Source organism: Tetrao urogallus (genome assembly GCF_951394365.1).
Source record: "Tetrao urogallus genome assembly, chromosome: 3".
NCBI lineage: Eukaryota > Metazoa > Chordata > Aves > Galliformes > Phasianidae > Tetrao > Tetrao urogallus.
In genome coordinates this window covers 44,256,474-44,328,562 of record NC_136815.1, presented here as the reverse complement: position 1 = coordinate 44,328,562, position 72,089 = coordinate 44,256,474, and the positions used below count along the sequence as shown (strand labels likewise).

The 72,089-nt window shown below is 39.8% G+C and overlaps 1 protein-coding gene across 3 annotated transcripts; it reads right to left on the bottom strand.

Annotated features, from left to right (window-relative positions):
- Positions 1-29,054: 29,054 nt before the first annotated feature.
- SS18 (SS18 subunit of BAF chromatin remodeling complex) lies at positions 29,055-69,657 on the bottom strand (the record flags this gene model as incomplete). 3 transcript variants are annotated; one of them, XM_079534006.1, is made up of 11 exons in its annotated part: positions 29,055-29,081; positions 31,178-31,311; positions 33,997-34,119; positions 34,840-34,932; positions 37,071-37,175; positions 37,914-38,081; positions 47,321-47,542; positions 51,483-51,636; positions 64,900-64,984; positions 66,161-66,237; positions 69,473-69,657. In XM_079534006.1, 11 exons carry the CDS (start codon positions 69,539-69,541, stop codon positions 29,055-29,057), a joined length of 1,257 nt encoding a protein of 418 aa, XP_079390132.1. The 3 variants fall into 3 exon arrangements, with proteins under 3 accessions (XP_079390132.1, XP_079390130.1, XP_079390131.1); XM_079534004.1 differs by lacking the exon at positions 34,840-34,932 and having other exon boundaries at positions 69,473-69,541; XM_079534005.1 differs by lacking the exons at positions 34,840-34,932; positions 37,071-37,175 and having other exon boundaries at positions 69,473-69,541.
- Positions 69,658-72,089: the final 2,432 nt, after the last annotated feature.

The following is a 72,089-nucleotide window of genomic DNA, read 5'->3' as shown; positions in this document are numbered from 1 at the left end:
CCCCCCTGAGCCTCCTCCAAACTGAACAATCCCAGCCCCCTCAGCTGCTCCCCATAAGACTTGTGCTCCAGACCCTTCACAGCTTTGTTGCCCTTCTCTGGATACACACTGGAGCCTTGCTGTAATGAGGGGCCAAAAACTGAGAACAGTACTCAAGGAACGGTCTCACCAGTGCCAAGTCGAGGCAGAAGGTGATTCTCACAAAAAATTCTTGCTTTTTGTTCTGAACGTTTAATCGTGCCTTGACAGAATTTCCAGGAGCTGACTGAAGAGCCTGCGTTTTTTTTTCAAAAGTAACATGAAATCTAAACCTGAAAAAAATGAATGTCCTTGTAGTGAAGGGCTTTAAAACCGTTACTGTCTCCTCACAGTAACTGAAGTGCCCAAAACTGGGAGGGAGAAAAAAAATTTCTTTGTTATTCCGCATCTAAATTAGAAGCTGATAAATCTGATTGCTGCAAATCATTCACCTTTACACAGATGAGATGATCTCCAACCAAAATGAGGAAGTTATTTATTCTTGTCCTTAGGAGCCAAGTGAAATGAAAGATAGATATTAAGAAAAACTGGAAATTCACACCTACTATTTCATTATGACTATAGTCCATGCAGTCCCTTTTTTCCCATATTCCAGGGCACTCCCTAGAATGCCATCTGCAGCATTTTCTGAAGAAGGGCGCACAGAAATCAAACAGATCATTATTTTTTTGCAAGAAGACTGGAGGGAAATAATGCCTCATTTCAATAGTAGTAATAATTATAATAATTAATACCAATAATGATTCAGAACAACTCCAGCAGAAATGCCCAATGTAGGAAACACAGGAAGCCACACTCACTTTAGAGATCCATGAAAAACCTCTGCTGAAAGTTGGTGCAAATTTGACTTACAAGTCTCAAAAAACTCTACCTTTTATCCCTGATAATGTTTTCTGAACAGCTGGAAGATAGGCTGAACAGGCTGCAGATTTATGTGCAACTAATCTAACCATGTAATAAATGTCTGTACTCCAAATGTGTATATTAAATAGGGCAGGCATCCCAACGACACACAAGCAGTCCGTATCAGAAGAGGTGACAGAAGCTTTCCCACCACCTCATTGCTTTCAGCGGAGTTCCAGGAGGAAGCGAGCTTTCCACAATCACATTGTCTGTCAGTCAGTCCTCCCCTAATAATTCTCCAACCCATTAGCAAGTTTCAGACAGATATGAAAAGAGCCATAGAACTCTCAAAGATATTAAGTTCCTATGTGTTTCATAAAAATGAACTGCTGGATGGAGGAGAAAAACACTGCCTCCATCTCTGCAGGAGAACATACAGTGGGCACAGCCTCCTGAGCCAGCCTCAGCCCCAAATTCAGAGTCCTCCCTGAGCTGGGAACCATTTGACTTGGAAGGGACCATGAATGCCATCGGGACCAACTCCTCTGCAATGAACAGGGATGCCTACAGCTACATCAGGTTGCTCATAGCCCCGTCCAATCTGACCATGAGTGTCTCCAAGGATGGGGCATCCACCATCTCTCTGGGCAACCCGTTTTAGTGATCCACTGCCCTTATTGTAAAGCACTTCTTCCTTATATCCTATCTAAAGCCTTCCTTCTTTCAGTTGAAAACCACTTCCCCTTGTCCTTCACATGGCATGGAGGCCAGCCTGCCTGCCTTCAGAAAAACCTGGGCAAAACTTGTTTTTTTAATTCCAGTCCTATTCAGCTATATTCATGCAATGAATCTCAGCTCTGGACAAGCCATAACAGCATTTTTCAGTGAATAAAGTGGATTCAACCAAAAATCTCTCTTAACTTTTCTTATGGTACTCGATATTTCACGTGGAAGTCTATAAAACAACATTTTACCCTAATCTTTTCAGAGCCACCAGGAAAAACAGCTGGGACATCCAAAGCAGGCATACAAGAGGGAGCTAGGGAAATTCTATTGAAGAGTTCATTAATAATTGATACGTAAGAACATTTTCTTGTGGAGGCAGATTAATCTTAAATTCCTTGCAGGAGGAGCACAATTCTGAAGAACGATGAGAACGTTTAGGTGACTTCCCTCAAAAAATGCAAAGGGCAGAGTATAGGTGCCTCACCATAGTGGGTTTTATTAAGAAGTGGAAAGGAATAGAAACTGTTTTTCAGAAGACAGTTATTCAATATGTCTCATGCAAACAGTTGCTGTTACAGAGGAAGCCTTCGGAGAGCAGAAGGAAGGCAAAAAAGACCAGCAGCAGTGGTACTGGCAGCAACAGGCTCCCACTGTCTGGCTGACAGTTCTGGTGAGGCAGGAACCCCACTGGGGTTAGAATGTCTTCAGCTGTTTATGGGGATTTGCTAATTTATTTATTTCTTTTTTGCTCTTTGAAGGGGGTGAACTGCACTCTTTCACTGTTGACTGTAGGACCCACTTCTTTAAACAAGCCTAGGCAAATTTTGATGCCCTTACAGCCTAAGCAGACAATTAATAGGACGTGCATGTGTAAATTCTTTTCCTCATTCCTCATTCAGATTCTGATCCCTTCCCTCAAGAAATGTGATTGCTGAGAGGTAAGCGCTATGTTAGTGTTTTCTTTCCAGGTAAGCCAAAAGAAATATTCCAACCTGCTGGCTAACAGGCATTGTCAGCTCCTCACTGACCTCTCTGCTGTGGCATACCTGCTGCATGGAAAAACAAAGCCACCTTCTGAAACAGGGCTGCTTAAGGATCATGTGTGGGAAAGGGGACGGGGAAGACTCTGAACGGACAAATGTTTGTTCATAGAATCATAGAATCATAGAATCACCAAGGTTGGAAAAGACCTAAGAGATCATCCAGTCCAACCGTTCACCTATTCCCAATAGCTCCCACTAAACCATGTCCCTCAGCACAACATCCAGCCTTTCCTTGAACACCCCCAGGCTCGGTGACTCCACCACCTCCCTGGGCAGTCCATTCCAGTGCCTGACCACCCTTTCTGAAAAGTAATACTTCCTCATGTCCAGCCTGAATCTCCCCTGCCGTAGCTTGAAGCCATTCCCTCTGGTCCTATCACTAATGACACGAGAGAAGAGGCCGACCCCCAGCTCACTACAACCTCCCTTCAGGAAGTTTTAGAGAGCAATGAGGTCTCCCCTGAGCCTCCTCTTCTCCAGGCTGAACATTCCCAGCTCCTTCAGCCTCTCCTCATATGGCCTGTGCTCCAGACCCCTCACCAGCTTTGTTGCCCTCCTTTGAACACGTTCCAGGGCCTCAATATCTTTCTTGCAGTGAGGGGCCCAAAACTGGACACAGTACTCGAGGTGCGGCCTCACGAGTGCTGAATATAGGGGAACAATCACCTCTCTGCTCCTGCTTGCAACACTGTTTCTGATGCAAGCCAGGATGCCATTGGCCTTCTTGGCCACCTGGGCACACTGTCGGCTCATGTTCAGCCGAGCATCAATCAATACCCCCAGGTCCATTTCCTCTACGCAGTCCTCCAGCCACACCGCCCCAAGCCTGTAGCGTCGCCTGGGGTTGTTGTGGCCGAAGTGCAGGACCCGGCATTTGGCCTTGTTGAAACTCATCCCATTGGCTCCAGCCCAGCTCTCCAGCCTGTCCAGATCCCTCTGTAGGGCCTCGCTACCCCCAGGCAGATCCACGCTTCCAGCCAATTTGGTGTCATCTGCGAATTTACTGAGGGTGCACTCGATGCCCTCATCGAGGTCATCAATAAAGATATTGAAGAGGACAGGCCCCAGCACCGACCCCTGGGGAACACCACTCACGACCGGTCGCCAGCTGGATTTGATCCTTGATTTTTGATCCTTTCTAGAGATCTCTGTGCTGCTCTCATCAAAACCAACTGTGTTGAGAAGGCTGCTTTTTTTGCACCACAGGAGGTGTGGAGTTTGCTTGCTGCTGCTCCCCATGAACAGCATCACCACCACAGAACAGCTGGCTCCACAGCTGGCTGTGTGTAGGCTGCTACTCACACCTTGCTTCTCTGTGGTGGCACCTTCAGTGGTCACCGTGTCACGGCTGTACCACAAATGGCCAAAAACACTGGAACAGGTGTGAGAGTGCTATCCGTGTTGATCCTGCACTGCCTTCTCTCACCTTCTCTGAGAACCCAAATTCGTTTGTATGTCAGGATGGGGAACAACTAATTTTATCACATGCAAATGTTCGCTTACAGTGCTAAAGAAGGGGGGGGGGGGGGGGGGGGAGAAGACGAAATATTAAAGGTAATAAAAGGGATATAACCGGTTGGAAAGGGAATAAAAGTACAGAAAGGAAAAGTAGCACTGAACAATCAGGGGAACGGCTTCCCAATGGTGAGCTCTAATAGGCCATGAAGGTCTCCCACAGGGAAAGGCTAAGAGCCATATCGCCTGGGACATTCAGAAGAAGACATGATGAAACAGCAATAATTATGCAGCCGAGAACAGTGCTCTGCAGCTAAGGGAGCGATAGGCAGAGATGATCCAGGAGATGCATTCCACCTTCAGGATCTCTGATTCACCTGTGTTTTGCTTTTAAAGAACTCACCTGACATGGAAGTGCTCCCTGCTGCAGCCTCGGACTGGGATGCAGAGAGTTTGTGTAATGCCTTATATTTCATTACCATTGGTTATAATTTAAATGCTGCATTGTTCCAACTGCTTAGTAGCTATGTGATGTATGACAGACTAATAAACACAAAATAATACAAAAATGAGTATTTTATGTCGTATCTTCCTCCCTCAAAACCTTGCAGATGTTTGGGTCCCAGTGATATTTCTTAGAGGATGGAGCTTGCAACTGCTATAATTAAGCAGTGCTGTACCATTAAGTCACTCGAGAGGAAATTAGGAACTAAACTAGCGCTGTGTGCCGAGGAAGCCAAAATTGTAAGCTGAGATCTTTATTCAGTGCCTGAAAGTCTGCCTTTTTCTAGCTTGCTTTCAAAGAGGTGTTATTCCTATTGCACACCATCAGAAGACGTAAAAAGTGAATTAAATCTGTATTCAATGTTTATTTTGCATGTAAAGTGGGATCTTAGATGGTGGGAAAAATATGTTTTTGTCAACAGCACTTTGTTCTGGTATTACTGTATTAGTTTTTAATGGGCAGAAGAAATGTGCTGATTTGGAGGCTTTCCAGGGGTTTGGCAGTATTCCATTGTGTCAGCACTGAGTAAAAAAGATGTTATTCCTTCTTGTTACAGTAAGAACTGGGTAAAGGTAATGTCACTTCTCTGAGTCATGCTGGCAGAGCTCCATCTGCAGAGAGGCAGTTTGACCAAAACAACCAGAGTGTGAGACGTAGAAATGATACGTGATGGGAGTGAACTCCCAGTAATCTGTTTGGGACAGACGCACTGACACAGCTCATACCCACTGGCAGAGGAAAGGGCTATCTCCCAGACAACACTGAGTGATTAGATCTTGGATAATCCACTGTCACAGGAGCCTTGTGTCAAAGGACTTGCTAGCACATATGGAGGCTTACAAAGCAGAATAAAGGTTTTCTGATTGCTGCCTTCAGTGCTGATTCTAAGGCACACAAGGTGGCCTTTCTTCACAGAGTCCTGTTTGAACATTCGCTTTTGTTTCCTACCACATCTCTGGTAGACAGCCATCATCTTTATTATCCATTACCTGCATCCTCACACAAACTTTTACTTTGTCTCTTTGTCTTTCACAGCCTCCACACAACCTTTCAATTGGACCCTTGACTTTGAAGCTGTGGCCATCACCCAAAGAACCGTAGTGCTTTTCTTATTTCAGAAAATCTCTGTAGACCCCAACTTGTCAGAGCATTGTCCTTCATCTCTCCTTTTCAGGTGACGCACTTTTTACTCACTACGTAGAGGAACACCAGGAAGGTATTGATGTACGTTTTCAATTTAGTTCTTGGACTGATCTTTCTGCACCTAAATTGCCACCTCAACAAATTGCTCTTCTCACTGCTGTTGACATATGTCTCCCCTGATCTTGGACTTGGCTACGGTTTGGCAGGTTTTGTAGATGCAGCTATGTATTCTGCTGGTTCCAGGTCTACAGGTACTCTTCTTTCCTCTTCACTTACCTACCTTGACTGGATCGGATTTATGTAAAGGGGAAACCACCCAATTGTCAGTGTATACAACAAATAAATAATTTTACCTCAATCTAAGTGATCTCAAAGCTTTGTGTGTGCTCACAAAGCTACTCATGAATAAGCCAAAAGAAATGGAAAATGTGCCACTTCTCTGTCACAGCACTCCTGAGACCATATTTCAAAATGGGATTTTATAGAGCAAACTAACTGCATATCAATATCAGCTTCCAGCCACCATGAACATCATCCCATTGTGTACATTGCTGTGCAAAAATATAAAATATAACATAAGAGAGTCCTCTTATTCAGTGCTATATAGATTAAAAAAAAAAAAAAAAACCAAAAAAACTTAACAGACAGAGATACAGCAAAGAAGTCTTATTTAGAGGTTGAGTCCACACCCAGATTAACCACTGTATACTTATCTGCTCTGTCTTCCCTTACTGGGAAGTGGCACTGTCATTTTGATGTGTTTCACTGACATATCAGCACAGTCAAGTGATGGTGCCAAGTAAGTAGTTAGAAAACTAAAGCAAGAAATGAGAGGGAGAAAGTGAGGACCTGGACCTCTCTCTGACAAGCAGTGCTGCAGGCCTTCCAGCCCTCTCCTCCTAGGACGCATGCATTTCTCCAGAAGAAAACAAGTCTTTGTGTAGTTTACAGCAGGACACAAAATACTCCATTATTTGGTAAAGTCAAATTAATCACACCGGTGATTAGAATGCCAAGCACTGCTCAAAGAGTTTTGAAAGGCAAGAACCTGCTTTGTCTCATACAAAGTCTCTGCATAACGGGGGGGGGGGGGAGAAAAAAAAAAAACCAGTTTGTCAGCTGCTTCCTTGATTATGTTCAATAAGAGTACACAGGGCTGGTTTTATTTTCACTTGGCAATTTCTGTGTTGCTATGACTTCACTAATCTCCAGTCCATAAATCATTTGAGTAAACAATACACCAGCAAGCTCAGATCCAGAGGAAATTTCTCCAAGGCAAGTTTTTCATCTTTCTGCTTTTCAGGAGAGAGCTCAGGAGACCCTCCTACATGGGATGTCACCAGGAGAAAAAATTCCTGACATTCTTGAGGTTTAGCTTTAAATCATATCATTAGGTGTAGGTATTAAAGTGAATAGAGAATAGCACAGTATGGTCAGCTGTATTTCTTTCTCACTCTGAGTTCTGCTCCCTCTTGACCCTTACATGAGGATCCTTCTGTTGACTAGAGGGTCTCTGTTTCTCTTCCCACTTCAAAACCCTTCCTCCTAGCAACAGAAAAACTATCGATGTGTGCAGGCTTTCAAGGCAGCCCGTAGCTGTGCTCCCTTGAATGTCAAAAGGGGTTGGTCTCACAGCTACAAATCAAATGTCATTTTACTTAATAATGTATTTCATAGCGGTCTGTATCTCGTCCGAGTTATTTAGTTGCACATCTATCCTTTGAGCTTTCTCTACAGCTGCAATCCAGTGCAAATAACCCTGGGATAGGGGAAACGTGCATCAGCTTTATAACACAACACAACTAAAAAAATAATCCTACTGGGAAACACACTTTATAGGAATCAGAGGCAGAAAAAGCAACATGCAGAGATGCCTGTACACGAACAGATACTCAGCTGGCCTAAGTCTCTGCTGCCTTGTATCTTCCTACTAACACAGTGAGAATGAGCACAGAACACACAGAAAACCATGAAAGATCCAGAAAGGGACATTCACACCATTGCCCACTTTGTGCAAACTTCAGTGGCTACACGATGTGAAAAGTGGAAACAAATGGTGTACCCACTGCTTTGTTCACGAGGGAGCTACATAATGAGAGAACTCTGGGATATAATCAGAATTTGAAAAATCTCTCTCGCAGGCTAGGAACGAAGCTTTTCTATTCCAGCCTTTGGAATTCCTCACGTGGATGGACCAATGGTACAATGGACTGACTGGAGAAGGAAGGCATGGCTGCTTTGTAATCGTCTTCTGCTGAGTGAACTGCATATCTTTTCTTTATAATCAAAGTATGCTCTTAATAACTGACGTGCAAATTGACAGGGGAGTTACTTAGTTACTTGATGTATACAGATCCATGCTTTGTTATGATTGGTATATAATGGGATGTCAGCCAGAAGCTTTAATCTCTCAATATTTAGTTTGCCCACCTGGAAAACTTGTTTTTATTTTTCTCATAGTAGGTAGTGAAGAAGTCTAAGGAGCTCTTGACACAATATACATACCCTTCCTGCTAATAGAGATGAAGTAACTTTTGTTTCTAAATAAGCACTTTGCCCTTTATTCTCAGTCATTTCAGTAGAAAAAATGTCTTAGGGTTATCATGTCAGGATCAGTGGTTTCCTTCTGACTACCAGTTTTCCTAATTCTCTTCCATCAAAGGATCTGCCTTGATTTTTGCAGGGCATCCTGATTGTTCCTGGCTGTATGCTGCCTCTTCAGTGCAGCAGGAGGCAGACACCAAGACAGCCTGTGTGCGGTTCTGTTTTCTTCTCATCTGCCTGCATGCATGGCTCAATTTCCTTCCTTCTCAGCTCTTGCTCTATTCAGCATTGCTCAAGGCTCACCACGCACAGGAGCCAGCGAGGCTTTCTGGCCTGTCAGTTTTTGAGAGAGTTTGCACAGACGTTTCCTTGGGAGAGTCTTCACTTCACTCTAATAACAGTGAGAAATCCCCTGTACGGAGCAATTTAAAGGATGCTAAGAGGGTGGAGACCTGCAACTTAGAAGTCCTCGCACAGAACAGGAAGCCCCAAGACGCAAATCTCTGTTAGGCATATTTCCCTTTTGCTTCCCTTCTTTCACATGAGATGATCTGCCAGAAAATATTTCTTCAACTACCTTCAAATGTTCATCTTCTTTTTGACTACCCCAAGGGCAATCTCAGTCCCTGTTTTATTATCACCTTTTCTTTACGATTTTTTTTTTATTTTTTTATTTTTTTGCCGCAGAGGCAGCATAGAACACTCTCCAAATAAAAGCACTGTTGTTTCATCCAAGGTTGCCAAAGGAGTGCTTTAGGAAGAAAAACAGGCAACGGGGGTCCCATTGCAGAGCGAAGCTAAGTGACATGCCTGCAGCCATGCAGTGGTGCAGCACGGCTCACACTCACACTGTGACGCCTTGGTTGCCAAGCTGAGATTTGTAAACTAAGCCAGAACAAGCAGGAGAGCCAGGTGGGAAGATGGTCATCCTCAGACAGATGACTTCAGTGTTGTCAAAATACCCACTTCAGGAGGAAGTTCCATGTAAAAGATATGAGCTGCTCGTCCTGATTTCAAGAAAGATATTACATGGCCTCAAGTTGTGCCAGAGGACATTCAGATTGGAAGTTAGGAAAAATTTATTATCCAAAAGAGTGGTCAGGATCTGGAATGAGCTGGAACAAGGTGCTGGAGTCATCTTGAGTTACCTGGAGTCTCTGGAGGTGTTCAAGAAACATTTAGCTGCTGTACTAAGGGACATGTTTTAGTGGGAAATGGTGTGGTAGGTAGACAGTTGGGCTCGATATTCTTTTCCAACCTTGGTGATTCTGTGATTATATTGGTATTTTTTCCCTTCCTGCCATCATCCTGTTTCTCTGAAGACAGTTTCTTATATGTAGTGACTTTTATTGTGGGAACCCTATACAGCTTTGCTTAAACAGGCACTGTGCTCTGCATCCCCTGGGGAGTCAGAGGATGTAAGCAGGATGGAGATGCTTAGATGCTGTGGGCATCAGCTATGGGCACCAGCCGGGCTAAAGGAGAAAGGAATCTTTCAATGAAAATGTCGAGAGAGGATGAGATTCTTCTTGCCTAGAAGTCTTCAATTGGACAAAATTTTACTGCACGGATATTTTTGGGGCATTACAAGAATCATTCATAAAACATCTATAGATCTGTTGGGGGATAATATATTTCTAAGTTAAACATGAAGGTTTCTTTAAAAAAAAAAAAGAAAACTGAGATATTCTTTCCAATATTCACTTTCTAATTGGAATCTGTTGTAAGTAAAGATTTGTTTAAAGCTAATTTTAAGGCCGAATTTTGAAAAATTAAAAGAAAACAAAACACTTGCTTAAAGTCTTGCTTAAAAGATTTAGATCCTTCTGGTTCATTAGTATGAGTGACAACTGTGTACAAGTGAGAGGGTTGGTATATGTGTACATTCAAGTCTTAGTCGTATTGCTGCTCACTGTGATGCCATTTGTAACTTATGTTCCTCTTCTGTCTACTGTTGTTTGAAGCATTTATATTTAATACAATCAAGGTACTCTCAAGAAGAAGATGCCTGGTCTGAGTAGCTGGTGAACCAAGACCCAGAGCTTTACCCTACCAAAAGGCTGCACCTTCTGCCAGGCTTGTTCACTCCTAAATGATGAGTAGTTGCACTGCAGTCAGTGGAGCCGTGCAGAATAGTGAGCTGTGGTGGCCTTCCCTGAGTGTAATCCCAAAGTGACAGCCAACACAACAGCACCATTCTGGGGCTGAGGGTGGCAGGATCCCATCCCAGCACCAGTGAGCAGCTCCTGGGCAGCAAGGTGGGAGGGAGAATGCTGGAAACTGAGACAGAAATGTTGTGTTGGACAATTAAGCACCAGATTTAAAGCAAACCAAATGTTGTATAATCACCAGCTAATTTAGATATTTGTGCAGTTGATTGAAAATATGCAAGGAAAGCAGCATTATTTAAAATTATTTTTAAATGTTTGGAATTTATTAGGGTTGACTATGGAAAAGAGATAATTAAGGATTCTAAATATAATTAATGTGCCGAGTTATAAAAAGCGCTGCTTAGGTTAGGAGTTTTCCAGCAGTTAGCAAAATGGTTGACACTGTAATGACAATTTTACATTTAAAGATGTTTGCAGTTCACATAAATATGTATTGAAAAATAATTTCACAGTAGGTACATGACGAGTATACCGCCGTCTTCATTTTAGAACGCTTGTACGTGAACAAGCATAGAGGAGAGAGGCCACAGAACAGAAGAAAGTCCAGACCATCATGTGACATGGATTTCCCTAATCTTTGGCATGGGCAGAATCCCTGCTTGAACAGGCAAGGTGAGATGTTCATTTCTATGAAATGAAATTGTTTCATGATGTGAAAGATGTTTCACATCATGATGTTCTAGATGTGTTAAACGTTTCCTTTTCGACTAAAAGGTGACACACAAATAGCGCAAAGGAAGCAGAGAAGTGCTTGAAAAAGCTATTATTACATTTTTACATAATATAATGAGTAGGTAAATAACATTTTTTTAACTTTGATGCTCTTGAGAAAATCTTACTCAGAATTTTTGATCATTCACAGTTTACAGCCCTAGAGGAAGGGAAGCATCCTATAGCAAGAGGATGTCCAGTTTAGGTCCAAGCAAAATGGACCAGACATCTTCCTGATGGAGGTCAAGAAGTGACTTCTGTTTGGTTCCATATATATCCAGTATCAGCCAGCTTAAGAAATATTTGTTTTTTAGACCCTTTGCAAAGTTCACCACTGTGTTCTCTCCTTTTCCAGTGCACCTGAAGATGAATAAGGACAGGGAGACCGCTGTGCTCTGGGAGGGCAAAGTCAGTCTGGGCTGCATGACGGACTGCATAAGAGCACTGTGCTATCCGGGTTCCAGGCATCGTGGACCTTCTGGAAGGCTGTGAAGCTCAGCTGAAGGTCTATATTAATGATCTTAAATTCTTTAGACTAGACTTTCAAACCATCTGCTGGCAAAACCAATATTTACTTGATAAACCATCTGAAAAAATGCCCAAAGAATTGCAAAGATGAGAATTGTATGGAAAGCTCAAACTTCTCCATCCAGCACTGATTTCCAGTGGGTTATAGGCACCTCAATGTTTGTGCCACCTTTTAAACTGGCATTTAACATATAAAATTATCAAAATGTGAAATTTCTCATCAGGTACAGTGAGATATAGTACTTCACCCATCAGAAGGAGTAGGTTTACCAAATTTCCCCAGCACTGTGCTATCTGGTCTTTGTTCAAGTAGGATGCTCATCAGTTCTCTGGAAGAGTAAATTCAGACTGCACAGAATGTAGATGGCACGCTGAAGTCTACAGCAGGAAATTCACTCTCTAAAGGGAAAATGCTAATACTGTAAATAAGGTTTCTGTTTATCATGTCAGGTAGGTAAAAAAAGAAAATAGAACTTATTTCTGGGTGGGTGGATCAGAACTGTGTTTCCTTGGTTTTTGTTTGCATGTTTTTCAGGATCCTAACTGGGTCTTTGCTGTTGCCTGGCTGACTGCTGCACCTGGAGAGATTCCCCCACATTTAGGGTAACCACTTGGCTTCCTGGAGAACAAGAACAATCAGGGTGAGACTTGTGCAACCCTAACAAACTGAAATCAATCTCTCCAGTTGTGGCTTTCCCAATTCTTTGTTTTCCTTATTCTCCAAGGCAAGGAACATGTCTGAAATCACAGAAAGTGGATTTGATCCACAACTTCGCTCCACAGGCATTTCACTACTATATTTTGGCGGTGGTTGAGGGAACACGAGCTCAGAAGAGCGCCCAGCAGCACAGCCCAGGCCCTTTGTCACATGCAGGTGGTGAGATTCCAAAGAGTCACAAAAGATGTTCAGTTCAGAAAGGATTTTGTTCCCATTTGTATTGGCTGTACTTCCCTTCTGTTATCCCTATCCTGCTTACAATGATACTGATATAGAAACCAATGTTTGTTTGGTGAAGTTCACTTTTTCTTCTTACCTATTTCCCCTCTGAAATCACGAGGTGAACTATTTGTAGAAACAATATATTTGATAAATATACTCCTTTTTCTTTTTCACAAATTAAGTAGGAACAGACATCGATTTTTTTATTACTCTGTTTGTTATCTAAAGTATTTGTCAAATTGTTTACAATAATATCGCATGCACTGTTACCAAGCGGCCTGTCACAGCCATCATTAACAATTTTGACTTGGTGATTTACCTTCTGGAACTGAATCTTGAATAATTCTTCATGTCACTTCCAAATCCCTAAGACACTGTTAATTTGCTTTGTGGAAGAATCTTCTGTTCCCTGCCATGCATAAGGATGTCACTGTGCTAGGTTCTGCATAAACACAGCTCAGAAAAATCTTAGCTCAACGCAGAGTGCGAGTTTGGGAACAGAGGGGTATCACCAGAAAGCCTCGGCACAGAAAGAGGCCTTACGGGTGAGTATGATGGACACCGGTTGAGCGGCCAAAGTGCTGTCAAACATTTTGCAGGCATCACAGCAAAGAAGAGTCCTAAGGAGAGACTAGAAAAACAATGGGGTATTTTATGTAGGTACCTAAATCATTTTGTTTTATCCATTTATCTGATCATACTAAAAAAAAAAAAAGTCCCTTTTATTATTTAGCATTGCTTGAGTTCTTCCCAGACCTCTCAGGCTACCCGCACGAACAACTCTGGTATCAAAAGATCCAGAAAAACAGATGGTACAGATGTTTATGATCTCCACTACCACTTCTTCTAATTACATTTTCAGAGAGTAAAAGAAATCACAAGCACAATCAGAGCGAATATGAGAAAACGTATTTTCTCAACCTTTACTTCAAAAGTCAATTTTGTAATTGCAGACAGAAAACATTTACAGCTGTAATACCAATGCACTTACTGTCCAAAAAGGAAAGAGAGTCTGCATAAATTGACAGGGAAAGGATCTACAAATGAAGAATCTTCCCCATAGTTTTCCACAAGGAGCTCGTGGCTCTTTAAAATCAATAATCACTATTTCAATATATAAAATAGAGCTTCATCAGAATCAGGCCCAAGCCCACCGTATGTGACTGCTAGGATTATATAATGGGAACGTTCTTATAGATTTTTATAAAGCATCGGATCCCAGAGATTTTTAAAATTAGGCACTGAGGTTGACCCAGTTTGGTGGAAAATGCTCGCCAGATCCCAGGGAAGAGCACTGCCCAGGGAGAAGCCTCAGGAGGTGCAGTTATTTTTAGCCTTCCGGACCTACACAACAAAGAGGAAATTCTGGAAACCCCAGGTAGAAAAGAGGTATTCAGCCTCAAGCTTTTACAAGTTTCTCCTCCACCAGATCTCGACCCCAGCAGAAAACCTGTCAGAAAACTTTTTTTTTTTGGATTAAGAACAACTTTTGGTGTAGATCAAAGCTGCCATCTTACTCTTCCCTCCGCAAGCATTCAAGACAAAAAGAAAACAACATTTCAGGACATAATTCAACCAAAAATTAGAATACTGACTGCCAGTATAACAAGACAGAAAAGGCCTTTCATTTTAGCTAGAATTAAGAAAGTTAAACTCGTAACCAACCTCGAATCACAGAGCGGCTTGAGTTGGAAGGAACATAAACAGCGGCATACCCACGCTGTTTAAACAAAAAGATTCATTATGCTCAGAGTTGGCTTTTGGAAACTGTTCTAAAAAATGCAGTTTTCTAGCGATTAAGTATGCATTGTCAGATGATTCAAACAAAATTTGATCTGGGCAAGTATTCTGTTGAAATTGTAATTGAATTTTCTTTTAATCTCATGCAGGTTTCAGCCCTTCTTATAAATGTGACAGGACCATTAGCTGAATAGGTTTTATTGTACATGCTGGACAGCATTTCAGATACAAATTTAATATTACTCCCTTGCAAGTAAACAAACAGGCATTTGTGTTTCAAATCAGGTGGGGATGAGATGCTTATGTTGGTATCTGATCTTATCATATGAGTGTGTATATTTTTAGCTGCTCTGAAATAGGAAGAGGGCTGAGTACACATTATATAGACAATCTAGTTATACTGTACTTGCCATTTATGGATTACAATCCTCACTACTGCTCCAGCATCATCACACCATACCAAAAAAAAAGGCTAGACTAAGGCTTCAGCAGTCATCCTTTCACTGATTCCTAAGGATGGAAAAGCCAGGAAGTGCAAAGAACAGGAGAGGTGGAACACAGATGTGTATCTTGGGGCTCATTTCTGAAGACACCTCTAAAACCGCAGGGACACGCAGGATGGGAGCACCCAGTAAGTCCAAGCTGGCTTACAGCACGGTGGTCTGGCATCTCATGCAGTCATTCTAAGGCCACCCTGTACTAGTCAGTGCAGAAATTTTACAGCATGGGACTTTGGAACTCACAAATCCAGTGGTGCAGCACAGGAGAGAACATCTGGAAACTGATTTCTCCCCTCCTCAATGCTCTCCTGTCCAGCACTGCCCCAGCTGTTTGCTCCTGACACTTAGGGTGCAGCAACCCAACAATGAGCAGCTCAGCGCAATTGCACCCAAGGGAGTTCTTCCCACTGCCATCTCCTGTTATTGCTGCTCATCAGGACTGTCAGGTATCCCAGGACACTACATGGGACTGCTTTGTGAATGGATGTGGACATTTGTTGTTCCACAACAAACAACAGATAAGCAACACAAATTTTTTCTATTTTCTGCTAGAGAGAGATTAATTTCCTGGTTGTGTTCAAGCCTTGGTGCAAACAAGAAGGCGGCAATGCACTGTGATACTGGCAGTAAGCAGTAATGCCTTCAGCTGGTATTGCCAATGAGGACACGGACAATTTCTCAGATGGAAATCATTGGCCTCACAGCCATGTTTTGTTAACAGAGCCGAACATTTCTCATTCATTGCTAACTGGCTTTGTTTGAGTTCTTATTTTCAGTGGAAGAAAAATTATTCTACAGTCAGTGCCTCAGACATTAAGGTTTGTTGTCTTTTTTTTTTTTTTTTACATAATAACCTTTCCTCTTACAAACTTTGTACCTACAAATTTTAGTGTTGCCATCTTTGCCTACAAGCATGAGGTACAATCCTGTCCTGTTGATCCTCTGTTGTTTGCCTTTGGAAAGAAGAAAAAATGTACATGACAGCAGAGAGGATCTTGGGCAAACTTCATTCTAAGTCAAGAAAGAGTTAGGTTTCATCGATCCACAGCTTGGCATTCAGTTCCTGCATCTGAATAGAAAAAAGGCATTTATAACCTATTAAAAACCCAAGGAAGATTTTAGCCTTTTTTTTTTTTAAACCATGTTGGAGAAATCAGTCTTTCAGAATAGCCTGGGAGTTGTGAATAAAGAAGAACTTTGCTATGTTTATTTAGAGAACCTAACCCCTTGGAGCCAGCATTTTCACTAATGCATTTTACATTAGCAGGCTGCATCAGGAAATCCTGACTTTTAGTGCCAGGGGGGTAATTAATATCAGATCATGTTTGCAAAATGGTTGTGTTTATGTGGGAATGAGGACTGAGCTCTAACTGTCAGGATTTGAAGTACTCAACTTTGCTATGGAACTTCAACTATTTGCTAGAGAGAGAAATGCTAAAATTGAAGTATGAGGTCTTGGCAGCTCAGCTGCTGAAGGCAGTGCAATCTTTAGATTTATGAAGAGAATTCTACAATGAGTGTCTGAAGTGGCTTTCTTAGAAATGCTACGGAGTTGTAGGTAACGTGGAAATGGTTGTTTTGATCCTGGTCTTGGATGTTTCAAGGAGTTCCAAAATATGCATAAGGTGGTTGTGCCACACATGTTGTCCCACACCATTTCCAAGTTCCTATGTTTACTGGCTAGGCAATATTCACCTATGATAAAAAAAAAATTTTCTAGGTATTCTTGAGAAGATGTGCTTGCTTTGGCGCTTGCGCTAGTTAGCATGGTCAAGGCAGTAGGTGCAGCAATTAAGTAACTAGCCTAAATGCCTCCTGTTCAGCTGAAAATGGAGAAAGGGTATCCAGTGACCATCCATTAGGCTCTCAGTAACAAGAAGAGAAAAAAAACATAGATGATAGTGGTGCTTAAGAACACTCTGTTAAGTAGAGAACTTGGATTCTCACATTCTCTGAGGGCCTGTTTCTCAACACCAACTGGGAAATGTGCACTGATGCTCAGAAAATCATTCAGGAGTATAGGCCCCGCTGAATCATAATGACCTCAAATAATATTTTGAGATTAAGAACCATATAATAGTCCATCTGAATATAATACAATTCACTTACTGGTTTCCAGGCTCTAAAACATCCATTTCACTGGGATGTGGAGCTGGCAGCTCCTCTGCAAGAACATGTGTTTACTCCCTTCCCATCAGATCCTTTGCTGGAAATTCATGGTTCCCTCAGCGGCAGTGGGGATTAAAAGTAAAGATGTAATCTACGTTAGAGCTAATATATGTTTGGTACAATAATGAGCCAATATACTATTATGGATCTTGTGGTCAGCTCACTGTGTTTCATAAATACAATCAATACATGTTACTCCCCTCTGACATTCACCCACCGTCATTTCTCCATGCTCACCTCTTGCCGGTAGTCATCTGGGGATAATCATCCCCACTAACAACCTACTTCTAACGTGCCCACTGTCTTTCCTCCCACCCTGAATTGATCCAGTATAGGCACTAAAATAACAAATCTGGACTGTATCATTATTGTATTACCAGCTCCTTGATCCTAAAACAGGAATGACAATCTAATCACGCTCTGCAAGTATAGCAAATGTGTATGTATCTAATAAATTGTTCCTCATCAGGTATTAGTGCAACTGATTTTACTGAACTCTGGGATTTATGCCCTAAATTTGAATACTCTGCAGCAACATTGCCTACAGCTTTTATTTTCTGTGTAGTAATGGATCATCCCTTCTTTATCTACCAATCTCTCTGGGTACCTACATTTCATTGTGCTCTACTATCTTTTTAAATTTCATCCTTATCCTTTTGGTGCACTTCCTCTTTTGTTAGAAGATGCTGATAAGCACTTCATCCTCCACATTGGGTAATTAGCACTCCTACCTGTAGTATAATTTCTTTAAGGACTTGCCAGCTCTCCTGAACTCCTTTTTCTTCAGACTTTTTTCTCTGTATCGTGTTTCCTTTTCATCACCTGAGATTACAGAGGTCTTCTTTGAGGAAGTTTGCTATTTCTTAGGCTTATTAAGGAAAACTGAACTCCGTGATAAATTTTGAACAAATTTGACAAAATTCTTCAAATGCTGACAGAGTTGTTTCAAGTCACTACATTCCCGTAAGGGTCACAAACCTACCCACCTAGGAGAAAGAAAGTTTTGATAAATACTTCAATTCAGCAAAGCCTGTTGTTATTGGTCAGTAAGTATCAGAAAACTCAACCATAAACTTAATTCCTCACACTACTATGTAAAAATAAGCAACATTCTCTCTCTTCAAAAATTATTTGCTTCTCTCTCCCCTTCAGTTTCTAAGAGTGAACTCACATCACCTCATGATTTCTTACTCAGGCCACACACTGAGAGATGATTACTATTCACTGGTGAGAATGAACACAGACCTTTTCCATTTGGTTGCTTTCTCCAAACCTTCCATATCAAAGCTCTGCTAAGAACCTGCCTGTATTTTGCTGAATTCACTTCCTAGGAGTTGCTTGCATAGCAACAATTCTCCATTACAGTCAACACAGATGATTCAGCATGGTTAGTCACAAAATAACCTCGTGCACCTCAAGCAGGTCTAATTTGAAGTCTATAGCAAACTCTCACCACAATGACAGCATTTGCTCTCTTCCCATTTATTACTGGCACAAATTCACAACTGATCTATTGTCTACATACCTCAGAGAAGATATACTGCCTAATTCACTGGCAAAAAAATGTCTTCTTATTACTTTCTTGTCTTTCCTGGAGAAAAGTTCTCTATATTAATATTCAAGCCTTATAAATAAATGAGAATCATAGAATGGCTTGGGATGGAAGGGACTTCAAAGCCCACCCAGTCCCACCCCGTGCCATGGGCAGGGCTGCCACCCAGCAGCTCAGCTGCCCAGGGCCCCATCCAACCTGCCCTTGAGCACCTCCAGAGATGGGGCACCACAGCTTAGATGGGCAGCTGTGCCAGTGCCTCAGTGCCCTCTGGATTAATAATTTCCCCCTAAAATCTAACCTAAATTTCCCCTCTTTTATTCTTCTTTTTACTGCATTTATAGACTAGCATTTGGAATTTTAAGCATATTGATTCACTATCCTCATTCTTCTTCCTCCTCTATCTCCTTTTCAGCATCTTTTATATACATAATCTGTAGTTTCTAATGCTTTCTGTCTCCAGGCACCAACATCTGAGTCAGCAATGTGCTTTGTCACTAGGAAGACTAACAGTATTCTTGGCTGCATCAGGCAAAGCACTGCCAGCAGATCAAGGGAGGTGATCCTTGCTCTCTATTCAGCACATCTGGAAAGCTGGGTCCAGTTCTGGATTTCTCAGTACCAGAGAGACACAGACACATTAGAGAAAGTCACACAAAGGGACACTAAAATAAATGATGGGACTGGGGCACACCTCTCTTGTGAGAAGAGGCTGAAGAGCTGGGGCTGTTCAGCATGGAGGAAGCTCAGGGGTATCTCACCGATGTCCAGAAATACCTGGAGAAAGGGAGCGAAGAGGACAGAGTCAGGCACTTCTCACTGGTGCCCAGTGCCAGGCCCAGAGGCAATGAGGACAACTGGAACACAGAAGATTCCCTCAGAACATCAGGAAGCACTTCTGTGCTGCGTGAGAGACAGAGCATTGACACAGGCTGCCCAGACTGTGCAGTATCCTCCTTGGGGACCTTCAGCAGCCACTTGGATATGTGCCTAGGCCCCCTGTTCTGGGTGTCCCTGCTGGAGCAGGGGCTGAACTTAATGGACCCAGAAGGCCCTGCCCACTTCAGTCATTCTTAGATTCTGTGACTTTCAGCAGCCAGGGACTGACTGTGCATTGAGAACTGTGTGGACCTGTAGCCCTGTATCCACTCCTGCTCCTCAATCCCTTTCCTCAAAGGAAATCAATTAAATGGAACACACAATGGAGGGCTACCACGATGGAACATTTGCCCTTTCAGACGAGGCTGTGAGACCAGGGCTTGTTCAATCCAGTAACAAGGTGGCTTCAGAGCAGTCCTAACAGCAGTCTCTTAGCACCTAAAGGAAGGCCAGCAAGTAGACCACATCAGGTACTTCATAGTACTACATAACAAGAGGATGAGAGACAACAGGCATAAACTGAATCAAAAGTTCAGATTGGATAAAAGCAGAAAGTTTTTACTCAGGGGAGTCAGGTAGTGAAATATGTTGCTCATATAGACTGCCCACAGTCTTCATCCATGGAGGTTTTTCAACACCCGAATTAAGACATAATCAAAAAGATCCAATTTCATAGTCAACCCTGCTTTAAGCAAGAGGTAGGACCAGAGATTTCCTTCCAATATGTCTCTTCCAATATGTATTAGTCTATGATCTGACTTTTAACTTTCTGAGAATGCCAACAGACACCGAAATCTTGGTAAACCATCAAGTTTTCTCATCTTCTCCCACTCTGGTGAGCACTGGTTATACAGACCCTCCCTTGTTCTTATAAATCTCCTGAGTTACAGTAAGAAAGCTACTATGATTATGGGTGGTTTTAAATGTTGTTATCTCTTCCTCTTCCTTCTCATTTGCTCAACTCTCCCTTTACTCAAACACTGTACATACATATTTGCTTTTAAAGGCAACATTGCTCTCAGTTGCATCAGTGTACAATGACATGGATACATTGACCCTCTACATCATGCATAGTTGTCTGCACAAGCTCACGACCCTATTCCAAAGGCTGTTGTACTAAGAGATCTACTCTCCCTGGACATCCATGTACGAGGAGGAAAGGGACTATCAGTTTCCTGCTGTTAAGATGTTGTTAACACCTGCAGAACATGGTGGAGGACATGGTTGTCACAGTCTGAGACAGTGAAGCCAGTCAGTACATGAAAATTCATGAAGTCTCATGAAAATTCATGTAAGAAAAGTAGTAAACTCTTTTGTTGATGTAATCAAAGACGCCTACAGTGAAGAAAACTGAGGAATCAATGCTGAGTGAAGTTTCACACGACCTCGTGGATTTTGCCAGAAGGCAGATTTTGATACCCGTTTTCCTTGCAGCAGACCTTCCCATCTCAAAGCCATCATTCACTGAGTAGCAGTAGCAAGCCTTTCCTGAGCAATGGCCCGCGTCTCCCCTAAGCAATGTTCCTCTTTTAGAAGTGGTGGGGAGCAGTTCCCTACAGAGACCTTCATCCAAAAGTCCTGTTTCCAAATGACAAAGAAGACTAATATCTAGTTAATATTCAGTTAATTCTTAGGCTCAGAGGTACCTCATAACAATGGAGAAGCTGGTCTCAAACATGTACCAAAGGAGGAACTATAGATGAGCTTATGAACTTGGGCAGCTCCATAAACAATTTCTGTCATCACAGACATCTTGTACCATCTCCATCAGCAATTGCACCTTTTGACTATATCAAGTTTTGAGGTTATTCTTGTCTGCTGCCCTTCTAGAAGACATGCATGGACAAAAACTGAGCTATCATGGCTTACAAAACATGGGAAAGACGACTGACATGGTCTCATGGTGAGAAACAAAGAAGAGAACTGTTCATTTTTCACCTAAATACACAAATTGTCTGTGTGGCCAGTGGCATAACGTGGAGGCAATCTACAAGTTAATAACTTTTTGGACCCATGTGTTGCAGATGCGGGAGCCAGCATGACACCCCACAGCAACAGCTCTTGGTGGAAACAAGCAGCTCAACAACAGGCACCAGCTCACTTCAAAGGCTGCTACAAATCGGTAGTGCAGACATTCTGCCAAGTGTTTGTTCAAATGGTGACCAGCTGTCAGTCAATCTAAATAATGATAATAAGGTAGAATATCAAGAAAACTCAGTTGGCAGGTCACTACTATTGTGGCATGGCCCATGGACCTCAAGTCTGCTATGTTTTTAATCGATGAAGCAGTTGCATTTGTTCATCTCCATGTTCCTCTCTCCTTCCTCAGCCAAGTGCAGCTCATGGAAGACCCCTGGTTTTCTGCTCTCCTTCCTTGCTGCCCAGAGCAGGAAAATGCAAACCCATGCAAAAGCAAAGGGCAAGTAATACAGGCAGAACCAAGATTCTGCTGTAATAAAGTATCAGTGCTGCCATTATAGCAACAGTCATAACAAGCACCAGTGAACATCAGGCTCCATTAGGCACATCAGCCTGCACATTGGGTATTTGCAGTGGTTACAGATTTCCTAGTGCCCACCAGGCATCCATTCATTCACAGTCCTACAAACAACCACTTGCCATCAGCAAAAATTTGGGAGGTACTCACACAGTTGCCTGGCTTTTGCTCCGTTCTTCTCTTCTGTGCCTACAGGAATACCAAAGCAGGGGATAAATGTGAAACCAGCATCAAACCAGTAAAAACTTGCTCATATTCAGATGGATACCCTCACTGGGATTAAGAAATTAAACACTTTACTATCAGCAGAACTCTTTTCACCCAATAGTATGATATAAATAAGGTATTTCAACGTGGAAGGCAAACATTTTATCCAGTTGGAAATAGCCTTTGGCGGAAACGTATGGATGGAGTTACGTAGGTGCTAGACCTGTCTGAAACATCATCATTGCGGGGGGGGAAAAGAAGATTTAAAAAAAAGATACACAGATCATTAATCTTTGAGACTGACATCTTTTCAACTTGACAAGAAGCCGTCTTAACAAGTAAAGCCATTAACAAGTATTTAGATAGAAGCTCTGAGAACAGTGGCAGTTGTTTGTATTGTAGCCCTGTGGAAAAGTAGTGGGAAGGCTCCCAGGTGAGAAGCACTATTGCTGGAGAAGCATAAAAAAAAGGCTACTGGACAAAAATTCCTCACCTGACTTGAAGTTCGATGAAAAAGAGTTTGGATATTGAACCGATAGAACTTAATTTCACAAAATCAATACCGTAGCACATGGCATTTTTCTAAAAGCCTATCTGCAATGGAGATGTGTCAAGGTGCCAGCACACTTCTGGCAAGGCCAACCGCAGCAGGTGATTCGAATTTATGCTGTGTAAAATTAACTTCTAGATGAAATGAAAATTACGAACCAAAATGGAAAAGCATTTACATGGCGATCCACCTGTACCATTTGTTTAAAAAGTGTCAAGTCCAGTCCAGTGAATGTAAAGCAATGTTCTGAAGAATTCACAGACATAATGGCTCTGCTGTTCCAGCAGCTGCCTTCTTGTTCCCAGATCTTTCCCACTTGAAACCTAAAGTGTAAATTGCAAAGGCACCTACATACTGAACTACCTTTGAAAAAAAAAATAAGAATATACAAAACAAGTGATGCACTGAGCAATTTCTCACCAGCAGCTGACTGATGCTCAGTGAGTTCCTGTTAAGCAGCGCTCCCTTCCAGCAGCTCTCCTGTATTATTGCTGATCACAGTGCCATGTGGTATGGCATATCCTTTGCCCAGACTGGGTCAGCTGTCCTGACTGTGTTGTCCCCTCCCAGCACCTCATGCACCCCCAGGTCATCTTCACAGGCAGCACAGCACAAGAAGCTGAAAAGCCCCTTAATGTGAACACTTCTCAGCAACAACTGAAGTATGTTATCAAAATCCTTCTCATCCTAGATCTAAAACAGAGCACCTTCCCAGCTTCTAGGAAGAAAATTAACTTGATGTTGGCTGAAACCAGGACACACTGCAATGGGAAAAGTGTTCCAAACAGAACAAGACACTTCCACTTCAAATGCACATTTCACTTTAGTTCTAACTGAACTAGACTGAACAGTCTAACTGAATAGCTAGTGATACCTGCTACTTGGCTTTGCAGAGCAAGGTTCTGAAAATTAAGACAAAAAGGAAGCTAAATACATTCCCAACATTTACGGTCCAACAGAAATTTCTTCTGAACTCAACTTGCTGCTTCTTGCATAAAGCTATGAAGCACAACGTGTTAATATTCTTCCAAAATAAGCCATTTCATTTGATCTAATGCGACTGTGCGTGCTCTAATATATAAATAACTATGCAGTAGTTATTTGTAATCCTACTTAGCTCCTAGCTTCAACACAGTAGACTGAGTCTGCAGTTGTGTACGCACAACTGTGTTCCTTGTTATTGATTTTGAGGCTGTTGCCTTCCATTTTCATTTCTTTGCACCCTTGCAAAAAATCAAGACTGCTTATTACAGCTCTGGTTTTCTGAAATGAAGAGTACCAACACTTGCTGCAGTTTACTGAACTGAGATAAGCTGGTATTACCCACAGAATTTCTCCTGACATGATGAAGACAGCATTATTCCACCCCAAGCCTACTGTGCTGTGTTTATAAACAGACATAAGTTCTGCTACAGCCCATTCCATTTTCTCCAAGGTTTACGTGCTGAACAATTTACTGTGCTGAACTATTTCCACCTCACTGTGACACCTGAAGATGTATTCTTTTCTCCACTTCATTTGGCATTACTCAGTGGTCCCAACAGAGCTCTGGCATAGTTTGTATCAATATTCACCTTTTTTGATATTTAATACTTATTCCTACTTCCCCTTCCTCCCATCTAATCTGATTTCCAGCACTTCACAGTCCACCTTACTGCACACTTCATGTTTATGGCAGCTTCTCAGAGAACTTCAGGATTTGTGAACATAAAGATCAAGATAATTTCACTTGAATGTGGATCTCCTGAAGTAATTTTAGTAGATTAATAGGTTTACATTTTTTGTCTACATGTGCATTCTTTTGTACTTAATACATTTAGTATACTGTTTTAAAATATAAACACTTATCATCTGGCATAATGTTTTATATAAATATATATTTAATTTACTAATGCGCCCAGTTATCCTTTCATTCTAGAAGGGTTGTTTGAATCTAGAATCATAGAATGGCCTGGGTTGAAAAGGACCACAATGATCATCCAGTTTCAACCCCCTGCTATGTGCAAGGTCGCCAGCCACCAGACCAGGCTGCCCAGAGCCACATCCAGCCTGGCCTTGAATGGCTCCAGGGATGGGGCATCCACAGCCTCCTTGGGCAACCTGTTCTAGTGCATCACCACCCTCTGCGTGAAAAACTTCCTCCTAATAACCTAAACCTTCCCTGTCTCAGTTTAAAACCATTCCCCCTTGTCCTATCGCTATCCACCCTTGTGAACAGTCATACCCCCTCCTGTTTATATGCTCCTGTTTGATCTGCTTGAGGGCAGGGAGGCCCTGCAGAGGGATCTAGATAAGCTGGATCGCTGGGCTGAGATGAATGGGATGAGGTTTTACAAGGCCAAGTGTCGGGTTCTGCACTTTGGCCACAACAACCCCAGGCAGCGTTACAGGCTTGGGGATGAGTGGTTGGATGATTGTGAAGAGGAAAGGGACCTGGGGGTGTTGGTTGATGCTCGGCTGAACATGAGCCGACAGTGTGCCCAGGTGGCCAAGAGGGCCAACGGCATCCTGGCCTGCATTAGAAATAGTGTGGCCAGCAGGAGCAGGGAGGTGATCATCCCCCTGTACTCAGCACTGGTGAGGCCGCACCTCGAGTATTGTGTTCAGTTTTGGGCCCCTCACTACAAGAAAGACACTGAGGCCCTGGAGCGTGTCCAGAGAAGGGCAACGAAACTGGTGAGGGGTCTGGAGCACAAGTCTTACGAGGAGCGGCTGACGGACCTGGGATTGTTCAGTCTGGAAAAGAGGAGGCTCAGGGGAGACCTCATTGCACTCTACAACTTCCTGAAGGGAGGTTGTGGTGCAAAAGGGTCTGGCCTCTTCTCCCAGGCAAATAGTAGGACCCGAGGAAATGGCAAGAAGTTATACCATAGGAGGTTTAGGTTGGATATTAGGAGAAACTTTTTCTCTCAAAGGGTGGTCAGGCACTGGAATGGCTGCCCAGGGAGGTGGTGGAGTCGCCGTCCCTGGTAGTGTTCAAGAGGCGCCTGGATGAGGAGCTACGAGAGATGGTTTAGTAGCTTGTGGCACTGATAGGAATGGGAGGGTGGTTGGACTGGATGATCTTGCAGGTCATTTCCAACCTTGTGATTCTGTGATTCTGTGATTCTCTCTTCAAATATTGGAAAGCCACAATGAGGTCTCTCCCCAGAGCTTTCTCTTCTCCAAGGTAAGTTCGGACTCATTGCATAGGATTTCACTTTTATTTTACAGTACAGCAACAGTTGCCTGTGTAGGAACATCAGCCATTCCCTCAAAATTTCTTCAGGGCTCCAAGCTGAATTCCACCTGGACTTGCTGCTGTAACAATTTCCCCTCGTTTTATAAATTCAAGCATTGGCTCCTTGTTTGCAATCATTGTTTGGCCATTTATTTATTTAACCAAATGAAAGTATGTTTCAGCATCCTCTGTGGTGAGAACTGCAGAAATACGGTACCTTTGCATCAAGTCCCTGCCCTCCTTTATCAGCAATACTTCTCAAAAATTAATTACTTTAAGTATTTTGAACTAATTTGAGGAAGGCTGAAGTAGGACTGTTTGCAGAGAGAGCATTTGTCCTGCTTCATAAAGGAGCATGTTTGCTTCCTTAGGTTAGAACACTGTGAAGTCAGTTTCATTTTGAACAGCGAGCCAACTTCTCCCTATTTTGAGTCATTCACACAGCAGAAAGGGAAATACAATCACCTGAAAAGAAATATGATGGCAAAAAAATCAGAGCACTACAATAATTACAAATCATTTAATTCATTAAGTTCTCCTCTTTACTCTTCGGACATTTGTACTGTTTCTGCACACACACTGCTCTGTCAGTCTCTCACTTGGCTCTTACTTTCTATACTCTGTATGCAAAATGCCCAGTGTAAAACCTTTTTTATTAGTTTGCCATTGGTTGGATTTTATTTAGTAAATAATAATTACTAAAACATCTTGCTGTTTTTCGTCACCAGGCTCCTGTTGTGCACTCCTGCTTTTTGTTGTTTAGGGAAAACTGTTTCTTTTTTAATATATAACTTTGGTAGAAACACTCACTTTTGAATGGAGCGACCTCCTCTTGAGTTGTTCTGCTGGCATAATATCAGAGGAATAAGGTAATTTTTGTCACCGCCAATTAAAAAGTTTTACGAAACAGGACTGTTATAAAACAATTAAACCTTGCAAATGCAGTAGTCTCTAGGAGGGAAACCCTGGAGGAAATTCTGCTTATTAAAATTGCAATTTTAGTTTCCATTAAAAAGGAGAATAAGACAACACAAGATGGGCTGGCAAGACAAATTATTTCTTAATGTCAGTTGAGCTTATTTCAAATGAGATAACATATCTACACCAGGTTGGGTTCAACACATTGTTGCCTCCTCAACTCATTTATCTAATTCAGTCATCTTGATTATAGCCTCGTGGACCTACATTTTCAGAGGAAGAATTTCGTAACAAACAACCTACACAACATGCTGATTACTGAACAGTTAATTCTAATTAACTTGGCTATGGCAAGAGAATTTTGATAAAGTCCTAGAATGCAAATACAGCTTGGCTACCCTGGCCAAATTTCTATAAAATAAAAACTCACAGCAGAGTCTCCAGATGAGACATCAGAGTGATAGGGATCTAATTTAAAGAAACAAATGAGAAAATTAAAATCACAAATAATTTATTCTTCTGTTAGAACTGATGGAGTACAGTTTTAAACAGCAACAAAGTACACAGTGGTGGAAAATTGGCACAGAACCTACAAGCATTTCATTCATAATAATGCTCCTCATGCTGTAACTGTTCAAAACTTAATGTGTATTTTTTAACAACCAACTTTAAGAAAATTGTTTTCCCTTAAAAAATGATGAAATAAATGAAAACCTCGTTTTCCATCTCTATTGTCAGAGATGTCAGGAATATCTTTTCTTTTTTCTTTTTTTTTTTTCTCTCCTCAACATCATCTCTAAGTGAAAAAATAAGGTTTTACTCCTGGGCTCATCATAAGTTTTCTCATTTCTATAAAAAGTCGCCAGGAATTCTGAAGGCATGTATTCCTGCACAAAACAATATTCATTTATTTATACAGTTGCAGGACAGTCCCAAAACCAATTTTTTTGTGTACTATGCTACTGATCAAGGTGCTGCCTCTATCTTGCATGCAACACTATAAGCGTTAATGCAGTTCAAAACAAAATTTGGCATTGACCTCACCAACAGATTTTTATTTTTTATGTTATAAAACACCCCTTGGTCTCATGTTAACCAATAAGAAAAACGGACACGCACAAAAAATGCCCCCTTTTCTAAAGATATTAACTCCCAGTTAGGAAAGTTTAGATAGGTTTTACAAAGTCTTCTAGGCTAATTTGATACGTACAAATTATAAACTAAAGGTTAAAATACACTTACACAATACAGTCCTGTCCTCCATACTCTTTTTCAAATTCTTTGCATATTTAAGCCAGGTAAAATTAACACTTGTCATTTTCTTTGTTATTGCAATTATTAAGAGGGATTACAGCTTGCTTATGCAAAGCTGTGACAAAACACTTGATAAATACAACCCAAACGTTTATCCTGTTACCCAAAAAATGTTGCAGAAAATTGTCAAACTATGTTAGAAATAGTTTTTACAAAAACGCTTCACTCAGAAAAATTGGAAAGCTTAAAAAATTAATCTTTGCACAAGACTATATTATACTGTCCTCAATTATGCTCCCATCTAGATAACTGGGATTCTCATTCTTTGTACATGAACCTATCAGTGATGTACGATGCTCTTCATCTTTTTTCACTGTTATCTTTATTGTACACCATTTTGAGACTTACAGAATCAAGCACTTATCACGACCCTACCCATTTTTAACAGCAGATTTCTTATCCTGTCCAGCGAGTAGTGTACTGTCTTGCATATTCACCACATGAAAAACATAATATACAAAATATTGCTGCTGTAAAAAGTGTGCATATCCCCTTCCCCCTACAAAAAAAATCTGTGGAAAAAATATTAAATTCCCATAACCTTCATAAACATACAAAGCTGTTCGCACCTTTCAGTCTGTAACAGTCTATTTGATACACAGTTCTCAACTCACTGCAAATTGCTATGTCACGTATTTTCTGTCCAATATTGCCACCTAGAGTAGAGACGTGAAACCAGCTTCTGAGAATCTACAGTCTTTTAACAATTAACCCATGAAGACCGTATACTGTAAAACAGCCACAAGATTTTTTCCAAAAACTAGATGGAATGGGAGGTTTTCATCTCAGGAGGATGTCCACAGTGCTGAGAAGACAATATGGCTGCTAATAGATATTGCCTACCGGAATGTGAATACTTTTCACTGTTGGTAATTTCCATACTGACCCTAAAAAGGAAATTCAAAATACATAATTAGGCCACAAGGTATATTTCCCCGTATTAAAAGCTCAAATCAGAAGATCTTCCAAGCAAACTATGACATTAAAAGCTGAACACAAACGATAACAAATGACAAACCATGTTGATGAGGACAGAGCTTCATTTCAGTTAAAATCATTTGTGTTTTAAGGCAACATGGTATCCATCTAAAGCCAGCAATCAAATCTGATCAGAATAGTATGACTTTGAGCTTAATACACTACTGTGAAATTTGCAGAACACTACAGAAAAACGACAGACAGAAATTGCTGCCCACCTAGACTTCAAAATTTATTTTAAAAATTTAAGGTCACCTAAATTCAAGTAATTCAAACGGCCTGTTTTTGGTGACACTTAAAAATACTCATCTATCAAAAATCACAGAAAAAGAGTGATACATGTAGCTCAAAAACCAAGGAACAACCCGGTGAACACAACTAGAAAACTTATCTTACAAGAATCAATTATTATGTACATCCAATTGACAAAATTAGCTGATTCTCTCTATTTCTTTTGACAGAACAACACATAATGCAGAGAAGGCAGAAGTGAAAGCTTCACTCCTACAAGCCTAACAGGATCCTTCACCATAGCGTTCAAGGTCTGCAGAAACAAATATTGCACTACTGAAGTGGATGTCCTCCGTAAGCGCAGTCTCAACACTATTTCATGTTAAGTACCATCACAATATGGCAATACTTTCAATTTCATTTTTATGTTGCAATGTCAGTTTTTCCATTGTAATATACCAATCAGTCAGGAAGAAAAATTTCAGAACAGCTGCCAGAGGAGAATTTAAGCAGCGGAATTCCTCTGGGAATGGCGAGCACAGAACTGCAAGGAGGTCTTCTATAATTGAGTTTTCCTGTCAAACTTAGACTGCGCATACAGCATACCTACAGAGAGATCTATCTGTTATCTGTTATCTCCGTTTCTAAGAAAGTTGGAGGAAACTCAGCAAACTGAACCTCAGTTCCCTTGACCCTACATGTGCCACAACCAAAGCATATTCATGCAGCTAACACTTTTCGTGAGGGAGTTACTGCTTTAGTGCGTAAGTACTTAGTTTATCTTTTAAATAATTAGGAAAAGTAATTGCATCTCTCAACTACCCCATAGAAAGAGTTTGCCTGTTTCTTCTTTCTTGTCTTTTTCAGTTTCTGTAGGGAGGGAGCCAGCTGTCCTCCACTAGAAACGCAAGTATTTGGGGTTTATCTCACTTCCAAAGAAAGTTCTTAAGAATTCGATTCTTATTCTTCTTACATATCAGGATTTTTTTTAAACACTAAGATTTCAACTGGATCTTAAATATATTTTGCTAGCTCAATTCTATTTATGCCAAGGAAAATAATGCTGTATGTTTCAATGACAATTCTGAGCTTTTTATATTGCAAAACTTTTATTTTTACAGTTGTGTATGTTCTATAGGAATAAAATCTGTTTCATTCAACAGTAAGATAGCAGTTTTTTTACAAGAGTCCTCTAGTACAACTCCAGCCTAGAGTTTTGATGGGGTATTCTTGTTTGTTTTAAACTTATCCTAGCAGAGATGGGAAAGAAGCCAGTAATTTTCACATTACATTTTTCTCATGTATTCCTTTTTACTCTTTAGAGGAAACCTGTGAAAAAATAGTTTCCTACCTCCCCACACAGCTATACAAGTAAGACGGACTTTAGTTGTACACGAGAGGTGCTTCTACAGCTGCGAGGATTACCAGATTTGTATTTGTGGAAAAATCAATTAAACAACTCAGCACGAGATTAAGGGATTTAGAAACCTCAACTTTCAGATTTGTCATTTCATAATCAGCTATGAAACAGATGAACTTAATTTTTAAGGTCTCACTTTGCCAAACTGCCTTAAACTTTGCAAGCTCAAAAAAGAATAACTAAGTACACTTCTAGACAAACATTTCTGGATAACTCTACAATTAATAAACTCTTGAGAACTGTGCACACATGCCAGAGAGACTACATCCCTAAATTCATCAGTCAACATGTCACAAGAAACCAAAATTATCCAGTGAACATGTAAGAATCACAACTTTCTGAGTGAAAGAATACCTGGTCATATCCGTAAGGCCTCTGCTGTGGTGGCTGTGGTGGCCCAGGCTGTGTGGGTCTGTATCCCCCATACTGCTGGCCTTGTCCTTGTGGATAATTGGGATACTGAGGTCCAGGGCCACCCTGCGAAGGGCCTGAAGAACATTAAAATGGAAAAAAGAAAAAAAAGGGGAAAAAAAATTAAGACTGCTTAAGGAATCAGGAAGAAAATGGTACAAGTATTGGGTTTCACAACTGAGCAAGGCTAAGAAGTATCTCTACCATGAAATCAGGTCTTCTATCTAAAAGCATTGTCAGGGACAATGCTTCTCTAATCCCAGAAAGCACCTTAGCTGACAATGCATGTTGTGCTCCAACCATAGAAAATTTACAACTTTTTTTTTTTCCTAATTACCAATGGATGCAGTTCCATACATAAGGTCTAAGAACAGAGAAAAAGCAAGATGTGACAAACCATGAACAAGAGCACTCTCCATGATTTAGGGAGGCTCACTCTTCTCTTACTGTATGCTACTCCAGTTTGCAACTTCATTATGTGAGGAACAGCCAGATGAACAATTGCATTTAGTGTTTGGGCTTTCTGAAGAGACCAGTAACGCTGTACTGCCATAAAGTCACTTCTCACATCACAGCAGGCAATCATAAACGGGATGTGAGGAAAGCAAGTTACATGCATAAAATGTGTGATGTCACAACCAGTAAATGCTACTGTCGGAAGAAAAAAGGCACTGCCTACATCCCTCTCCTCTCATCACCTTAACTTTACAGGAACAGGATAGAAAAGAACTTCAGCTCCAGCCTCTTTTGGCTGTAAAAGGAAGCAGCTCTTTTGTCAAGACAAACTTTCTGTCACTGTTCACAGGGACTAAGCCAGTCAATCAATGGAAGCTGTATGTTACTACATATACTATATATATACATATATATACATATATATACTGTTGTATCAGGCACTGAAGACATCTTTCAAAGAAAATTAAACTCATCCCCTTCTACCTTGGGAGATGTGATGTCCTGTATATTTCAGAGATACTAGATACTTCAACACCACCTGCTAAAAACTGGCAGACTCAAGAAGAGCTGTAACTCCGGAGAAGTACTTTAGAAAAAACTGGTGTTCTTTTGTGTTTTTTTTTTAATCAGAAAAAACAAGTTCTGTTTTACCAATAAGATGACTCAGCACAAGAGAGAGAGGGCTGTTGAAGCTACAGGGACTGGACATTAAAACCACATCAGCCTGTAACTCTTTCGATAATTTCGGATCTACGAGACAATCAGAAAGATGACCTAGCAAAGACAAGTTCCTTAGCACATTACCATTCTCCTCAGGTCTCAAATCTCCTTGAACTATACAGCTTCTGCTTTGAACAGTGGAAGAAAACCTTAAAGATTGATAATAATGACTGAGATCCTGATTTATTTTTGCAAATTAGAAAGCAATTAAATATTAAATCGAGCAAGGGTATTATATCCTAAAAAGTGCTGTGTTCATCTGACAAATGAAGCTTGGCTTTTATTTATTCATGGTAATACTTTATGATTGAATTCTAAATATTCAGTAATAAATTCTACAAAATGAAGTGGAATCTTAATTTGGAGCTTCAGTGTCTATTTTTACTTATTAAAAAAAAAAAACCTAAAAAAGCATGATTTTTGTGTTTACAAAAAAGTAGCTCCCACAGACTTCTTCATCCTTTTGTTCTAGTATCTCTTCACCTAAATTTTCAGAACATTCGACTTCTTTACTTAATCAGAATAGAGATCTAGATAGACTTTCATTCTGATCTTCATTCTGTTCCTATATTAAGCTTAGCAGAATGTAAGTACACAGACATCATTTTGGAACTATAATTTTTTCCATAACGTTCAAAAGGAGGAAATTTTATAAATGTTAGTGGATCTTCCTTAAAATTGTCTCAGTGTAACTGGATTTGGGGCAAACCTGGCATTTATCTACACAGTAGTCACCTATGGACTTCCACACATTCCCACAATGCCGGAAGTCTTTAGCACACAACCTACAAGAAAGCTAAAGTTAAAATATATGCGATTAGATTTCAGGGATCTCTTCCTAGATGTTGCATCTCTTAAGATAAATATGTACAGTTTTACAATACTCAACAATAAGCAAATCAAGAGCACTATTTTTAGTACGATCTGCTGTCTTACAGTTATCACAAACAGTGCACAAAAATCGCATACTACTACTTTAAGTTTCCTGTTTGGGTGTTCTCCTTGAATTCAAAGAATTCATCATTTAACTTGTGGCACATCATACATTACACGGTTTGCACTATTAGCACAAGCATTTGCAAGACAAATCCTTAAAAACATTATAGGTAGTGCTACTGCTCTTTTCTTTACTTGTCAGTACAAGAATTTCAATAGAATGATTCATCTGTGTTGGATGAAATTTAAAAAGAGGTTTTGTTTGTTTGCTGTTTTTAAAGATTTTGTTCTAAATGCCAAGCCCAGAGATGAAGTGGTGCAAGTGGCTCTTTGCCAACTTTGTGCCCTCTAGACTGTGTTCACCAAGAGGACAGAATAGAGTAGAACTTTTCTAAATTACAGACACTTCTGAAAATAGTATCTAGACATTGCTCAGCTTTCTGTGTAACCACTTTGTCCAATCTTGCCAACAGATCTACTTGCAAACAGATGCTGTTCTCTACACTTTCTTCTTTTGCTCCACTGAAATTGAGAGCAAACAGCTTTCTTGCACAAGCCCGGCCTTTCAACGCAGTACAACCAACATGCAATAACATATGAAGACCTCTTAGTGCTATCTCTGATTTCTGCCTGCACCATCAGGTTCTTACCATAACCCTGCTGTTGTCCAGGATAGCCTTGTTGGCCTGGATATTGCTGCTGTTGTGGTGGATAACCCTGTTGTTGGGGTGGCCCTTGATATGCATCTTGCTGCTGACCATACTGTGAGTTTCCTGTAAGATTATTGTGAGAAAGAAGAAACAACTGAAGGTGCTTACTTTATTAAATATTTTTCCTTTTAAGATGCACAGCCAACAACACAAGAACAAAATGAAAATGCAATATTGATTTCAAAAACTGAACAAAACAAAGAAAACTCAAACCAAACAGAAGGAATTCGGCCAAACAAACTGCAGTTAAAGCCAATTTTGCAAAGTTGAACTGCAGCATTTTCAGCATCTCTGCCAAAGGAGCATTGCATTTACTGGAACATCACAGTCATAAGATCATGACTATACTAAATAAAATAAAAAAGACAAAATTAAGGACAGCTACAAGAGCACAGACTAGCTACACAAGATCAGCAAGCTGTTTCCTAACGGCACTATAATTACAGAAAATATATACACGCACAAAAAGATTTAGAACTGAACCAACAAATTTATGTTTAAATAAAAATTTCCATTGAGATTAAAAAAAAAAAAAATCTCTGAAGTGTTTTAGTCATTTTACTGTTGTTAGAAATGGCAAATTATGGTTATATATTTTAGGTGTTTGCAAGAAATTATTCTGAATGCTTCGAGTTCCCTGCAATTCTCAAGACAGCCAGCAACTAGTATTCTACAAGAGCTTTGCATGGGTATAAGTTGTGTTGTGCAAGAATTTTTGTTCCCGTTGCGGGTGGGGGAGGAAAGGGAATGTATGTGCGTATGTGTGTGAAGGTATATAGATACCTCCTTCGTAGTAATGTTGTGAGGAATCCTCATAAGGCCTATCGTAGCCTTGTTCAGGATACGACGGTTGCTGATAACCGTAATCATTATGACCTACATCAATTCGACAAGAGACAGGAAGAAACGTTAATGGCCTCTGAGTGAAAACCCTAAGAATATTTCATTTCTCAGAAAAATGAAAAAAATTTCAACTGGATATACATGAAAAATATTGTTCAATTGTATTAGCTAAAGTTTTATTAAGATGATTTTCTTTCATATTGAATTAACATGTGACAGGAAAAAAAAGCTTAAAGCAGTAGTTTTAGCAACATCACAGCAAAGGATGATCTTAACCTTCTGCTAATTCTTGTTGGGGAAAAAAAAGTACTTTATCTTTCACTCAAAAAGGGGAAAAAAAAGCATTTAGGCCTTTCACATGTAAATAACCTGAATTAAATTAGAATGAACAAAGAAAGCAATTATCATACTTTGTCTAACACCTGTTCCGCTGATCTCTAATTCGAAAGCATATGCTAAAAGCAGTGTGAAATAAAACAAATAAAGCTCAATGAAGTTATGAATTACAGTCTATATTAAACCTTGCTTTGAAGTGACAGAAAAATAACATTCTCAAGGTCGACGTTTCCCTACAAACATAATTTCTACAAGCCTTAGTGAACCTTTCCTCTTCCTCCAGTCCTGAGCAGAATCATTACAAATGTACTTTTCAGTTCAGAGACAGTAGGTATCTCCAATCATGAAACCAATACATGCAGTAAGCATCCCACTTGTTTGCTGCTTTAGGAGTAAGTACATCTTACAGATGAAAAAAACATATTGCGTTGCTACTCTGGTCAAGAAATGAAGCTGAAATTTTGTTTAAACTCTGAATAAAATTAGATCAGGTAGCTAGTATAGGAGAAAACAGTATAGTGGTCTTTGTAATTAATTCTGGAAGCGTACAACACTTCATAGACGTAACCTAATAAAATACACAATCATTAACACAAGTTTTATAATACAATCTATTTCAATAGAAGTGTGATAAAGAGGTAGCGATAAAGAATGAATCTTTAGAAGGAATAATTCTCAGTGATTTCCTCTGTGCTGCCACAGATCTGTCAGTGGTAATGTCCAATTGCCTTCACTATAGTAAATATACTGCAATCATTTAAAGTTCACGTTTATAACATGCAAGTTCAAAAATGAAAGCTTAGTAATTATGAATTATGCACACTGTAAGAAAACTTTACACATATATCTCCAAAAAAAAACGCATGTAAACTTATATAAGCATGGCTTGTTGTATCTCAAAATTAATTTAACAGAAATGAAAATTCGGATAACTAACTTGTGCCCTTTTATTTGCAATGAGCAATGGCTTTAACAATTACACTGCTTAGCTTTGTGTATGTTTTTTTTTTTTTAAAAGACATTAACATCTACCACATTCCTTGAACTTCTTACAAAAGCATTATGTACCACACACAATTCTCACAGTAGTCATGACTCAACATTTTTGTTCTCCCAGTTTCTGTCAGTCTAAGAACAGGTCAATTGTAACTTTTCCAACTTATAACACAATACAATAGCCTTCAGCATTCTAAATTCCACGAGGTAGGAGGACAGATTTATGCAATTCAAAGTTTTGGTCTTGCCTTGAAAGCTCTGGGGGGGGGACTTCTAAGGAGGATTCACAATTACAAGATCCTCAGGGCAGGGACCATTCCATTCCTTTGTGAAAATTACACTGAAGGCCCAGACCAATAGAACAAGAACGCAAGTGCGACATGAAAACTAAGCACTAAGTTAAAAAATAGAATATTTATAGAAAAAAAAACAACACATTTCTTAAGCAGCAAGTTCTTCCATTTCAGTAGAATCTTTATTAAAAGGATATCACCCCCTCTTTTATTTGTAATGAAGTTATGTCTTAATTCATCTCAATTATACTAGACATACTAAAGAGCTCTCCTTTTAGATACACCAATTACAGATTTTTTACTTTGAAATACTAAACTGTTGTTATAGTTTCAAATGGGAGTATTACAAATTACATACTCTAAACTTTAAAATTGACTACTCATAGTAACTTAAACTGTATAAACGATTCTGAATTTGGAAGCTTTTATAAATGTGAGGTACGATATTCCATTACTACTTATGCCCCACTCCCTAATTGTGGGCATATCTGCATTAATATTGGGCAGGTATAGAAAATGGGAAAGTCAACATTTATGAGAGATTACCATCAGGGTAATATTGCTGGTTCATGCCTTCTGGAGGACCTTGTCCACCATGACTGTATTGGTCCCCATAATAGTCTTCCTGGCCTGAGTACTGCTGTGGTGGGCCTGAAAAACCACAACCAGTCAATACGTAAATAACTTGTTTTCTCTATTATAAAGCCTGCTATTTTCTGATTTTACTATGAGAAATATTTCTCAAATGTACTCCCCACCCATATCGTTGCATTTCAGACAACATATGTAATCTCTGTGACTTAAAAAAAAAAAACAAAACAAAAAACACATCTCTATATAATTTTACACACACAAGCATACAGTTGTTTGGCTGCATCAGATTGAGCACACATATATCAAACTTCAGTTCTGAGATCATTTTAGGAACACATGTATAATAGCACCAAGCATTAAAAATAAAGATACTCTTTTTCTAAAAGGACTGGGTAGAAAGAAAAAAAAAAAAGGAAAAAAAGGAAAAGTAGAAAAAGAAAAAAGCAAGGCTGCACACTGTTCCTTTTTTGTAACCGAGCAAATTCAGAAACAGGTAGGTATTTGGCTCTTTTTCTCCTATCATCTTAATATTGAAACAGTATCTGAATCAGCATGAGATGCATATGTTTAGATACTTTCTGTCAGAAAGAAAACAAAAGAAACACTTGTATTCAAGTTAAGTTGTGATACCAGTAACCTGTTGCTACAAGAAACAAACAAAAAAGAGTCTGCAAAGTCTGTAACTGGAACACCCAATGATTTCACTGAGATTCGGTGTAAGCAAGAAAGTGATTTAAAATAATTTCCAAGATGGATATTTAAAATCGATGTAAGAACACTGAAGTGAAGTCCTACCTTGTTGTGGCGGTCTGTATGGAGGAATCTGTCTCTGACCCATCATGTGATTGCCTTGGTTAACTTGGCCCATCATTCCCATAGGTGGTTGCTGTCCCTGGTAATGCTGGCCACCAGCTTGTGGCATATTGTATTGCTGGGAAGGAGGCTGCTGGTGCATCATTGGACCTATAAAAGAAAAGTAACAAGTGTGTCTTCTGTAACTCCACCATAAAAAGCAGATCAGAAGCCTCTATCTTCAGTTCTTTCAGATTGGTTGTTTCTGCACCTATGCAAATGTACACAATGAATTCAGCAACTAAGTCATGAAAGAGAACTCACACTACGTAGGACTGCTTTCTAGATGTCTTTTTTGAACTACAGACACAGTTTTGCTCATAGACAAATAACTGAAATGTTCTTCACTTTTCTATGTTTGTTTAAAAAAGAATCTGCAAAGAAAACGTAGATTACCACCTGATGGTGAAACCTCAACAAGTTGTGGAAACATTATTTAACATTATGAACTCCTTGGGGCATAGTTTTAATACACGTTTAGTTGTTGTTATAGCCCATTAACAAATCACTACCTGTTATCACAAAATAAACAATTTTATTAAGCCTGTAAAGACAAACAACTTGCATGACTAAGTCAGACAATATGCAAAAAGACCCACAGGAACATGTGCTCTGACCACCACACAATAGTCCTACATAGGCTAGTATGAAAATCTTTCAGTACCAAGCTTCTGAAAATTTCTATGACCACAGAAAAAGAACAGAGATCAAGTACTGCCTATGTTTTATCAACCAAGAAAAACTGGTTAAGGCTGAACTTGTAGTCATGTTAACGAGTAATGAAAACAGACAGTTAAAGAGTGACCCACTGACACAATATAGCAAATGAAATTGATGACCAAGCCATTTCATATGAATGTAGGTTACACTGATAAAACTTCTAACAAAGAATAGCTTCTTCACTTCCTCAGAAGAGTTATTTCAGTATTAAAATATGAGAAGAGTTGTGACAAGGAGCTAAAAATTTTCAAATAATCTACTTTTATAATACATCAACTGAAAAAAAGCACATTGCACACTGTAATTACACACAAAGAAGAGAAAGTAATTAGTCTCACTGAAAAAAAAAAAAAAAATCAAAACAAATCAAAATATCAGACCAGAACAACCACACTCTGTCTCCATTCCAAGAGAAAAAGGCTGCCATCTACTTGTACTGTATGCTAGTTTCTGCCATTGCACTTCTTTTTTATTATTTCTGTTACGAACATAGTGCTAGAGCACTAGTAAGTCCTATGTTAGACCTAAGTGCTACAGAACTAGCTAGGTACAGTCAGTACCAACAATGGGTTTACAGATGGAATAGAATACAAAGTCACTTGCGTCCTCTCCATGTGGGGTTACAAGAGAAAGTTAAGCCAAATTAATGGTATGAATTCAAAGTGTGTTAGTTAAAGCCATTGAATCCCTGTGTGGAATCTCTCAGTGAGAAGTGAAGTGGCCTTAGTTCTGTTAAGCTTAATTTTCCTCTGAGGATAAATACTGGCCACTCTTAAAATGATCTTGTTCTGCTTCTACTCTTCAGGGTGACAGTTTCCATGTTCTGATATTAAAGTTTAAAAAAAAAAAAAAAAAAAAGGTTTATATTTGGATACTATAATTATTTTTCACTTAAAAATAAGTTTCATTTTGATTTTCTGAATAAGGAGGTAATTTAGATCATTCCGTTTCACTGCTTTTCCGCTTAGAGGTACTGAGAAAGATGAGGCAGCCTTTAAAAAAATAAAAAGTTCTTGCCATAATATTCCTAGATCAAGAAAGCTTGTTAATTAACAATATTAATATTAGTCACAATACAATGTGATAAAATGTGTTGGGTCCCCATGGTGCAATGTAGAGGTTTTCTGTTTGCTTTTTAAATTAGAACTTCATTAACGCTTTGTAGAGCCACAATGAGAATTCACTGCCCTGTATCAGACTGTGTGTTGTGTTAATAACTGAGTGCCTGGCTTCCTTCCAGTTTGGTTCACAACTCCCTCTTACTATGAAGATAGCTAGGAGAACAACCACGGTCTCCATCATCTCACACACCAGAAACATTTTATGTAGAAGTTTTGAGGGGCGGGGGGATTTTGAATTTGCTTTTTCTTTCGGAAAGACCAAAAATGAAGCTACATTTATTCATCATACAGTGCTTACATGGCACAATTGTAACTAAGAGAACCCCTTCACAAAGCTTAAGTTAAAAGCCTAAGATCATCAGTTCACGATCTAAACATAACTATCATGACTATTAACTTCAGGGAGACAAAATATCTTATTTGCACAGAGCCCAAAGAGAGTGCAAGAAAATACTGTATAGAGCTTCCACTGTGAATATGCAGGAACAGGGACTGACTATGGACTTTCTAAGAAACTAACTTGGCAGTAAAACCTCAAAAAACTACAATGTTTCTGTATATTAAGGACATCGCCTTCACATGCTAATACACTGGAAACTTTCTTGGGAAAAAAAAGCCTGAATAAAAAGATAAAAGGAAATAATAATATTGTAGGGTCTGTGAAGAATGTGGCTAATTTGAAAAACGCCAAATATAGATCTATATCACGCGTATAGAGTGAGTGAATGGATAAGGGAAGTCAGACAAAAGGTGGAAACCCAACTATTCCCTGTAAAATTTAATTTAAAAATTTAATCAAAAATAGTTTACGTTATCACGCTGGCCTAGTGGTTGGCAACCCTGAATGCAGCAAGGGGGTTGAATCTAGATGATCACTGTGGTCCTTTTCAATTCAGGCCATTCTATGATTCTGCGATTCTAAGATGCTGCTCAGCTCAAATAGCCTTCTGCACCTACCAATAAAAAACCCGTTCCTGTTCCAGACACTGTTTCATAAGAAGGACTGATATACAAGAAAGAGAAGGTATGACCATTTAAGTAAAAATAGGTTGGTTCCAGATCTTTTTAAAAATCATGCTAATCTTGGGGCAATTTCCTGACAAGAAACTACCTAAGGAATCCAACAATGTAGCTGTTGGACACACAAAGCAAATAGAGAGAAAAAGCAAACTAGAAGTGGGCCCTAGATAAACCTAATAAATTTAGGAAATGCACTGAGGATGAATGAGCTGCTCAAAAGTTTAGCAGTTTAAAATGTCTACTTAGCCTTGTCTTCTGCTGAAACACGACAACTGATGGCAAATGCTACAAGGGAGCAAGAATAACTGCTAGCATAGCTGAAACTTCTGGAGGAGAAGCAGAAAAATGAGAATCTACACTCCAATGACTCTGTGTTCCAATTCAACAGCTAAAGGAAAGGCTGGCTATAACAGAAAAGTAAAACAAGCTGTTGTTTCTCTAGTCTTCAAAACTAAACACTTTTTGTTGCTAAAAAGAGTCTCTTCTTATGGCATCAATAAAGCTACTGGATACTCTCATCCAGAGTATTAACAAAAAACACCATGCCAGGAGCTAAATCTCACCTTGGAGTCCACTGCTGGACAAACAAAACGTAAACCTAGCAATGCAGCAGCACTCAGCAAAATTTTGTTTGTTGTCACTGTTTTCCTTTAGGATTAAAAAAAAAAAAAAAATTACAGTAATTACTTGCTTTAAAACATATATGTTGATAATTCTTGCAAAAGCGAGGTGAGGAAATCTAGCAAAGGGCAAATTTAACTTTCATTTTTCTCAAGATTATTGACAGTCTAGTTTTTCTATGCCATAGGATAGTTTTTGCTACTCCTAATAACAGGCTGTAATAAAGGCAATGGAAACTTCTCCATACTTGCTTTCTCCACGAAATTTTTCCTAAACTGAACCATTATTTCAGGTGTCATTTAAGGCAAATAAAAAAGACAAAAATGTAGAAAAAAAAAAAAAATAAAATCCACTAGTTATCACTGTTGCCTTTCATTTCTCTTAAGGAACAAACATGATAGAACTGTGACATCTGTTTGTCTTCTTTTATTTTTCATGATAGGAGAACTGCAGTGTCATCCACAGCTAGACAAGCTACAAAGCCAGCTATAGCACACCAGCACTTCAGAATTTAGAAGAAATTTTCTTTTTACTGAATACCTTGTATGCCCAAAACTTTATGACTGTCCTGCTTACTTCATGGCACCTGTAAAGCTACTGTAAAGCAGTTCAGGTACTGAAACGAACAGACTTTTCTTCCATGGGGATGAACAGACAGCAAGAAATTCATAAAAGATCCTCAACCTCACAAAAGATTTTATCCTGATCTGTCATACCTGAATATGTTTCTATTTCAGATAACACTGATGTTCCCATCCTTCTGTTCCTTTCACTCTATGGTCAATGAAAGGAGACACAGGATTCCACACCAGCCTAGTCAGCTGTCTCTGTGATCCGTTCATATTTGCTTGTAATACAAAGAGCTCTGAAACTTCATGGAATTTTCCTAAATTCATATCATTGAAATTGTTATTAAAAATGTCTCAGCATCAGACTACACAACTGGTCTTCTGCAAGTAACTGAGTCAACACAACATTCTCATGTAGGGTTCAGCTGTTAAAAGGAAACCAGTCTTGCTTCCTCACCCCAAGCAATGTATAATGCTCATTAAATAATACCTGAAGGAGTATGGCACTTGCTTCAAGCTCTTCTTGCATGGGAACAGGATACAGCAAGATGACACGAGAAACAACAATAAGAAACAACAATTCTGAGATTGTCAAACTATTACTTCGTTGGTCCTTACTCTTAAAGCATTTGAGATATGAATCTGACTGTGAAAGATCTTTTCAATATAAATAAAAGGAATTTCCACATTACAGAACCACATAGAATCACAGAATGGCCAGTGTTGGAAGGGACCTCAAGGATCATGAATCTCCAACACCCCTGCCACATGCAGGGCCACCAACCTCCACATTTAATACTAGACCAGGCTGTCCAAGGCCCCATCCAATCTGGCCTTGAACACCTCCAGGGACAGGGCATCCACAGGGCAGCCTGTTCCAGCACCTCACCACTCTCTCTGTAAAGAATTTCCCCTTGACATCCAACCTAAATCTTCTCTCCCTCAACTTAAAACCATTTCCCCTTGTCCTGCAGTTATCAACCCTTTCAAAGAGTTGATTCCCTTCCTGTTTGTAAGCTCCCTTTAGGTACTGAAAAGCTGCAATGAGGTCACCCTGCAGCCTTCTTTTCTACAAGCTGAACAAGCCCAGCTCCCTCAGGCTGTCTTTGTAGGGAGGTGCTCCAGCCCCCTGATCATCTTTGCAGTTCTCCTCTGGACCCCTTCCAACAGCTCCCTGTCTTTCTTGTACTGAGGGCTCCAGACCTGGACTCAGTACTCCAGATGGGGCCTCACAAGAGCAGAGTACAGGGGGACAATCACCTCCCTGTTCCTGTTGGCCACCCCTCTTCCTCCCTTGTGAAAAGTCAAAAATTGACAAGAGTTAAAGAATTGCATTCAACATAAGTAGCTTCCCATACAGAAGCGAAAATGCATTTACAAAAAAGAAGCTTCCCCCTAGTCAATCAGCTCTTGTTGCTTCCTGTCCTTTCTGAAAGGGTAGCCAATATTTAATGTGGATGTCCCAGGCTGCTACAGCAGCTTTCTGAATAAGTCACCCACAGAATATTCTGTTTCTTAAGTGCAAAATGACTAAAACTCTATTGTAAGTAGACTGACCACATATGTGAAAACTTTTTCTCATTTAACACATTTCTATGGCTAGCATTTTATAAAGCTAGTGAAAATCAATAAAGAGTAGACCAAAAGAAAATCCCACAATGGCTTCTGTACTAAGTATTCAATTCCTTAATTAGCACTTCTTTAGGTTTTTTCCTACTAACAGCGTATTTCTCAAAATGTGTACATGCAGTAAGATGTTTTGCTAAAAGCTACACAAAAAACATTATGTTAAGAACACTGAAAAGTTAGATCAAACCTTTTCATGCATTATAGTGTCATCTTCTATTATATGATAGCAGGCTTTTTTTCTACAAGTCCTGTCCTCATTCAGTAACAGATATTATTCACTGAAAAGCTATTCAATATTTTGTTTCCTCCTAATTGCTCAGCGTGAGATGCCATGCCAATTCAAACTCTGAAGACAGAGTTACTAATTTACTCATGGGCTTTCTTATAGTATTAATAACTAAAATGCCTAAATCTTCATAATGAAAATACTTTCACGACACTCCTGTGAAATCAGATGCTATTATAATCTCACCATTCAACTCAGTCCTTAACAGATCAGGAATCCATACAGGGAAAAACTATGGTCAAAAATATCTACTAATTTCTAATAGCCAACTTGACATGCTAAGATTTTATCTTCTGGAATATTTAGCATTATATTGAGTTAGCGTTGTTATTAACTGACAGAACTAGTAGAATGTCTTATTTTCAACAGAAAAGAAGCAAAATGTGATTATGAGTTCACAAATGCTTCTTAGCAGCAATACCAAAGTTCAGAAAATTTTGCCTCATTTCTGCTTCTGAATGGCAGCATGCAGTCCTAATGAAGAAATCAGAAGTCTCAATCCACTTACTAACTTGCAGGGGAACTGTTAGGTTGCAGCTTTAACTGGTGATTGAACACCCAGGCACAGGGAGCACACTGCTGGCACCTGTGCTCCGCATGTGACCAGAAGGGATGGACCCAGAGTGGAGCCAGGCTGCGCTCATATAAGAGCCAGACACTGAAGGGAAAGCAGCTCTTGTACCTGGGATACTTCCTAAGAAAGACCTGTGCACTAGAGAGATCCTTCGCTAGTTGCGTGAGTTTAACTCTTCTTTCTGCATACCGACATGCACGTGCTGTAACACACGTAAAACAATACATGACTGCTGCCTACCTGCAGATACTGTGCCTGGTATCACCAAGAACCTACCAGAAGCACTTTTGATTCTTTGTGAGCAGAATGTACCTTTTGCTTTAATCGCATCCCAATGCATTTCCTAACTGCTCATTCACTTAAATCAGAAGCCTGCAGTGGCTGCATTTGGCTGAGTCCCTGTGCTTAGCAAGACTGGACCTTGGCCACCTACTTTTTTTACTACTATCTCACCACTTATAACAGACTTGCCTCCCATTTTTTTCCTCCTGTCTAGGAGCCATAAGAGAGGGAAAATACAAAAATGCTTCCACTAATTTGCCACAAAATCTCAGAACAAATACAACAATTAAGAGAAGAAGATAGAGAAAAGGGTTAAGTAAACTTGTCTAGGAATATTCCTGTATCAAAAAACTTAACTACCAGTACATTACAAGCATCCACAACTTCAGACAGAAGAGCATTTTCTCGCTGTTATTTGAAATTTGACTGATTTAGAACAGTATTTTCATTGAAACAGCAAAACAAACTTCCTGTTAAATTATCCTCCATTACTAATGAACCAGTTTCAAAGCCTTGCCCCAAAGCAAGGGGGCTGGACAAGCTGATCATTAAAGGTCTCTTTCAACACAAACCGTTTCATGGTTTACACAAGAAATGCTCTACTTATTAATGTTTTTGTTTAACATTAATATTTTAAAGAATGAGTTTTTCAGCCCACTCTCCTAAATGACTCTCCATTTCTGTTGAGCTTCCACAAAAATTACAGACTTAACTAAGATGTAAAACCATGAGCCTGAACAGACAGAAGGACCTCTTGTGACGTTACGCGCAGGCAGTAATATCAGCTCATGTTCTAACAAGATGTTTTGCTCTTCTTCTTGAACCTATAATTTGGTTAGACGCTGCTTTATTCCCAAAAGCCACTTCAGTGTTATTATTCGTTCAGAACAGAAACCTTTTAAGTATTTTTCTGCTTAACTTCTAATGAGCAACTTCCATGTTTGATAGAGTACTGAAAATACAACAGAGGAATATTACGAGGAAGAGTAAAGATCACAGTTTTGAGAAGGAATAATCACTAGTCCTAAACTGTAAGACAGTCACACAGAGTAAGTTTTTTTTCTGTGGAGCAACTTAGTTGATGGCTCCTTCACAAAAACAGCTGCATATTTATTGCTAACTCTCTGCAACTAAGAAATTTCAACAGAATATGCAGGGCTTTTATAAAGCATTCTACAATGGTTAGAAAACGACTCCATTGTGTATTGCATAGAATACACAGATAACTTGAGAGTTGAGAATCAAAAATATTCACACTCATAATGGTTTCTTCTGCTACGTACCTACCTTTTTTTTGTTTACTGTTAAAATTTAAGAAAAATGCCACTAAGAATGTGGGCAACAGAAGATTTATCAGACTTCCCACTTTCACTACTGGTAAGAAAGCTGCAGAAATAGCTGGTTTAGCTTGACTCATTTTTGGTTTCATATCATCTTCATCTTTCCTCTGTTTTGAACCTCTCAGTGACGTAATGACCAAACAGATCAGTGCAAATTGCTCTATTTGTACACCTCAGAAAGAAATGGCATCTACGTAACGAAGTGGAGCCTATATCTCCAATAAAACCATATTGTGAGAAGAACCTGTATCACTGGAGTATTTTTTTTTCCTCCGAATGACTAGAAAGAGAATCCTAAAAACAGGAAAAAATGTTCTACAGCATGAGGAGACAAAAAACCCCAAATCATACACTTCAGCTAATAAGTCTGTGTAAACTCATACAGATTAAAAAGGGAAAGCAACACACAAAACCCAAACCCAACTTGCTGTAAGCAGAAGTCTTGTTTCTGCAGGATGTCTTCTATTGGGTTGTATGTCTAGATTCAGTGTAGAAACAAACGAACAGCTAAGCAGAAAATACCTCTTTTTTGCTGACTTGAAAACATTCATACAAATAAGCAGTATATATATATTTTAATAACTTGGTCTGCTGTGACTCTAATACAATATTTTAATTCTGTGATGTCTTTGCACTTCACCAAGGAGCATACCGTCAACAGTTTCTGCTATGTAAATATCCTAGATACAAAATTAGTTTTGAATTTTACTATATACACAAGGACATCTTCTGAAAACAGAACCAGGAACAATCCTCTACACTCTACTGAATTTTATTTCTTACAACTAACAGATATTCTGAGCTAAAACAGCATGCAGGAAAGAACAAAGATTAATTAGGTACAAAAATGTGAAGACTTGAATTTTTCACTTCACCCAAGAGACTGAAGAGCACAGATATATTTTTATCAACTCAAACAATAATAACAGTTAGAAGTGTAAAGTCTGGGAAAGTTAAACCGTAGTTCAAATTTACAAGCTGTGAAAACAGATTTAAGCCCATCTCACAAAATACCAGAAAACAGTGTCTGCAAATATAAAAATTCATCGGCACATTGGAGAATAGAAATATAGAGTCCTAAAAGATGGGACATGCATTTAGGGAAGGAAATCTACAAGAGAAGTTCTGTTAAGAAAAGTCTGAGTGAGAAGCTACTTTTTGGTAGAAGCAAACAAGCACCTCATTTACCTTGGTTTGGTTGCATGTTCATGTTTGGTCTGGGCCCATAGTTGCCCATTGGCTGTCCCTGGCTCATGGTCATCTGATTCTGCACTGGCATACTCTGTGAGGATGGCACTGAGTGATTATAGCCGCCCATCGACCCGTGGCTACTTGAAGGCATGTTCATGGAACTGTTTGTCATATTGAGTTGGTTAGGTCCAGGTCCTTGCATAGGCATATGGTTAGGTCCTTCAAAAAGAAAAGCAGGGGGAGAAAAAGGGTTCTATATTAAGTACTATACAACAGACAAATGCAGTCACACCAAATTACAAAACCAAAATAAAGCTATTAAATACAACACGTTTAAGAATGTTTATCCTCTTGCACTTTCAAGACACCTTGCTGAAATAAACAAGCAAGCTTAGTTTATCAAGGAAAGTGAAAAGAGTAATAAAGGTTTACTGCTCCCGCAAAACAAGATAAGCAGAGATTGCTGAATTGTACAAAGACAGATCCACCACAAACGCAGGAAAGTCGGTAAACAGAATGATAACCATGACAAAGAACAACAGTCAGCAATACTGTCCATGAATACTGTCTAACTGTGTTACACAGACAACAGAGAGGGAGGAGACCATCGCTAACCATGTGATCATCGCGCTGAAGTAAAGCTAAGGTGAAAAAAAGCTCCAGACTGTGGTAACAAGCAACTATGACAGGACTGCAAGAAGACTTCTTCCTCTGTTATAATTTCCTAAGGAAAGGAAGACGCAGGATTAGTGTCAGAAAGTAAGGGCATGGAAGTGGTTTTGTTTCTGTTTTTTAAATTTCTTCTTAAAGCTAGAAGTTGTCTACAGCAGATACTAGAGAGCTCACCAAGTACACAGTGGAATATGTTTTTGAAAAACAGTAATACAGGAAGTGGAACAGGGAAGACAGAAAGAGAGAAGTTGTTGAGCACATAAACCAGCCCCTTAGGGAAATTATTTTACAGTTAATGTCTAGGGCAGCATCAAAACAGAAAAAAGCACTCAAGAAGCAGTGGGCAGAGGCAATATCAGCATGTGTATTTTCTGGGATCAAAACCAGAATTTTGTTAATGTGGAGCTAGAAGAAAAGGACAGAGGTAAAGCTAAGATAATAGTATGGAAAAAACCTTGCAAATGATAAAGAAGAACGTATTTGAGAAATCACTGCCAATACACTTCAGTAGGTTCTGCTGCATATAAGGACTCAACAGTTACTTTTTCTTAATGAAATATGAAGAACGTGAAAAGAGGAATATGAATGAATGAGACAAGAAGTGCCTATCTGTCATTAAAGTAACTGCTTTAAATACTTTACTAATTAGATCCCGTGTTAAAACTAAAGTTAGTGGAATAAGTATCTTACCTAACTGATACTGAAGTTAACTCTCAAATGCTAATAGATAGCATCTTAGTCCTGAGACTAAGCTGTAAGTGCATTTGAGACAACATTTGTAGGAAGCAAAGAATTTGGAAGAACTTGCTGGAGACATACAAGCACGTATTATTCAGGAAAGATACCTACCACTGTCAAGGTAAAGGTCACAGAACCTTACAGCTCGTCTTATCTTTCAACTTTTTACTTATCAAACAAACTGAAGAAATCAGGGAGAAAATTTGACATCAGCAAGAACATTTTTATCACCTCCTTCCAAATCCATGCCCTACCCTTAGTCTGCATCATAAATTCAATGAACAGAATTCTTCACACAAGGTTGCTTTGGTTTTTTTTTTCCAGATAAAACCTATCATCTGTCACAGGTACAGATGCATCGAATTCCACTACAGGCTGAAAAAGGCTTGTCTTGACTGTCTTCACCAGTAAGAGGATACAGACACTTATCTGTCAAGGGAAGCAATTAAGGGTCTCAGCAGTACTTCAGGCTCTTTATTAGCCAGAACACAAATGTAAGAAAAATCACCCTTTGCCCTTCAGGTAATGGGAGAGGTCTGTGGCAGAACTTTTCAGCAGTTCATGCACTGTTACTAGAGAGCTCTTCTAATCATCCCATCAGTCCTTCCACTCATACTTAGTCCTCTGGAAGCACCTACTTGGATGAGGCCTACCAGAAATCCTTAGCTAGCAATTTTAAAAGCCTAAAATTTATTTCTTCCAGGCAACTTGTGATTTTTGACCCTGGATTCTCATGTCTTGCACTGAACTCCTTGAGGACAGATAATCTCTTCAGTTATTTAAAGTTTTGTACCTGACTTCTATCATAAAGCATCTTATGCAATCTTACACTAAGTGCCCTATAAAGAGAAAGCAAATGTATACATCCAATAAATAATTGCAAATATGTGTCTACAAAATACAGGAAGACGCGCAAACAGACAAACTAGTAAACACTAAAGGAAAAACAAACATTCAGATATCCACTTAATGAGATGATTCTCCTTCCCCTTCTCCAGAGTGTAACTATGAAGCAATTTTAGCATGCTTTCCCAATATTAGAGATGCCCTCATCCTAAGCTGTTTATCTTCACATCCTCAGAGACAACCTTAAACACAGATGGGAAAGAAAAGACATTCAAAAAAGGTACATGTTGGGAAGAATGGCTAAATTAAAGCTTAGTTGGAAACTGTTTTTAAGCATTTGTCTAGGTGAATACCCAAACAAATCTATTTACCTTTCACATATCTTCATAAGCACTCTTTTCTTATTCTATCTAATTACAAAATATGTGTGTTTAAGGAGTGACTTTCCTCCCCTGTGGCTCTGCAGTGAAGTCATTATGCTCACATTGTGACTTAGTAATCCTTCTCCTTGGAAAAGATCATTATAATAACAATAATATGATTACACTAGAGGGTCAAAGAGACTGATTTGTGAGAAGCAATGCTATTCTCCATGGGAGCTGATGGTTCTTAGATGGATGGAAGACTCCTCAACCATAATATCTCTGCCCTATTTAAGGAGCTAGCATATATTGTTCTTTCTACTTCCAAGCACAAACAATGACCAATACGTACAATGCAACTGACTTCTCCTCTAGATCTTCTATTATTCACTTCTTTCGCAAGATCTTTTGATGCTATTTAGCTACTCTTTTTACAAAAGCTGCCACTATCAGGGTCCATTTCATCAAGATTTGAACACAAATTAGAAACCATAGCTATCTTTATATTTTTAGCTAAAGTTTTGCATAGTTATAAGCTGTGTTGATTGTCATGGACCTTATCCTTGTGACCAGTGAGAGGTGAATATACAAAGATCCTTTGATAGCACTTTCCTTTCCTGGAAGAATCAATACCCTGAAGAGCTTTCGTATGAAAAGCTCCTCTGTACAAAAAAATAAAAGGGGTCCTGAACAAAAGCAATCCGGGGAATGTAATTTTAAGTTGAAAGCCAACTCTCACCGAAGAGGCAGTATGGCTTTATGAGTGGAAATTCTGGAAAACAGCCTCTCTATAAAGAAGCATGCTTTTTCCAGGACTCCCTCCTTTCTGATCTGACTGCTGAAGGGAATAGTTAGCCCAAAGCCAGTACTGGCAGACATAATGTGGAATTTTATCATCTTGTTTCACTGCTTTGTTTTTGACTTCTCAAGCACTTTTTATTACAAAACAGGATGGCATAAAAAAGACTTAAAATTTATACCTAGAACAATAATCTGGAGGCTGTTTCTTTACAAATCCCTTACCGTTCAACATGTCTTCAATAATAAAGAACACAGAGGATTAGTGGCAACTGGTGACTTTCTGTACGAAAGTGAACTAATTATTTTTTTCCCTTGTATTTACGGAGTGAGTTTTGAACGTGGGTAAAACGAATCTATTTTATTATTATCTAATTATTTACTTGTGATGATTTCACATTATCTTTTTATGGAAGGATTTGCATTCACTCAGCCACAGGCCAATACCTTTCCCCGGTAAGCCTTCTAAAGCCAGCTGTACTGCATGGTTTCAAACAGACTAAATTTAGCCAGTTCTGTTCATCAGAGGAATGCTGTGTGTCAGCTACATCAAAGCCCAAGGGCAGCCTGATAAACACTGAATACAGGTCACGTAGCTCTGTAGCTAACAAACTCTAAGAGAGCTCGTACTCGGGGGCATTCAAAGCAGTTTTGTCATCAACAATCTAGTATCCCCTGAGCCCCCATGTCGTTCCAGTTGCTAAGCAACGCTGGTGTTAATGTCTTAGAGGAGAAAAACTTACCAGGCATCTGGCCGTTCATCTGGTTCTGCATGTGTGGCGCAGGAGGGCCCCCACCTACCAGTCCATCTGAAGACATGTTGTGCGAGCGCGGGGGTGGAGGGGGGCCGCTCTGACTCATCCCTCCTGGACCCATAGGCATATTCTGTGTGGGTGGCTGGAAGGAGACAGTTTAGTCAAACAAGAGAAGCAGTTAGGCTGACAAATATATTCTATGTACATATGGTACGGTAGTTGCCTATATCGCTAAGCGGCGTATGAAAAAGCAGTGAAAAGCATTCCTTGCTTTTTCCGGTACGTTTCATTCGGTATCAATTTGGGCAAAACCTTTAGCATATCCATCCATTTTACATGAACTATTGCAAGCGGGCAGCACCACGGTACCTTCGAGCATTGCTTTAAAATAAATAAAAACCAAATCAATGCCTCATTAAAAAATTATATCGGAACAGCCTAAGACTGCTAGAATTAGTCCTTCCCACACAAAGCTTTCCCTCGAAGCAGCGTTTGCTCAACAGAAAAATAATTCTCCCATTACAATTCCCTCCTATCAACAATTTGTTGCTGTTAACAGACCTTGCACCAGGACAAAGCAGGTACAACCAGAGATGAAAGCCTCTGAATGCTCATAGACAAGCAGAAATTTGCACCTGGGTGTGGTAAAATGCTTGAGATCTCTTCTCCTCTCTCCCCTGAAGCACTGAAGGCCTAGTTCATAATTTTGTGCCAAACACCCCCTACAGACTGGAAGCACATTAGTGCTGGCCTCCAAAGGTCCAGAGACAGCTGCCTAGAAAGGATGTTTTTGGCAAATTTCCTAATGAAATTGTGAGGAAAATAACTGAATAACCTTGAGAGTTCAAAGAGGGAGAGCAAGAAAAACAACAAATACAAGGGGGAATTTACTATTAGGTTCCACACTCGGCAGTGTAAGGAGGCACAGAAACTGCCAGTAGACAGTTTCGTTTTCCTATTAAAATCTCCTGTGAGACTGCACTATTCTCCTCATGCACCTTAGCCAAATGCTTCCAGGGGAACAAAAATTATCCAAGTCAGTGAAAACACTGGCCCCTGGCTTTTGAGCACCCTGTCTGAAAAGTTTATGCAAAACTCCTTCCTGCAAGACAATGATGGGAGGATTTTTCCCCAATTCACTTCAAAGAAAGAACCAGAGAGAGAAAATAAATCCTTACTTAGTACAGCCCCACTTATCACTAAACCTACTCATAAGGATGTTCATAATGACAAAGCATATTATGTTAAAAAGAGCAACTCTTTATACCTGAGTGTAAAGCAGGACCTGTTTTTTTGCCTTGGAAATGGCAAATCTGCAGTAAGAGCACTAAGCAGGAGGATTCAGATCTCTCTGCTGACAGCAAGAGGACTGAGGGAATAGCAAGGAGCTGCATCAGGGAAGGGTCAGGTTGGGGGTTAGGAAAAGGTTCTGCACCTGGAGGATGGTGGGCACGGCCCTAAGCTGCTGGAAGTCAAGGAGCATTTGGACAGCATCTTCAGAAATATGATTTGAATTTTGGGTGGTCTTGTGTGGAGTCAGGGGATGGCTCAGTGATCCTTGTAGGTCCCTTCCAACGTGAGATTTTGTATAGCTCTAATACACATGCATTACAGAGACATGTATTCACTTCCTGGAGACAGGAAAGGAGGGAACAGCGCTGATTTATTCCCTCAACATTTCTTCAAATATCTCAAGCAAGCATTATTTTCCCTGCAATATTTTTAAAAATACCTCAGGAAATCAAAGAAAGGCTTTTCTGAGGAGGAGGAAGGAAGAAGATGAAGAAAAATGTAAATAAGTACGTAGGTTGCTCTGAAAGTAATGCCTCCTATTTACTTCCATGGAAACTACAACAAAGTGTTGTGCTCTACAAAGAGCACAATAACACTCTTTACAGAGCAAATTCTCAGCTACGAAACACTGTTTTTCAACAGTCATCACTAACAGTCCTGCATTTTTGCCAGTGATGAACAGGAGCCCGCATGCCTTGCACGTAAAAATCTACACCAGTGGAGGTGATCCACTGTTTCATAGCTGGTGTTGTTGGTGTACGATGGTACTGTTGCTAGGAAAATGTCGCCCATAGGCCCTGGTGTTATTGTGTTGCAAGAGAAAGTCTGTCTTCTTCTGTGGCCTGACTCCCTAAGTATGAGCCTTCAGCTCAGGTTGGTCAGAGTTGACGGTTTGCTCGGGTTCCAGGAAATGTAGAAAGATTGCTCCTTTCCTATCCCAGAAGACAGAGAACATCACTTTACAGACTTATGGCTGCGTCTTCAACATTTTTTTCAGTGGGGAATTCACATCTCATCACTCCGTGGCCTGCTGTTTTGACTCCAGCTCACAGTAGTGACACCACATCTCATCTGACGGTAATGTGATGTGATCCACAGTGATCTTCAGCCTTGCATTGGCTCAATAGGTTCTCACAAACTTACATATGGTGTTCTTTCTGTTCCTGTGTGAACATTCTTGGGACCACCTGGCACAAACTTTCTAATATTCCAAGGTTGCTGCTGTTGTTTCCAACAAGCTGAAGTGGACGTTCAGCTCCATGCACAGTTTCCTGGTCATAATTCAACAATTTATGTAGATGAATTGATCAAGGCACCCTTCATTTCATGGTGTCACAGCTCTGCATGGCCATCTGCAATAATGCCTTGTCTTGCTGCATGTGGCTGTCACCACTGCTGAAACATACCACCCACTCCTCACATCCACTGTTTGGTCTCCATAAATATTCAGCAAGCATCAACAAATATCAAATATGCCATTTTTTCTGTATGAGGGAACCCAAGGACACACTTTTGTTTCATACACGCTTCAGCGGCAGACACCATTCTGTCAGATCACCCCCCTGCTGCTGTCTGTGACACAGTAACAAAATGTAACAGAATACTGGTGGAAAGGTTCAATCCCTGCCATATCACCAATATCTGCCTCTCATGCTACTGGCGAACATATTTAAATAGGAGGAATTAATTTCAGTGCGGCCCTCATAATTTATCTAGAGCAGCATCTGTGTATGCCAACAGCCCAAAGACCTGTGTGAATCCACCTGAGATTCTTGAACATAATGTAAACTATTATTTATATAATAAATAATATTATATAAAAATAATATAAACTATTACATGAAATAACCAGAAAGTAGTGAACACTATAGTCTTGCCGTAAAAACTAGTAGGACTGATCCTAGGAGCCACAAATCCCCCAGATTTGTGAACCTTGCTCTCCAAGCTACAAGCATATTGACAAAACCAAACAGAGAATGAAAAAATTCCAAGAATGAAAGAGATGAGCCAGTAAACCATCAATACAGGGAAGTTATGTCACTTTACTTCATTCAAATTCTTCAAAAATATAAATACAAAACGCTTAGTTGTATATGCAACAAAAACTTCTGAATACGAGTTTTTTGACAAAGCCTTTAGGCTAAATATTGTACGTGGATATACGCTGTAATTGATCAGAAACTACCCAATGAGAAGAAAAAAGAAAATACACGAAGGTCAAAGAATAAAGGAACATACAGAGATCTCTTGAAAATATTTAATATTAAGTGCCAACATTTGAAGGTGTTACAATATTAACTGTTCAATATTATGAAAGAAAAAATAAGTAGAACAGTGCTGGGTGAAATTCAAATGGAAAAAAAGTAAGACGTTTACACCGAATTTAGAACCACTCTTTCTTCTGCAAAAACTAACACTGCAACTGATCTGGGAAAAAAATGACAACTAGCTGGAGAGTTTTGTGGGACAAAAATAGAAAAATTCCATTAAAACCACTCAAAATACATAGATCTACTTTCTGATCATCTTCAATGCTTGATTTAACAAAAGTCAGGTATAAAACATAAGAAATAAAATGCCGTGGCATTTGTGATAATAATACATGTTTGGTTCAGGGAAAGCAATCACAAAGAGATACTATAAAAGCAAAAGGACTCCAAAGACAGGCAATCAGTGATTAAAGACTTTGAATTTCTTTTACCTGAAACAAATCAAAAATGACAGATTTTTATTTTTACAAAGAAAGGAAACGAACATAAGAGGATATGTCAGAAATACAATTTAATGTATGATCTACAGAAAAAGTAGATCATCCAATTTATGTTTTAACAACAAAGAAAACCCCAGGAGAACAGTCAATAAATTGAGGAATAACATTAAACATACGAGACACCGTATAAATCACATAAACCTGAGGAATTCATCAACACAAGACATCAGAACAAGGTTTAAATAGGATTTGGAGATAATTACATAAACATGTATGTGATAGAGACAGTTACATTATATATAATATTTTTAAAGGGTGCTGTAAGCTTTCATGTCAGGGTCATAAACCAATCAACTACCTGATAGCAATTAAAAAGAAGTGTCTCCAGCAGATATAATTATTCCCCTGTGAAATTCCTCTACAGCATCTTTCTGCTTGCCGCAGACGGAAGAAAAAGAAGAAAAAAATTGTTTTAAAATGGCAATTTCCCTGTTTCTATCACAGTTATTCCAAGCTTTCAGAAGCAAAACACTTCTTTTAAATCATCTTTAATTAAAAGGAAGTAATCCTGGGTCACTTAGCCTTTTTTTTCTTTTTTAAATTGACAGTTCCTGGTAATATACAGTAACCATGATAAAGACCTTCTGAAGTACAAAATTACCACAACATTCAAAAGCTAAATACTTGAATAAAAATGAAAATAAGGAAGAAAAAAACCCCAAAACTGTGAAAGCAAAGTGACTCAACTTGAACCCTACACATTCAGTCATTCGGATAAGATCACATTCAAATGTGGTTAGGTTGAAAGAACCAGAGGAAAGGCTACTTTCTTCATTCTTCTGAATAAGAGACAGAAAGGGATGAATATTAAAATCTCCCCTAATTTTATTCCAATTATGAAGTAGAAAATGTTAAACAAGTAAGAAGTAAATTAAAAAATTAGAAGTAAAATAAGCATTAAACGTACCTTTGCTTGCTAAACACTGATTTTTGGGTCATGTTCCCAAAAACAGATTGCAATTCAAAGACACCATAAGCATTTATAATTTATCAGAGCATGACAGAAAGTTTAAACTATGTTGCCTAATTGTGGAAAGCTAAACTAGAGTAAGACTGAAACTGGCCTACAATTACAAGTTAAAAAAGAAGGCAAGAAAAATAAACACTGGATTCCAGCTGACAGTTTTCAGCAAACAAATCTTAGAAGTTATTTGAAAGCAAAAACTCGTAACAACAGTCAAACTGCTTTTTACTGGCAATTTTCTTTTAAGCAATAAAATAAATCAAATGCAAGAAATCAAACAAAAATGTGTCATGGTGGAATTGTACATCTGGAACTTTTATCTATCATTTCTTTCCTGCCCTGTGCCAAAATACCAGATTTTTCTTACCACCAGCAGTAGGTTGAAAGTTTTGATTACGCATCATAATGATGGAATACTAACTCAGTAGACAGAAAACTTAAAGCAATAAAAATGTACAAACCAGGAAATACAGTTCAGCATATGCTGAAGCAAAGTATCGCTAATCAATACACATAGCAATAGATATTTAAAGGACACTACCACAAATTCAATTTTCTTGAAATTCTCTCAGAATAACAATTACAAGCTACATGCAGTGCCAACATAAAAGTCTTCTAATCTTTCTAACAGGAGCTCTAACTTGGGATTCAATCGATCACCTTTGTTTTCAGCTCTCAAATACCATTTTCTGCAAAGCAAAATATCCTATCCCAGGAGGTACTCTGGGATATCGCACTGCTAACAGCACAGCACCTGTCCCAGCCTCAGAGAACAGCACCCTGTTGATAGATGGTGATGACACAGCAGAATACTTAGTGAGGTGTCAGAGTGGGAAATAAGATCATAAAGGAATACATTTCCAAGACTTGAAAACGCTAAGATTCGTTTAATTGGGTTATGACTCTTCTACTAGAAGCAGAGTATTCTTGTACTGAGAATATCTTAGATGGAAAAACAATAACAACAAAAAAAAACCACAACCTATATAAACTCTCAGAAAGTGTAATTTTGGGGGATAGAGGAGACTTCCACATGAAAAAACATTTACAATCTAAACTAGAAAGTAAATTACAAATGCAACTTATATCGTTATTGGAAGTAGTTGTGACACCGGCAAAGGAATTCTAAATGTAGAATGACAACCAGTTCCTAAGTCTGAATTTATATAAATATCCTCAACAATCAGAAATAATCTGACTTAATATGTGAATCAAAAGTTACAAGATTTTGTAACGTAGCAATTATGCATTTTGTTCAAGAGAAAACTAGAATCTTCAGTTGTTTCAAACTGTGTAAATGACAGCCTAAAACTATTTCACTGTACAAATATACCTTAACCCCATTCTAAGTGTGTATGGGAACTGCTGAATCATGGCCTGAACCTCTGATTGACCACCTGAGGTGAGCAATGAGTCAGCCATGGGAGCACAGGTGAAGGCAATTTATCTCTGCTGCTGGAAGGGGTGGGCTTGGCTCCACCTCTCCTAGACCTCATTTAAAAGTTGACTACGAGGAGGGAAGGATCTTTTTCTGGAGATTCCTCCTTTCTGAGTTTTCCAGTGAGCCCAGGACAAGGATAAGCCCCCTATCTATTCTTTTTTGGTGTAATAATCTGCTTAGCCAAACTCTCTTGTATATTCCTTAATTATAACACCTGTATATTCATTGATTATCCAAAGGGCCTGAAAATTTAACCTTAAAATACTTTCTCTATACAGTAATAGCTCTTCTGATACTCAAAAAGTAATCACACAGAATTCTTAACTCTTGATGTAACTAGAAATCATTTAAATAGAAAGCTAAATAATCTGGTACAAATTCAGACGATTTTTTTGTAAAAGACTAGGAATAAGTTGGGTGTGGGCTTTAACTCAGAGAACCTTCAGCTACCGGGACCAGACAAATGAAGAGGTGCTCTGTAGCTGCTCCACAAAATGCTGTTTATATCAGAAGACTTCCATTTCATAACCATTAATCTCCTGACTCTTTTAAGATGCTTTAAGACCTGGTCTAATATTTACAGGTTTTGCTCATATTTATTAATGTAAAATGGAAAAATTCCATCTCTACTTCAGCTAGCAGACGTTAAGAAAACTCAATTAAAGCATAAAGACTACTGCTGAACCTGATGTAAGTTTCATTAAGGAAGCAGCAAAGCTGTGCAGTCAAAAGGACTTGCATCTGTACAAATAACATTGATATTACCAGTGTGCTTTGTACTGCTCTCAGCAAACTGTCTTGGGCTGAGACAGAAATGTTTTGTTCAAATATTGTACTGAAGGGAGGCAAATCACATCTTCAAACACAAGAATTACATTTTAGAGCATAACCTTAATCAAATTGGTCATCGTGTTTTAGTGATTTCTGCATCAGCCACAGAAGTTGTAATTCTTTGTGCACAGTGCACTAGCTCCCCATGTGGACACACTTGATTAGCAATATATGCAGAGTAGCTTACAGAAGTTACAGCCATCCTCTTATTTTAAGTGCTCTATAAATCCACCCGTAACATGGAAACATCTCAAAACCCCACATTTTAGTAAGAACTACTGATAAGTGCTGGTGGTGCTCCTTGCAGCTGCTCTCCATTTCCTAATACTACCCTACTGGTGTTGCTGACACAGTCATCTATACAGTCCCGCAGTTAACCTGATTTAATTCAGAATGAGAATATCCCCCTTCCTCCATAATTATTCCACTGAATTTTCCAGATAGGTTCATCAAACAAAAACGGTAAAACATCATACAGCAGATGGTTATATCAGCTTAACCAGGTAAAGAGAATGGGAAACTCATCCAACAGCCAAACTTCTTTCCAACTTTCAAAAGCCTCTCTGCAGTAAAACAAACCACCTGGAAAAGTGGATAACATGAGGATCCACAATCTGAGAATTCTTTTAGAAATGTATTGCATATAATTTTCTTTTGCTTAAGAAGGATGACTCTACCGGCCCCAAAACATACAGCACAACTTACAGATTTCTTGTTACAGAAAGTTAACAAACCAACCAGGTGAGGAACAGCTCACCAAACCTATGCTACAGGAAATCTGACTCTTTGGCTCTTAAGTTTTCTAACATGGTTGTAATACTGATAATTTTACAAGACCTCCTCCTCATAAAGAGAAGGTTCTAGTTGCATTCCCAAATTTTTCATTTAGCAACAAAGACAGCCTTACTAGAGACTATGGACATCATCAAAGAGGTCATACCATTTGCACCTTTGGCTCACAAAACAGAGAAAAGGAACAAAGCCCATTAAGGAGGCTGTAGGAACAAGTTAGCTATTATCAATTCAACATTTCCACTAGCTTGATAACTTCTAGTAACAACACAGAACACAAAGCTTAATTTATCTATGCCAAACAGAGCTGCTCTGGTTGCCTCTCATTCAAAGAGAGTTGGGAAATTGTTTTCCTATTTAAGTTACTTTAATGTGAAACTTCACACCAAGCAGAATCATCTAAATTTTTTCTTTTTAAGAGCACTGACAGTGACAGAAATCCTCCTTGGAGTGTACCTGTGCAGTATAAAGAATATGAATGCCACACCATTCCTCCTTTCTTCAGGGATTTTAGCTTGGCTACTGTTACTGTCATCTCCTATTTAGAGTCTTGTCTTTCAAAAATATAGTACTTTTCTAGAATACTTTTTGAAAACTGTTTTTTAAACATTTAATAGGAGTGATTTTTTTTTTTTCCTCCAAAATTCATGCTCCGCTCTAACTAATCACTCACTTGCCTCATGACAGGAAACACTGAATCTTTTACACCCTGTTGCCTATTAATTCAATTCACAAATGAACTTGTGTTCTTCATGGACTTATGTTCTGAAAGGCTCATCCAGAGTAATGCTCCTACTGCTTTCAGTCTCTGTTTTGAAAATAATTTAACCCTCTCATTCAGTGTGTGAAGAATTAAGCCCAAAGTTCAAAGACTGATGCCAGTAGTGATCATGAGGAAAGAAAACACCACTAACAGATTTTCCACTATCATACAGAAGAGACAAGACTGTCTCAAACATTTAGTGTACAACTGGACACAAGTCTCATTAATTCAGTATCCCTTTCACTCTTAGGAACTTCAGTTATACTTGTAAATTTTACTTTAAGTTATTAAAATTGTTATGGATGGTATCTTGCTTTTTTTCCAATTAGCATGTATTTAAGGTCAATTTTATGTCCAGAATGAAGGACTCTTTAAAAAAAAAAAAGTGCACACTGAGGAACTTGGAAGTGCTAGCATTTCTTAGGTCTCCACATTATTTCTGTAAGCTAATAACATCCCCAAATATATTAGATGCATAGATTGAATAGCACCCATTTGAGAAGTACTTAAGTGTAGACTACCATTCAGCCACCTGAACTCTTAACTATTAAAAAAAACCCTCCCCTCACCAAAAATAGCAAAAAACAACTGTCTCCCACTAAGAAAGTTTGGGGTCCCTTCCATTCAAAGACATTTTGCAAATCTGTGAAGCTTGAGGAAGAGTTTAGTCAGGTGCTGGTAGTGTTACTTAATTTTTACCTCTTGATTCTGTTTCCTTGGAAGTAAGCAGCGTTTCAGTTTTTGTTGACAATGTGTGTTTATTTAAAAAAAAAAAAACACCATTTTATATTAGAACTATTTAGTAAAAATAATAATTTGGACTGTGACAAGATGGAACTACATTATGAAAAACAGAAGAATCACACAAGTCCTAGAAGCAGCTTTATTTTTGAGAGAAATTTCTCAAGCAAGAAAAAAATCATTGCATTAATTTTATTAATGAACTTCTCAATATTACGATAACAAGAAAAAAATTAATGATATGCATACATTTTCCTGTAACTCAAGCACTGAGCTTTCCTGCAAGTCACTTCATACACGGAATTTGGTTTGCTAGGGGAGTTAACTCACTTTTATAAGAAAGTTAGTGAAAATCATTAGCCTTCCTTTTCATCACAATCCTGAAGTATACACAGAAATCAAGAGCCCTGTGTACTGGCTGAAGGCAAGCTGCACTGCATATGAGAAACTTCTGTGTTTAAAAAGAAAGTTCCCTACCTAATAATTCCTGTAGACCTCTTTATCTGCGGTTATAAAAACAACTGACATGCACACACATGTAGAACAAAACTTTCCCTCTATTTCTTTTAGGAAAGTTATCATCATGAGTTGCTCTCTCATGGATTCCTGGTAAAAAGCAGTAGGACAGGAGAGGAAAAAGGCCTGAGCAGGTAAGTCTATTTTCATTCAACAGTTGGCAATAACTTTTAATGCCATTCTCTCAAGAAAACGTAAGAACTAAAATAAAGGTTGGAGAAAGCAAGATGTAATTTTAGATATCGCGTAGTTCAGGACACATTACTATTTGGGGGTGGGGGTTGTCTTAAAGTCCTAGTAATGACTTTTAATTGCATCTTTGTTCTATGCATTTTAAGGACACCAATATTTCCCTGTTACTTCCCTTAAACTTAGACCAAAGGAAACCAAATACACGTGTAAAGCAAGGAACACAACACAAGCTCTTCTGGGGAAGCTTACCCAATGATGGTAAACAGATTTTCCACTGCTGTCCAAGGCAAGCACCTGTAAACTTAGTAAGAGGCAACAAAAGGTGGTATCAACAGCAGACTTAGCCACCACTCCCATCCTGTTCAGAAGACACTACTCTGAGCAATGCTGCTATTGACACTGCTGTTGCTCGTCAGCTCAAGGAGATTAACCTCACATTTCCTTTGTATTCTGATATGCAGGAAGCTCTCTTGTAACAGGAGTCACACATTATAAATGTTTCTGTTGTATAATATTCAACAAGAACTTTATGATGACATCGGAGCTTCAAAGTCTTTCCAGCTCTCTTTGCCTGCAATGCTTACTTCATCTGTTACAACTCTTCCTTATGTCCAGGCCCTTCAAAGCATTTATCTTTGCAACATGGTTGGTTCACTATAATTTTGCATAACATTAAGACTTATCTTGTTCCTTGCATGCAATATCAAGCTCATTTTAGAAAAGATGTACAATCATTCTATTACAATTGTGCATTCTGAAAGACAGTCAAGGAGTAAAGCAGCATTTCATCATTTTTATATAATATCCAATCTGTTCAATACAAAACACAGGAAGAAGGCAGCAACTACCTTTAACAGTCCAGGCAAAGTGTGAAAAAGAACACAGTGCAAACATTTTTGTCAAGTAATACTGAAATGTGAAATCCACAGACAACTATGAGAGGACAAAATGAAGTTACAAGGCAAGCCAACTTGGACCCAGTATTAAGTTTTCATTTAGATCTTTTGCTCATTTTAAAAGCGACAATGTTGACACAATATTTTATAGCAAGTAAATATTAAGGTCTGAAATTTTATGAGAGGTGCATTGATTAAAATGAGAACAAGATAAAATTTAAATAACAAAAGAAGTGTAGTTTACATCAGAGAGGATCCTGCAGATAGGAACAGATCAGATACAACCTAACTTCAGAAGCTGCCCAGAGGCTAGCCCTCTTAAATTATACGAGAAGCTACTGCAACTGCAATACCATGAAATTTTTATATTCTACTACTTAAAAAATGTTCACACACATTGTCTTGCTTCAAACTTCATTGGTGTCAGCCACAAAACTTGAATTTTATTAAGACAGTTTAAATGCTGCCACAGAAGTGTGGTGAACTGAAACGTAACACTTTGTAAGCTTCCTTAGGTCTTAAGTGAAAAACTAAATGAAGCAAGCTTGAAGAAATTTATCTTATATTAAACAAGCAGTAGCTCACACGTACCCAAATTCTGCTGGCTAAAATTCATTGGAAAGATAGATTGTTTAAAGAATGATTTTTCCAAAAACTGCAACAAAAAGTTGTTCTTATCTGATTAAGTTATCCCATTTCAAGCAAGTCTTCAAAGATTTTACTTGGTAGGTGAAAGAGTCTACACTTCACTAAGACTGAACATGTAAACTTAACTTTGTATTACCTTTGTATTCCCTATCCAGTTATTCAAAGGAGAAAAAACACTGTACTATTTTGTCACTGCTGAAAAATATTCCTTATGTTGAGGAGCAGAAATGCACTTCAGTCCTGGTCTGCAAAAACCTTTCATGGCCCTATCCTCACTTTTTTGTTAAGAGAATGTCACCACACTCAACGCAGCTGTGCACCAGGGACTAGAATAAGGTCAAATTCATTTCCAGTTGTCATCAGAACCAGGATATGAATTAAGCCTCCAAGAACATATTAGATGAGTAACATATACAGCCTTCTTAAAGGTTTCCTTCCCTTCCCCCACAGCTACAAGCTTGGATTTATAAAGAGAAGCCTCTACAGGCACAACAGGTTGGACATAATGAAGCACCATTTCTATAGTCCTCTAGGTACCAACTTGAAAAGATGCTTTGCTAGTAGCAATGATTGGAGAACACTTCTCCAGAGACCAAAGAAAAAGTAATTCAATTTCAGTTGGTAAGAACTAGTATCTAGGAATGGCTGTTTTATAGACATTCTTTTTAGCTTCATATTACAGAAATGAATCAAGACTATATTAATTCAAGAAAAGTCTTATGACTAAAAAACAAAAGAACTTCCTTGTGTTACTCGCAGTGAACTCCCAGAGCTTTCCTATTAACACAAAACCACAACCAGATAGCAAGTTGTTTTAATGCTTATTGCACCTTTCCTTGCCGCTCTACAAACAACAAAAATAGGGGAAAAACTGGTGGTATCTTATGAAATAAAAAGTTCAGCGATACAGATTCAGAGAAAACACAGATTTTTTAAAAGAAGCAAGCATTATCCAACAAATGCTTCAATTCTAAACCTATGCAGTGTTTCAATATAAGCCCACACAACCTTATTTCTCACAAGTTAGCACGATCAATAAGGCATACAGGTTGCTTTGTGACAAAGGAGAGAAGGAAAGAATTTAAGAAACTCACCTAAAGTACCTCAAAGCTGATATTTACCCAACCCTATTCCATGAAGGCTCAAGAATGGATAATATTCCAGCAGAAAACAAGAAGTAAAATAAAACTAAACACCTCACTTTTCTCTGACGTAGAGGGAAAAAAGAGAGTACTGTCGTAGGAGCTGATTAAGAGCCACACCAGGAGACTTCTTAGTTGAGAAAAAACAAAGTCATCTATAAGCCAAACCAGACAACCTGCATGCACAGCATGTTTAATCCCAGTCCATAAGCCTTCAGTTAAATAACTCAGATTGTGAGCATAATATAAGCAGTGAGCTAACGAGACTTCAAATTTGACACGAAGAGACATTCTATCTTGTATTCGCTGTGTAGTAAATTGCAGACTAACTATTTGGACAGTTTTTCAAACATCTCCCCCTCCCCATGAATCTGAATTACACCTAGTCCCTTGGTTTTATGCTACTTTGTACTTACTGCTGGTAGCAGAGACTGCATGTTCTGGTTGGAGTCAGCTATAGTAGCTAGATAAACCAAGTTTGTGTGTAGCATCTGCTGGTATCTACCAAAACGAACAAAGGAAAAGAGGCCTTAAGTCACAGTGACAATCTTGGAATTCAACTCTATACATGTCAAGAAACAACTTCCAACAACTTACAAGAGTACGGTTATTAGGAATCCTACATCCTTTCCTCACATCTCCCTACTGACCAACCTTTCCCAATTTCTCTGCCAAGTCTGGCTTGTCCTCTACACTTTCTGTACTTCAAATTAAATCTAAAACATGGTGACCTCGACTGCTTCACTTCCTACCCTAAGCAAAGTCACTAGGAGGCATTTAGAGTATGAGTGTGTCTGTTTGACATTATTTCCAACAGAAACACTACGGAAAGAGAGCTCTTTCTATTATGTCCCTAGATGCAAGGTATCACATCGTTATGAATCATGACCAAGAACAGCAATAACATTCCATCAGGATCCTGAGATCTGAATGTCCGCTGTTGAATTTTTTTTCTGCTGCAGAACCAGATTCTAGAGTACCAACATTCAGCCCAGAGTCAAACAAACAACCTTGTAAGCAGGAGCAGAGTACAAGTACGTAACTACAGGCTTGCATACAGCTTAATATAGTAACTGTGTGCTACGCTTCACTCATATCGGTAGAAGTAATCCCCTGAAACAAAAATACCTACCATTTGTCACCCCAGCTTTCCCCCCAGATTACCAGCCTCTTAGAAATAGCCTCAACAGCCACACTGTGATAACCTATCTGTCATCACATGGAGGAATATCTGTCCAGGTCCACAGCTGTCTGACCCTCCAAGAAACCCCACTAGACAACAGGTTGACATGGTATATTCTGGCAAGCCAAACTTAAGGTGGAGTTTCCTCTTGGGCAAGTGGTAAACAGCATAAATACTGTATCGTTCTGAAAGGTCTGAGAAGAAAGCTACCTCCTTCCCAAACTGTAATTACAACACAGAGGTAGATCTCTCAGTTACACAGTCCCCATTTTTTTTCTTTTTTGTCATTATGCTATCAACTTGCAGTACTCAAGCTGCAATGTTGCACTGATGGAAATGATAGTTACACAGCAAAGAAAAAAATTAACCACAGTATTTGCAGCAGTATTTTTCTAATCTTCTCAGCGTGGTTCTCTTTCAAGGTGAGCTAAATAAATCAACTGATCTAGATGGAAATTCACCCAGTCCACAGTAGATTTGGATTAATGTCTTACTGAGAGCATTCAGATGTCTTTCCTTTGTTTTGGTAGTCCATTATACACTGAATAAGGTGGTTATTTTCATCCAGCATCTGAAACAACAAAGAAGTCTGAGGTAAGCATAACATTCTTTATGGAAAAAATAACTGAAGACAATTATGAGTCTTACTCTTACAGTTTGATTTCTTTTTAAAACTAACAAAATTAATATTCCAGAAAGCCCTACTTCAACTAATTACTTACATTCTTTTACTCTTCCTCCTTAGTTTTATAGGTTTTAGTATAAGGGTTTTAAGTCACTATTATAACTACATTTATGATGTTCCCTATTTAAATACCTGTATTCCACCTACAAGAAGTTCATGGGAAGTATTCTGAGTTTTCATGTAATCTCAAGTGAAGAACAAACTTGAAAACTTGGGGCATAAATTTTTCTTCTCCCTCCGAAGCCAACAATTCAATAATAAAAGACATTGTAATGGTTAATTGATAGAAACTGAGCTTAACAGGCATGATTGTTTCAAGGAAACACTTTGAAAAGTTAGGCCATATTTACATTATAAATGTTCTGTATAATTACTCTTAAAACACAGTTTAACTGGCACAACAGACAATATTTCAGAAGTGTCTGGGAATATGAACGCATGCTAATTACTTTTCTGGGGAAAATAAAGTTCTAAAACCATGGGAAATTGCAGGTCTCACAGCCTTCTGCAGGAAGTACAGGAAATAAAGATGTTCTATGCCAACAAACAGGAAAAAATATACAGCCTGGTTTCCTAGAGTTGCACATTCTCACGCTTGTGTCTTTGTTTTAATCCCCTCATCTGCTCTCTGATCAGACAGCAATTAAGTAAAACCATGGCAAGTCTTAACTACCAACAAAGTTACCAAGTCTGCTCAGCTAAATGGAAAATATTACATCAATTTCTTGGTTCCTCTCAGTGGAAAACTGGTTTCTATCCTTGCAGCCTACCAAGTGCCACATTCTAAATCTGCAAATCTGGCCACCTCTTTCCTCCCCTTATGTTTTGGACATGACACTCAGCTACTGAATTTCACAAAGCTAATACAATCTTAATCATCTTCGAGGCTCTTCCCTTCTTCCGTACAGCAAATCAAAACATCTCAAGTTTGAACGTGGTTGAGATTAGCCAGGTATATAATTCTACAAGGGAAGCACAAGCACTGTAATTATATCACTTTCATTTCCCTAGGAGTCCAACTTCAGCAAATTCTACAAAAAAAAACCAAAAAACCAAAAAACAAAAAACAAAAAACAAAAAACCAAAAAAAAAACCAAAAAACAACTTTTTTTTATTCCTTTTGACTAATCCACCTCTATTACAAAGAAGATCATAAACCTTACAACCTTAAGCAGTTCACTCAGGATTTACATCCAGATAAAGAATAAAGCAAACAGTTCAAACAGTTGAGTCTTCCCAAATTCAAACTAGCAATTCACCAAAATACAGTAGAACAATCAGTGAAAAATTGTTCTTGCCCAAAATTGCTGGACCTGGAAACACCGTCCTTAAGTAGGAATCACAGACAAGAACCACAATACCCCAAGTTTCTGAACTCCTGACACTAAGCAGAATTACATTTGCACACACCTAAGAGGATCCTGGACACGCTTGTACACTGGCATACTTTATATGTGCTAACATTAAGTGTTAAGGAAACGCAGTGGCCAAATTCAACAGAAAAAGAGCTGGGGAAAAAGCAATTAGTACAATTTATATAGTATACAGAGTACTTGCAAGGGAAGTCTTGAATGAAGGCTCTTCTCAAAGACTCCAACTGTCTAGAGAAAGGCAGCATGTCAGCACCTGGGGTGGTGAGGCGCTGGCACAGCTGCCCAGAGAAGCTGTGGTGCCCCATCCCTGGAGGTGCTCAAGGCCAGGTTGGATGGAGCCCTGGGCAGCTGAGCTGCTGGACTGCAGCCCTGCCCACGGCACTGGGGGGGACTGGGAGGGCTTTAAGGCTCCTTCCAATCTGAGCTATTCTACAATACAGGTAGAATTTGGAAGTGCCAGCGAGATGGTTGTTCTCCTCAGTGCTGCCATGCACGCTGTACATCTTTGGTGAAAATAAATAAATAAAGCTAGGAGGAAAGAAAAGGAAAACAAATAAAAAACCTGTATGTATGCCTGACAGGACTAAAGGCACTGTCTGATACAATCAAGCTGTTGCTGATGGAAAACCAAGAAAGTTCTATGAAGAAGTTACAGATGTCTGCCATCACAAGATAGCCTTGTTTCTAGCTGGATGAAGACACCTCCAAGACTTCTGACAACTTACATGTGCCAGTTACAACAATTCTCCAGCTTCAGCTATAGCAGAGTTGTGCCAGTACACTAACACTCAATTAGTGGCTTGACTACAGCACAAGAAAAACCTAACTGTCTACATTCAACACACAGTCAGTGACCTGCAGCCTGCAGACAGCTTTCTACCTGGTGGATACGCATTTCCCACCCTCACTTCTGAAGCACAGACTTCTGTGGTACTGTGTAAGGCTACACCGTAGCCCCAGGTCTTCCATGACACCCTGAGCCCGCAACACCTTGCTGACTCCCACGTTCTTTCCTAAGCCAGAAGCTGATTGTATCTGATGAGCTCCCACACAAGGAGCTTCCCACCGTGAGTGGGAGAGATTTCAGAGCAAGAGTTGCACTGGTGACAGCGAGGGCCTATGGTTAAGTCCCAAAGCACAGCACTGAACCGAAGCACACTCCCTCACCTCTGCCAACACGGAATACCGAGTTTAGAACACAGAATCACAGAATGGCCAGAGTTGGAAGGAACCTCAAGAATCATGAATCTCCAGCACTCCTGCCACAGGCAGGGCCACCAACCTCCACATTTAATACTAGACCATGCTGCTCAGGGCCCCATCCAACCTGGCCTTGAACACCTCCAGGGAAGGGGCATCCACAACCTCTCTGGGCAGCCTGTTCCAGCACTTCACCACTTTCTCTGTAAAGAATTTCCCCCTGACATCCCAAAACACCACAGGCACGCTTCCCTCTCGCCGCTCCCTCCCGCAGCAGCCCCGTCACGGCCGCCGGCCATAGCGCTTCCCTTTAAGCTTCAGAGGAGGAGCAGAATGGGAGAAGGCCTTATTTCGCGGCGGCCCCAGCACTCGCCCCGCGGAGCCCGCAGTTACGTAGGGCCCGGCTCGTTTTCCCTGACGGCCTCGCACGGCCCCCATCAGTGCGGCCGGGCCCTCAGCCCGCAGCCGTCCACCGCACCGCAACGAGGCCTCAGCCTCGCTCCGCCCGGCCGTCCCCGCGCGGAGCGAAGCCCCGGGCGCTCCCTCACCTTCTGGATGGCGGCCGGCGTGATCTCGCCCTTCCCCCGCTGCCGGGGGGCCGCGAACGCCACCGACATGTCGCGCCGCTGCCGCCAGCAGGGCCCAACCCGCGCCCGCCCGCTCACGCGCACCCCGCGGCGGCGGGAGGCGGCCGCGATCCGGGAACGGAGCTGCGCGGGGGGCGGGGCGACACAGCCCGCTCCCGCCGGGGAAAAGCTAAGGTGGGCCGGGACTCCTCCCCGCTTTTCGACAGCGAGAAGGGAGCCGCGAGGGCCGCTGGGCGCTTCTAGGAGCTTGGCCGAAGCAATGGGACCGAGAGCCGGTCTCGCCGTTCGAACGCCGCCGCCCCGCGCCGCGCCGACCTCGTTGGCCACCCCTCTCTTTGTCGCGGCGTTGGTACGTTCCGACCCCGCTCTGCTCAGCGCCGGACGGGCGGTGAAGTGGTACGGCCGGCAGAGGGGGAGGTGGGAGCAGGCGGCTTTCGCATTGCACGGAGCTGCGCTGCTCCCCGCGTGGCGGCAGTTGGTTGCGCCCGCGCAGCCCGCTCTGCCGGCGGGGCGGGGAGCGGCTCCTCGGAGCGCTGTCTGAATCGACAGGTGGAGAAACGAAGAAATAAGAAGTTGCAGGGGAGCAGCTGGTGCTGCATGCGCGCGGCTCGGCTGCGTAGGGCCTGCTGGCTCCTTTCCCAGCCCCCGTTTGTGCTAACAGGGCTTTTTCCTCTGTCTCCCACACGCTTCACCGTCATCGCGGCTATCGCACTCGTAGCACAGCAAAAGTGAGAAGATTGAAGAAACCTGTTCTGCTCAAGTTGATAGACATCACGGTGACTCATGGCTACCATTCTGTGGTCTTTGAGTGAACTCAGTTGCAGCTCTGCTTAAACTGATGAGGTTGTTTTAAGTATCACAGTGAGGAATCCCTAGAATGAATCACAGGGTTGGAAGGGACCCTAAAGCCCACCCAGTCCCATCCCATGCTATGGGCAGGGCTACCACCCAGCAGCTCAGCTGCCCAGGGCCCCATCCAACCTGGCCTTGAGCACTTCCAGGGATAATGGGGCACCACAGCTTCTCTGGGCAGCTCTGCCAGCGCCTCACCAACCTCTGAGTGAAAAACTTCTGTCTGGCATCTAACCTAAATCTCCTTTAGTTTAAAGCTGTTCCCCCTTGTCCTATTGTTATCAGACCACATAAAACATCAGTTTCCTTCCTGCTTTATAAGCTCCCGTCGAGTACTGGAAGGCCACAATGAGGTCTCCCCAAAGCCTTCTCTTCTCCAAGCTAAACAAGCCCAGATCCCTCAACCTGTCGTCATAGGACAGGTCCTCCAGCTCTCTAGAAATGAGGAATGCATGACAGCTGTAGAATGTGCTATCTCTTAGCTAGCTGTAAGTAGAAAAACAAGGACTTCATTCTTTAGCAGTATACTCATGACTCTTCGGAACTGATGAGGTGTGTGAATGTGTCCTAAGGCAGCAGGCCCCTTCATTAACTGGACAGTAAGTGTTCTCATGAAATACACTAAACACCAAGAACTCAGCAAAGTGTTTTCTCACAAGTATAACTTATCTTTCTCTCATTCTCTGTTTACCCAGCTGCTGTCTGCAGAACATTTTGCATAGGGGTATCTTGGTGATGGCAGTATTGGAGAAAATAATGCTAACGTGTCAGCCATAGAAGTACTGCTTTGAAGATCTAAATGTTGTTCCATATTCTCCCACGTTTTCATCTTGATGATGAGGAAAGGAGAAAAAATAGGCTTATGAGATTCTACGGATGAGAAACTGTGAAATGAATGGAGTAACTGGCTATTGTATTTTGCAAAAATTGTCCAAATTAAATATGAAAAACTTTTGAGTGCTTTCGTATTTCCACACAAAATATGGGAGATTGGTATATAGAATTCAACTGATATGTGCGTAAGATCATTCATTCCTAATAATTAAAACCACATCTTTGTCCTAGTTTTGTCAGGCAGTTAAATTAAATCGATTTATTTACCTTTTCTTTGTGATGATTTTTCCTTCCCATTTTTAAAATGTTGGATTTCTATATTCATAAATAGCAACAGATCTAAAGAGACATTGGAAAAAGACTCCACAGCTCTACTTTAAAAACAACATTGTAAATAATGGCACAGACACGTACAAGTAAGGAAATAGATAGCTACAGTGGAAATGTGCCACATGTCTCAGAACAAATAACCACAATAGGGTGTCTCTTTTATGACTTTCTTAATGCACTGCAATATGCCTAGATATCAAAGGACATATGGTATATTTTCTCTTTAATTGCATATTTATTTGCTCTTGTGAGTTACTCACAACTTTAACATTATTTAATTGCAATTTAGATGCGTAAATCCAGATCATCACCAAGAGCTTCAAATACAAATATATTTCAATCAGATCTTTCTTCCACTGCTGTTCTAATTTTCATCAATGTATTACCCTTTTTGTTTATGTGCATTTGAGTATTCCTTATTTCCTTTGAGATAGAAGAACACAGAGAAGGATGGGCCCTTTTCTGAAAGGTTCTTTTTCCTCAAGCTTCCAATTCATACTTTTTAATGGTAAGTAGCAGGTTATGATACAGGCCTCAAGTGTGGAGTCTGGAAAGTATTAAC